We start from the raw sequence: 60,948 nt of genomic DNA, 5'->3' as shown, positions 1-60,948 counted from the left end.
CCGACCACTGACTTTACCGACAACTGTCATTACTGACCACTTACTTTTACGACCACTGACTTTACCGACCACTGACTTTTTCGACCACGGACTTTACCAACCACTGTCATTACTGACCACTGACTTAACCGACCACTGACTTTTCCGACCACTGACTTTACCGACCACTGACATTACCGACCACTGACTTTACCGACCACTGACATTTCTGACCACTGACTTTTCCGACCACTGACTTTACCGACCACTGTCATTACCGACCACTGACTTTACCGACCACTGACTTTTTCGACCACTGTCATTACCGACCACTGACTTTACCGACCACTGACTTTACCGACCACTGACATTACCGACCACTGACTTTACTGACCACTAACTATACCGACACACTGACTTAACCGACACACTGACTTTACCGACCACTGGCTTTACTGACCACTGGCTTTACTGACCACTGACTGTACAGACCACTGACTTTACCGACCACTGACATTACTGACCACTGACTTTTCCGACCACTGACTTTTTCGACCACTGACTTTACCGACCACCGACTTTACCGACCACTGACTTTTCTAACCACTGTCATTACCGACCACTGACTTTACCGACTACTGACTTTAATGACCACTGACTTTACCGACCACTGACATTACCGACCACTGTCTTTACCGACCACTGACTTTACTGACCACTAACTATTCCGACACATTGACTTAACCGACACACTGACTTTACCGACACACTGACTTTACCGACACACTTACTTTACTGACCACTGACTTTACTGACCACTAACTATACCGACACACTGACTTAACCAACACACTGACTTTACCGATCACTGACTTTACCGACCACTGGCTTTTCTGACCACTGACTGTACAGACCACTGACTTTACCGACCACTGACTTTACCGACCACTGACTTTACCGACCACTGACATTACCGACCACTGACTTTACTGACCACTAACTATACCGACACACTGACTTAACCGACACACTGACTTTACCGACCACTGGCTTTACTGACCACTGACTGTACAGACCACTGACTTTACCGACCACTGACATTACTGACCACTGACTTTTCCGACCACTGACTTTTTCGACCACTGACTTTACCGACCACCGACTTTACCGACCACTGACTTTTCTAACCACTGTCATTACCGACCACTGACTTTACCGACTACTGACTTTAATGACCACTGACTTTACCGACCACTGACATTACCGACCACTGTCTTTACCGACCACTGACTTTACTGACCACTAACTATTCCGACACACTGACTTTACTGACCACTAACTATACCGACCACTTACTTGACCCTTACTACCACTAACTATACCGACACACTGACTTAACCGACACACTGACTTTACCGACCACTGACTTTACCGACCACTGGCTTTTCTGACCACTGACTGTACAGACCACTGACTTTACCGACCACTGACTTTACCGACCACTGACTTTACCGATCACTGACTTTACCGACCACTAACTTTACCGACACACTGACATTACCGACCACTGACTTTACTGACCACTAACTTAACCGACACACTGACATTACCGACCACTGACTTTACTGACCACTAACTTAACCGACACACTGACATTACCGACCACTGACTTTACTGACACCACAGACTTTACCGACACACTGACATTACTGACCACTGACTTAACAGACACACAGTCATATCCAACATGTTGTCTTGGTCCCATACAGTGTCAGTAAAGTAAGGTTTCACTGTAAATACATAGTTACTTAAAAATTAATTACTGTATATTTGAAAAGTCTGATAAATAATCTGATTATCACATTTAAAATGCATATATATTTCATTGTACATGTAATACTATATACCTACTATAAAAATATGTTTCTCTTGCATCTAGTGGAAATTTTGTATATATTTTATACATTTTAAATGGCACAGAAAAGTACCGAATGAAAACATTATGTACATCAAAATGGCACAAATGTGTACAAATCTGTGCAAAAGTGTAAAATACAATATAAAATTTAAAAAGATGATCAATCTTCTTAAAATTGGACTTGTATTAGACTGAAGAAATAAATACACTGTATATGAAAATTTTCATTTTAATCCCAGGGGCATTCCTTCGTTTGAACAGAGATGTGTATAGGTATAGATATACAAGTCTCTGGTTTGAATGAAGTTTAGGCCGTCAAAATTAAACTTACTGGAAAATATTTATTTTTTCCAAATAGTAAAAGTTATAATCTTTACATTAATAAGGCAGTTTTACTCTCAAGATAAACCAAAGTTCTTCGAGTATTAATTCCTGAAAATTATTAATTCAACTCGAAGTATCACTAATTACCACAAAGATATAAATATTTGTTTCTCATGTCTGAACGAAGGAATGCCCCTTTAACAATAAAAAAATAAGTACCAGGTACTTGTGTTGATAGAAAACATCATTGACATTAAAATTGTACATAATCAATTTTAATCACAGGAATCTCTACAACAAAAATTGCAGTAGACATTTTTCTTTTGTATAACTACAGATCACTCGGATCTCAGTATAAAAACTCTGCAAACTTGTTAGTTGAGGACACGTAGCCTACAGTAAAATTATTCAAAATGGATTCCAACAACTTTACCTATATAAAGATATATCTATGGATTTCACATGTTTACCAAAGAGACAGGTACATCCTTCATAATATTATGACAATTTTTATCAGAAAATAAAATACAAATTCAATTTTCATCTAAAGATGGTTTTTACACATAGCAAGGGCTATCACAGTTAAATTGTAATGAGGAAATGATGAAAAGATTGTATCCAACAAATATCTAAAGATATGTTTCCTTCATAGCTGACAACAAGTGTGATAAAAACACAGAGGCATGGCACAGCGTACCAAATTAATGATTCACATATAAAACATACATATATGAACCATGGTTGGAAATTTGTGCCCTGTCCCTGTGAGTAGTCTAATAATGAAGTCAGTTTATCACTTCGAACATGTTCTTATAAAACATCGTTGTACAATTAAACTGTATAAAAATAGATTGTGAATAGCACTATAAAACTTCGGGTGGTCGGGTGGTACAGTGGTAACACACTTGTCTTTCACCTAGGTGGCCTGGGTTTGATTCTCCAGATCGGACGTGAAAAGGTATGGGGTCACCTGCCTGACCACATGTGGTTTTCCGCAGGTAACTCCTGTTTCCTTTCACAGTAAGACTACTCGCGAGCTTCAATCCGGGCCAACAAGTGTGATTAATATAAGATATAACTTATGAAACCATTGTTGTAAATTAATTAAAGCTTACATTTTACATTTAATAAAACAGAAATGCAATAACATTTAACTTATCAATTTGAGGGATTATCCATCAGACTTACTTCAGTTGCTTTTTTGGATCCATTATGTATCACTATTAATCCAACGTTTCCACTAAAGCTACAAAATTATTTTCAATTGTTAGTCCTGCACTTACTATGTGTATGGAAGTTATAGAGTACATACTTAGCAATAATCTAAAGAATATCGTTATAACATGTTTAAAAATTTATATGATTCATTACCATATTGGGGGAAAACAATTTAAAAAAACAAGAGGCCCAGGGGCCTTAACGGTCATCTGACTCTAAATTAAAACCCTTATATTATAGTAGTATGCATTCTCTGTAGCAAGAATATAGTGACACTGTTGGCCATGGTGGCCATCTTGGATTTCTGACCGACCCAATAAATAACAACACTTGGTAAGGACCATCTCAGGATCATTTCTGGTAAGTTAGAGCTGAATCCCGCCAGTGGAATTTGAGAAGAAGTTTGAAATAGATGTTGTTTAGGAAAACCATGATTGCGCAATCATGTAACAAAATGGCTGCCATTGCTGCCATGTCAAAGTTTTTATGAGGCTGAAAAAATAACAACACTATGTCGGCTCGCCTTCCTTGAGATCCTCACCCATTTCCAGCTCAATGGCACCAATGGAACTTTAGAAGAAGTTTAAAATGTGTTTTTCAAGATGGCGGCCACGGCGGCCATCTTGGATTTCGGATCAGCCCGAAAAATAACAATACTTGGTGGGGATCATCTCAGGATCATTTCAGGCAAGTTTCAGCCCAACAGCACTGGTGGAACTTGAGAAGAAGTTTAAAATGTGTTTTTTAAGATGGCGGCCACGGTGGCCATCTTTGATTTCGGATCAGCCCGAAAAATAACAACACTTGGTGGGGATCATCTCAGGCAAGTTTCAGCCCAACAGCACTGGTTAAACTTGAGAAGAAGTTTAAAATGTGTTTTCAAAATGGCTGCTATGGCGGCCATCTTGGATTTCGGATCAGCCCGAAAAATAACAACACTTGGTGGGGATCATCTCAGGATCATTTCAGGCAAGTTTCAGCCCAACAGCACTGGTGGAACTTGAGAAGAAGTTCAAAATGTGTTTTTTAAGTTGGCGGCTATGGCGGGCATCTTGGATTTCGTACCGACTCGAAAAATAACAACACTTGGTCGGAATCATATCAGGATCATTTCAGGCAAGTTTCAGCTCAAAAGCACTGGTGAAACTTGAGAAGAAGTTTAAAATGTGTTTTCAAAATGGCGGCTGTGACGGCCATCTTGGATTTCAGACTGACCCGAAAAATAACAACACTTGGTCAGGATCATCTCAGGAACATTTCAGGCAAGTTTCAGCCCCACAGCACTGGTGGAACTTGAGAAGAAGTTTAAAATGGGTTTTCAAAATGGCGGCTGTGGCGGCCATCTTGGATTTCAGACTGACCCGAAAAATAACAACACTTGGTCAGGACCATCCCAGCATCATTTCAGGCAAGTTTCAGCTCAAAAGCACTGGTGAAACTTGAGAAGAAGTTTAAAATGTGTTTTCAAAATGGCGGCTGTGACGGCCATCTTGGATTTCAGACTGACCCGAAAAATAACAACACTTGGTCAGGATCATCTCAGGAACATTTCAGGCAAGTTTCAGCCCCACAGCACTGGTGGAACTTGAGAAGAAGTTTAAAATGGGTTTTCAAAATGGCGGCTGTGGCGGCCATCTTGGATTTCAGACTGACCCGAAAAATAACAACACTTGGTCAGGACCATCCCAGCATCATTTCAGGCAAGTTTCAGCCCAACAGCACTGGTTAAACTTGAGAAGAAGTTTAAAATGTGTTTTCAAAATGGCCGCTATGGCGGCCATCTTGGATTTCGGATCAGCCCGAAAAATAACAACACTTGGTGGGGATCATCTCAGGATCATTTCAGGCAAGTTTCAGCCCAACAGCACTGGTGGAACTTGAGAAGAAGTTCAAAATGTGTTTTTCAAGATGGCGGCTATGGCGGCCATCTTGGATTTCGGACCGACTCGAAAAATAACAACACTTGGTCGGAATCATATCAGGATCATTTCAGGCAAGTTTCAGCTCAAAAGCACTGGTGAAACTTGAGAAGAAGTTTAAAATGTGTTTTCAAAATGGCGGCTGTGACGGCCATCTTGGATTTCAGACTGACCCGAAAAATAACAACACTTGGTCAGGATCATCTCAGGAACATTTCAGGCAAGTTTCAGCCCCACAGCACTGGTGGAACTTGAGAAGAAGTTTAAAATGGGTTTTCAAAATGGCGGCTGTGGCGGCCATCTTGGATTTCAGACTGACCCGAAAAATAACAACATTTGGTCAGGACCATCCCAGCATCATTTCAGGCAAGTTTCAGCTCAATCCCACTGGTGGAACTTGAGAAGAAGTTTGAAATGTGAAAAGTTTACGCACGGCGCACGGCGCACGACGACGGACGAAGCATGATGACTATAGGTCATCCTGACCCTTTGGGTCAGATGACCTAAAAATCCTTGGATGTTACTTGGTGCCCACCATTATATGATCATTGGTTGATTCCTTCCTCTAATTAATCTGCTGTAGAAGTGTCTCGAAACAGAGAAATTTCTCATTTCTGTATGTCCGATATTTACTTTCTGACTTTCTGGTCAAAAATTAGCCTGGTGATTGTTTTGTTTTTAAAATCAATTTATAGTACATTTGAGAATTATGCCTGTCATGGGCAGCATGCATCTGAAATGTGGATTTCAAAGATCCCTCCAACACTTTCTGTAAAATAGCAGTAACAACTGTAGCCCCTAAGGGGACCTAATATGAAATTGAGAAAGACCTAACCAGTATTTTTTTTAAAGAAATAGTGAAGAATTATTTACAGAGAGACAGACCTGCAATGAAAGAGAATTTAAAAAGACCACCATTTCATGATGGTGACAGGCTAAACTTATTACCAGTGAAGTTATAAATACTGGTACTTTTCAGAAACAATTGATAACTTGTGCATATACTGAATATAATGTTTCATTAAAATTGATTTATAGGCATTGTAATACTAAATCTAAAATAAGAATGTTTCATAAAATTACTAGTAAAAGCTGCTCATTTAAAAGTGGACTATTATGCTATTACATAGTATAATTTTAATTAAAATGGAATATTTTTTGTGGAAACATCAACATGTACCAAATGTGAGCTTACCATTGGAATGTATGTAATATATCATAAGACATACACCTAAGAAAAACCAAGGGAAAATTTCTTAATTCTTGGAAATTTTCTTAATATATAAAACTTCTTAATACATATAAAACTTCTTAATACAAATAAACTTCTTAATACAAATCAAACTTCTTAATACACGTAAAATTATTTCTTAATACATGTAATACTTCTTAATACATAGAAAACTTCATAATACATAAAGGTTCTTAATACATGTAAAGTACATTAAGTTCAGGTTCCTTTCATTGTGCAGATTGGAGCTTAATTGAAAAAAGAAGTATTTTGCAAGGAATCATTAAAACACAGTTAAATCTTTTAACTTGAGTCATTGTAGATCTAGTACAGTTTAATATATTTGGTGGAGCATGGTAAGAATAACTGGAAAATATGTTAAAAAAAAAAAAAAAAAAAATTACATACATGTTATCTGGAATGTAAGAAAGTAGAAAATTTATATAAAAATAACAAATAACTTCATGTCCTTTAATTCATCAAGTTTAAACAATATTGTGACATAGTCTAGCTGATCGGAAAAAAAGTCTGAATGAGGTCAGGATTTTAATGCTGCAGAATGAAAGGGGAAGAACTCTGCATATTGTAATGAAAATTGCATTGTTTCTTGTTTTTGGTCTAAGTACTACAATCTTTATAAACCTCATTATCAACGAATGTCAACATCAATCTGATTAAAATACAGATCATCATTATATTCTATGCTACGAAGATCTGACAGAAGTACAGAACGGAATTGTGCGTGGGCTATAGTAAAGTCATAATAAGTGAGATAAAGTGTTATATAGTGTAATAGATGTGTACAATCTTAAACTTGCATAGTAAAACAATAACAATGGAAAATACAATACCATAAAAATCCGTGTAATTTGTGCACATACTTTTTGGGGCTGAAAATGCTTGAAAAAACCTTCTATTTGTATATTTTGCGCATGACAAAATTTGACACTGTAAAAAGACTTGAAAACGTCTATACCTGAATAATTTGCGCACCCCCAACTTTCAACTTTATTTCAGTACAAAAAAAAACTGCGCAAATTACACTGGTTTTTACAGTAATTAATATGTAAATAACAACAATATGTATAAATACATAGTATGAAATTTGAGATTTCTTATAGCAAGTGTTGCTAACACCATGTTCTCATTACAACTGTAATACATGTAAGTAGGTATTCATCATATATTAAGTATATCACAAGGCACATTAAATTTCAAATACCAAAACATTACATATGTAATTTTAAATCTATTTCATATACCAAAATAGTTTTCCTTTTATCATGCAACCTCAAAATTAGCATCATTGAATGATGTAATGAAGTTGTGACATCACAGTAACAATTTACGACATTCTGTATAAAAATATGTTCTTTTCTAAACTTCAAAATAAACCTAAATGACATAATAACATTGTTTTATCTCAATACAAAAAAAAGAAAAAATTGTGAGATTCCAACACAAAAAACTAATTTGTGAGATCCCAACACAAAAAATAATTTCTGGGATCACAGCACAAAAACAAATTTGTGAGGTCACAGCACAAAAAACTAATCTGTGAAATCACAGCACAAAAACAAATTTGTGAGGTCACAGCACAAAAAACAATGTACTACATATTGAAAAAATATTTGTTTTTCAAAATTTAAGCATCATACATTGCCTTCATAAAGCTGTAACATCATAGTAAAAAAACAAAAAATATCAAAATATATTTGCTATTTCAACTTTAAAATTATTGTCAAAGACATAATAAACTTGTGACGTCATGATACAAGGTGACTGTCTATGTATCGGACTGTTTAACAAGAAAATGGTGGGCTAAAAATAGAACAATAAGATATTAATGTATCATGCTGCCGAAACAAATCAAACTTTACCTTTGATTATCTATAAATGTTCTATAACTTAGCACCTTTGTAACTATCAGATCTCAGTTACACATCAAGGCTTAACAAATGTACACTTGCTTTTCACCTAGAGGGCCGTGGTTTGATTCTGCGAAGGTATGTGAAAAGGTATTAGGTCACCTGGTTTTCTCCAGATATTCTGGTTTTCTCTCACATTAAGACCCCTCGCATGCTCCCATCAGGCCAACAAGCGTTATTAATATAAGTTGATATAACTTGTTTCACAATTATCATAAAATAAATAATATCTTTTTTTTACATTTAATAAATTTTGATTCTTAGATATACTAATTCAATATTCAAAGTGAGATTCAATATTATAGACTTTGTATAAAGTAAATGAGATTTAAAAGATTCAACCACCAACCTTTTTTTAACATGTTTTGACCTTTGACTCATAATTTTGGTTATAGGTCAAGTCACGGGAGGAATAGAATCTGTTACCTGTATGTGTAAGAGGCCATTTGATCTCAGCAAGGAACTGACATTCCTCATTGTGGCTAGACTGAGATGTTACATAGGTTATGTTATCCTGGAGACAGATTAACCAATCTCAAATACATACAAGTAAGAGATTCTATTTCTCACACATACCTTTATCAAAATTACATAAAACAGTATAAACTATGAATAATTACATGTATTTCCAAATTTTTCCATATGAATGAATTACCTCCCTTGTGGATATTATGCGTCCGAAAAACAATTGGATATGACATCATCTATATCATGATGCCACTTTGACACACAAGCTACCAGAGAAATCGGACAAGACAGAAAACTCTAGAAATGTCATGGGTAGTGCATTAGATTTTCCCAGTCTAGTCCTGTGTCTTTGAATTCATTTCATCATTACATGAGGCTCCTGGGTATTGGTAATCCCTGATGAAGATCAGCTGTGCCCTCTGTAGACACTGCTGCCCCTGGTGCCCAGATAACTAGCCCAGTTCTGTTTCCCCATGGGTAGCAGGCGTCCTGTCCACTCCTGTTGCTGGTTAGAGCTGGATTCTGGGTTGAAGCTGACCCGTTGAGATGTATCGCCGAGGAGAGGGGCTACACTGACCTTACTGACCATTGTAAGCCCCTTCATCTTTGTATAGCTGTATCCTTCATCTACTAGTTGTCCAACAAGACCAGTTATGGACACGATGTCCAGTTGTCCATCACCGTCAACATCTCCCATGGCAGCTGTAATACATGGACACCGTTGATCAAAAAGGTAAACACTACAGATATATATGGTGTAAAAAAATTGATCAAAACCTGTAGCTAAAATTCTCTCCACACACAATTTAATCCCAGTTTATAAACTCTGCCCCCACACAACTTTTACAAGGGCCGTATTACAGTTAGTTTATGTAAATAAGCTAGCTGTGTGTCACAATGTGAGAAATCAAAAGAGCCTTGTTTTACAGTAATGAAGGCATATCTTACCTGTTGAGCGATCTTCCACAATCAGCACCACACACATGGTTTGGTTTTCTGATGATGAGGAATCTGTATTTCCTTTCACTACAAAATAAAATGACACTATAAGCAATGTTAATAATGTTAATAAGAAAATGGTTGCTGTATAATGCATATAAACATGACAATTAAATTATGTAAGCTGATTATTGTACCAATGTATTTGTCAAATTTAAGCAATTTTTTAATTTCATTGATTTTCATCCTGAAAGGAATTTCCTCTAAATCATGATTGCACTAATTGCCTTTTTTATTTATCATTTTCTACGGCATGAGCTGTGGGTGTGTCAATTCATCAATGTACTTATCATATAATCTGTTTGAATTATGTTAGGCACCAAATTTTGAGTATACAAATATAACAATATATATATATATATATATATATGCTTATAGTAAATAATTGTACATATAATACTTTATCTGTGTATATGACAAATTGTGTATATCCAACTACTGTAGACTAGTGAAGTGTGTATGTTGTTGGATAATAATAATAGGTTAAATGGATGGTTGGTTGAATGGCTGGTTGGTTGAATGGCTGGTTGGTTGAATGGTTGATTGGTTGAATGGTTAGTTGGTTGAATGGCTGGTTGGTTGAATGGTTGATTGGTTGAATGGTTAGTTGGTTGAATGGTTGGTTGGTTGAATGGTTGATTAGTTGAATGGTTGGTTGGTTGAATGGTTGGTTGAATGGTTGATTGGTTGAATGGTTAGTTGGTTGAATGGTTGGTTGAATGGTTGGTTGGTTGAATAGTTGGTTGGTTACTCAGGTTTAATGTCTCCTTTCACTGTCGTTGACTGTATTCAGGTGAAGTGAGGATGCCAGTGGTCGAGTCTTCCGGTTCCTGTATTCCCCTAAGGCATCCAGTTCTGTCCTATCTGTCCGTTATGTCCACAGAGACGTAAAAGTCTCTGGGACGGACAAGAGCGACTAAATGGTATATTGACTAGCCCTCCACCTCTGGGTTGCGAGTTTGAAACCTACGTGGGGCAGTTGCCAGGTACTGACCGTAGGCCGGTGGTTTTTCTCCGGGTACTCCGGCTTTCCTCCACCTCCAAAATCTGGCACGTCCTTAAATGACCCTGGCTGTTAATAGGACGTTAAACAAAAACAAACAAAAACAAACCTGTGTATGTGTATGGCAGGGCTGGTACTTCCAGGACTCTGATTGGCTGATCAATAATCGTTCTGTCCATAAGGAACAGCTCTGTCTTGAGGTTGGAGTTTTCCTCACATGTGATATGGTGATTTCTGTAGTCATCTTCGGGACTTAAACCTGTTAAAGGATAAAAGTATGATTATAAACTGGCCAACTAGGGGACAGAAATCTAATATAGGGACACCTTTCTTTTGGCTGAATTAATTACATAATTATTGTATATACATGTACAAGAGACCCATGGGCCTTAACAGTCACCTGAGGTTTTATACATTTCAGCATATTTGACCCCTGAGACCTTGAATGGACGTTAAGGTCATTCATTTGAACAATTATTATAGCCCTTTACCCATGAATGCTACAAACCCAATATCAGGTCTCTGGGCCTCTTGATTATTAAGAAGAAATTGTTAAAAGATTTTATCATAATTGACCCCTGTAACCTTGAATGAATGTCGTTCAGCACTAGTAGTGATTTAAAAGATTTATTACAATTTCGCCTGTTTGGCCTCAGGCTTCAAGGGAGCAAATGCACCATCAGCTGATATTTATACAACATTAGATTTTTTTGCCCAATAATATAATGCTCCAACCAAAAATCCATCCTAGTCCTTGTAGTCATTCAGGACTAGAAGCGATTTATAGGAAATGTTGAGCGATGGCAGATGGACGACGGACAGACAGACCACAGACAGATGGACAGACAACATACCCTGCTACATAACATAAGCTCACTTGCCCCTTTGGCCAGGTGTGCTAATAATTTTGAAATTTGACGAGGATACTAAACGACATGTATGAGTATTTTTCACAGACAACAGTTGGTTCCCTATCTTTCAATTCAAAATCTTCAATCTATAGCATCTTTTTACTTCCCGTAGTAAACCGGACAATTTCTAATTGCATTTCCTTTTTTCTTTCAGTTTATATATGTTAATATTTCCTTATGAACTACACCACCATTTACATGAACACACAGGGGCTTGACATGTTCATTTCACCTAGAATAAAACATTCACCTCAGAGTTTGTCCCCCAGATCACTCATAGGAACATGTCAAGCCCCTGTGTTCACATCTGAACCTCATTAAGTACAATGTATTTGAGTTTCCTGTTGAAGACAAATCATGTGCCAATAGAGGACCAGCACACCTCTTAAGTAGTGTAGGTCTGGGACATATGATGTTTGTTAAATCACACCTCAAAAACTTCACATGTATTTGAGTTTCCTGTTTTGGATGAACTATGTAAATATTTAGCCTACCACAATTTAATTCAAGGAATACATCTTCCCTATCTCATACAGATATATAATAAGATAGCCATAATATCATTAACAACATCACAGGTGCCAGTCACAATTGATTTACCTTTAGATTCGGTTCACTGCAGTATATATAACTATCAATAAACATAATTCACCCAAATAAACAATGACTGAGGAGCACCTGTGTTACAAGATGATTCATCAAATAAATAGATAAATAAATAAATTGTGACTGGCCCCTGTGTACAGAATGATTCATCAAATAAATCAATCAATAAATAAATATAAATAAATAAATTGTGCCTGGCCCCTGTGTACAGAATGATTCATCAAATAAATCAATCAATAAATAAAAAGAAATAAATTGTGACTGGCCCCTGTGTACAGAATGATTCATCAAATAAATCAATCAATAAATAAATATAAATAAATAAATTGTGACTGGCCCCTGTGTACAGAATGATTCATCAAATAAATCAATCAATAAATAAATATAGATAAATAAATTGTGCCTGGCCCCTGTGTACAGAATGATTCATCAAATAAATCAATCAATCAATAAAAAGAAATAAATTGTGACTGGCCCCTGTGTACAGAATGATTCATCAAATAAATCAATCAATAAATAAATATAAATAAATAAATTGTGACTGGCCTCTGTGTACAGAATGATTCATCAAATAAATCAATCAATAAATAAATATAAATAAATAAATTGTGACTGGCCCCTGTGTACAGAATGATTCATCAAATAAATCAATCAATATATAAAAATAAATAAATAAATAAATTGTGACTGGCCCCTGTGTACAGAATGATTCATCAAAAAAATCAATAAATAAATAAAAATAAATAAATAAACTGTGACTAACCCCTGTGTACAGAATGATTCATAATACACCAGGACTCAGGTCACAATTACATATAGCAACCATGGGAGAAATAAATTGCGACCAGTCCCTGTGATTCATCACATGACAGTCACATGTACATTAAGTTTTTTCCAGATGAGGGGAATCCCCTAGAGTTGCTCAATCTCACACCGGCAGTAAAAAATGAAGCCTGTGTATTTCCTAAGCGTGGTTTTGTGGTGTATGCTGACTGTCTGTGTAGCTAAACACAGTGAGCAATGGCCCGCACAAAAACATCTGAATAAAGGCGACATGTTCCAGTACAAAGGTGAGTTTATAGTAGTTATAGTAGTCTCTGTAATCAGAAACTGGGGCATGACCTAGCTGTATACACATACATGTATTTAGAATTGTGTACATCACACTAGTGGCATCTCTAGCTAGTCTTGTGTTAAAAACCATCCAGAAATACCTATCTATAGAGAGTCTGTATATATATAGGTATTTCTGGCTATTTTTTTATATAGATATATATATATGTCCCTGTGTGTATACATAGTGTTAAATAATTACATTATAATTACAATTCCTTATATTGATAAGGTGCTTGGCAGGAATGTGTTTATTTTATAATATTCTTTCACAAGGAAACAAATACTACTTTACTTACACATCTACACTGTGTTTTATTTATTTTGTAGTAATCTATATTAAGTGATACTGTGTCCTCCCATCCACTTTCAAAGTAGGAAAGTTCTATTAAATCAGATCAATTCCACTCTTCTCAGATCACTTATAGGAATGTGTCATGCCCCTGTGGACACACCTGAATCTCATTAAGTACAAAGTATTCGAGTTTCCTGTTGTAGATAAAATCAAGAGTTTATGGAGGATCAGCTCACCACTTTAGTATTTTAGGTCTGGGACACATAATGACTGTTAAATTACCTCACAACTTCACAAGTATTTTAGTTTCCTGTTTAAGATAAACTAAATTGTATATGTAAACTAGAACACTGACAGGTCAGCATAGGTCCCCCGTATTGAGGCAATATATCCCCCATTATCATCAAAAAGACATCGGCCCATATGATATAGCTGAAGTTGATGCTTGACATTTGGACTACAAAAATAATTGCAAGAAAGCAAAATATCCATTTCACATTTACTATGATGTTTACTCTTGTTTAACTACATATATATTTGCTGGGAAAACAGAAATTTAAATACTGATGCAATCTTCATTTGTTTTTCCACTTGCTACTATCTAATATATTTTTATATAATTCCAAAACATGTACTTGTCTCTGCTAGGCATTTAAAGTTTGATGTTTTTGATTATAATGAATTGAAAATTGAATGAATCATGATATATCTCATATAAATCAATGTTTTTTTCTGAAATTTGTTTTTATTCATTTATTTTCTTTAGATTGTAAGAGTGTTGGAAAGGCAGGGTACAATGAAAGTGGTGTTTACATGGTATGGTACAACTCTACCACTCCATATAAGGTAATTACAACTCTACCACACCATATAAGGTAAGTAGAACTCTACCACACCATATAAGGTAATTGCAACTCTACCAAATCATAAAAGGTAACTACAATTCTACCACACCATTTAAGGCAATTGCAACTATACAACCCCATATAAGGTAATTATAGCCCTACCACACCATATAAGGCAAGAACAACTCTACCACATCATATAAGGCAAGTACAAATCTACCACACCATATAAGGCAAGTACAACCCTAGCTACCACACCATATAAGGCAAGTACAACTCTACCACACCATATAAGGCAAGTACAACCCTAGCTACCACACCATATAAGGCAAGTACAACTATACAACACCATATAAGGCAAGTACAACTCTACCACACCATATAAGGCAAGTACAACTCTAGCTACCACACCATATAAGGCAAGTACAACTCTACCACACCATATAAGGCAAGTACAACTCTACCACACCATATAAGGCAAGTACAACCCTAGCTACCACACCATATAAGGCAAGTACAACTCTACCACACCATATAAGGTAGTTGCAACTATACCACACCATATAAGGCAAGTACAACCCTACCACACCATATAAGGTAATTACAACTCTACAACACCATATAAGGCAAGTACAACCCTACCACACCATATAAGGTAATTGCAACTATACAACACCATATAAGGCAAGTACAACTCTACCACACCATATAAGGTAGTTGCAACTATACAACACCATATAAGGCAAGTACAACTCTTCCACACCATATAAGGTAATTACAACTCTACAACACCATAGTATATATATTTACAACAAGACCCATATCATACAGTCAGTGTGTAAGGTAATTATAACTAGAGTCATTCCATATAAGGTAAATAGAGACTACCACACCATCGTAAAGTGATACTATAATACTGAATACAGGACTTTATATAATCAATTTTAGAAGGAAAAAAAATCTACTTTGCAGGTAGTGTGTCAGCACACATCAGATGGCTTCTACACTGTCATACAACAACGAGTGAATGGATTGGAGAACTTCAACAGACCATGGGACGATTATGTAAGGGGATTTGGGCATACCCAAGGTGACTTCTGGGCAGGACTCAATCAGATCTACTACCTTACCAACACAGGTAATAATGATAAGTTACTGTATACAGTCGAACCTGTAATAGCGGACACCCTTATATAGCGGACACCTGTCCATAACGGACATATATTCATAATGTAACTGCAGAGGACAAAGCAACAATCACACCAGGACACAAAGCCAGGGCCCTCCAAACTCTTCACGAACACTTTAACCATTTGAGTTATATGCCAAGCTTACAGCATTCAGCCCAGTAATGCTGTATGCCTGTACCAACATCAGGATGCATATGCCAAACAACACTATTTGTTTTGCCATTAAGTAGCTATAGGGGTAAGCTTATTACATTACAATGAAATATCTTTTGTCAGCATTTCTATTCTTCAACTTCATTAAACTTCATCATTTTACATGAATAACTCTTGTTGGCTCAGATTAGCATGCAAGGGGCCTTGCTGTGGGGTTCCCAGAGAAAACCCATATGTTACCAGGCAGGTGATCCCCATACCTTTCCACATTTGATCAGGAAAGTGAATCCTGGTCGCCAAGGTGAAGGCAGGGCTCAAAGTAGATATTTTTACCAGGTGGCCTATTTGGCTACAAAGTCAAAAAATCTAGACGCCAATTGGAAAAGTTAGTCGCCTGGTCTAGTTGTTGTAAGATTAAAAAATTTTTTTTTTAATTCTTTAGATCAGTATAACATTTTCAATGGTGAACATCATTTAAGCAATGACTGCAACTTTTGAAAGATTAACCAAATCACAATTGTTTTTAGTGGGCATGCAGGCGCCTTATAGGTCAAAATAGGTGCCACTTTGAGCCCTGGAAGGCAAGAATTTTACAACTTTACCACTTGACGACTTAGGGCCATCAGCATTTATATTTAACTGCAATATACATGGATGGGCTTAATGTCAGATAAATATGCTGTAAAATAGCAGTCTATATAGACCTCTGCTGGATACTACAATGGTAGAAAGGTTATATAATTAGCTGATTCAATAACCAGAAATACAAGCTAAGTATATGAAAATAGGGTATAGATTATCATTGTGCTATTGTTGCTTACATATGACATATGACAAAGCCATCAGAATTTTTTTTTAAATCTTTAACACCTATGACCTTGAAAATAAGGTTAATTAGGTATAGAGGAAATTGGTTGAAGTTTCTAAAAGTGGGTAAAATGTTATGTTTTTAACAAACCTGATATCACTTAAGTATGATTGTCATTTTTGAGTCAGTTTCATGCTAATTCAAAAGTACTAATTACAGTTTCATGCTAATTCAGATGTACTAGTTACAGTTTTATGCTAATTCAAAAGTGCTAATTTCTGATTCTCATTCATTATCAATTTATAGTCATTCTGCATATTACAGATAGTTTTAGCACTAAATAATGCAGTTTGTAATGTGATAAATCTAGACAAAGCACAAAAACATGAGATCTGTAATATCAGTTTGATTTATATCATATTATCTTCATTCCAAAGGGCAAACCCATCTGACGGTTCACATGCAAGACTTCCCTGGGAATATAAGACAGATAAATTACCTGAACTTCAAGGTGGAAGGGCCACAACAATGGTACCGCCTTTCTATCAGTAATGCATATGGAGATGTACCTGACGACCTTGGATATAACAATGGCTGTTTTTTCTATACGTATGATAGACCAGACCCCTATGGCTGTGCCCACCAAATGACAGCAGGTTGGTGGTACAATTATTGTACATACGCCCTGCCCAATGGACAATACTATCATTACGGGCCTTACACTCCCACCACCGGGATGTACAACGGCATTTTCTGGAAGGACTGGCTTGGGTTTGGATACTCTTTGAAATACATTAGTTTGGTCTTGTCTCATCCATAGAGATCAAACAACATTGTTATCTCCCTTTAGTGACATAATGTCACAACAATTTACATTTAGTGATATAGTGTGACATCAATAGTTATCTCCCTTTTATGATATGGTGTAACACCAATAGTTATCCCCAATAGTTATCCCCCTTTAGTGATATTGTGTCACTTCAATAGTAATCTCCCTTTAGAGATATTGTGTCACTTCAATAGTTATCTCCCTTTAATGATATGGTGTCACACCAATAGTTATCCCCCTTTAGTGATATTGTGTGACATCAATAGTTATCTCCCTTCAGTGACATTGTTTCAAACCAATAGTTATCTCCCTTTAGTGAGATTGTGTCACATCATTAGTTATCTCCCGTTTTTTGTATTACAGCATAAAAAATATATATAAAGGACTAGTAAGCTTGCTTATATGAACTCTAATGTCATATCAACAGTCATCTTAGTTGGGTTTTTTTTAAACAGTCTCACATCAGTAGTAATGTCCCATTTTTGTAACACATTCCCACCTCAATTATTATCAGCAATCTCCGTTTAATTTTGCTTTTTGTTTCTAATTGGTTTTTTGTTTATTTTTCTGTTTTTCTTATACAGCGTCTTTTCAATAGTTATGACAATTTATTTATATGTATCACATGGACAATAATCTCACTTTTTATCATGTACAAATATCTTTATTGTTTCCCAATAAGTTGGTAACCTTCCTTCAAATAGCATATACTGTGCGTTCCTACCAGTTGTACCGGTACAAATCTGTTGTACTTGTAATGGAATCTGGAATACCAGCAGAACTGAACCGGTTCAAGTTGTTCGCTTCATGAAACGTATCACTTGGATCCAACATGGTGAACATGTGATGCTTATGAACTCACATGAGATTCTGTTGTGTTTCATTATATGGTATTATACCTATTTGGTACAACTGGTACAAACACTATAAAATAGCACACTGTCTATCGTTTCCATTGATCAATCACAACCAATCCACTTTTGTTTACCGTATTAAAAGCTGATGTTTATACATTAATGAACATGACTGCGTTTGTGTTTTGATTTTTATTCTCAAGTAAATATCCTGTGTCAAAAAAAAGACATTGTCATCTATATCCCCCAAAAGGCAAACAAGTGTTGAATTCTAAGATACTTTGATAACAATGCTGTTAACATACGAATAGCTCACCAACAGTTATCTCCCTTTAGAAACAGTGTCATACCAAGAGAAATCTCCCTTTAAAAAGAGCCACATCAATAGTAATCTCCCTTTAGAAATAGTGTCTCACAAAGAGTAATCTCCCTTTAAAAAGAGCCACATCAATAGTAATCTCCCTTTAGAAATAGTGTCACACCAAGAATTATCTCCCTTTAGAAATACATTACCACCCAAAATTTATATTCATTTTTTATTATATATTCAATTAAATATCCCTGTGTCCAAAATTGACAATAAAACATCGTCATTTAAATCCCCTACATGGCAAACAAGTGTTCATCTATAAGATGATTTAATTACAATATTGTTGACGAAAGGTGATTAGATTAAACCCGTGAGTATATCATCTTTATATTATGCCAGTTTGAAGAGAATCAAGAGTTACAGAATTTCATAAAGTTTTGTCATGTTAGTTCTACCATAAATTATTACATCAGGATTTGAAAAATGTTGTTAAAATGTGATTAGCCTAATTACCTTTTGAACAACTGGGCCCAGAATGTGATGTGTGGTGTAAATATAAACAATAATGGAGGTTTTCACAAGATATGTAATTAATCCAGATGTGATGGGAGGCAAAGACAAAACATGATGTAAAGAAATGGGGCAAACGGATATGTGGGTAACACTTTGTTTATTTACTGAAATATGGACTACAAACAACAAAATATCTGCCTACCTGATAGTGTACTGTTTCTGGATTCATGCCCAAGATGTCGACGCTGCACGTGGCTTTTTTCATCATGCTGCAAATAGATGTACATTGTACGTTGTCAATAAGATATTTATTCACCAAACATGGGAAGTTTTGAAAAAAAAGGACCAGGGTACTGTTTCACAATGCGCCTTAACTTTCAAACGAAAATTTTACGCAAAACTTAAGAAGTTCGTAAAGGTAAAAAAGACCACACCATTGGAGTGAAAAGGGTACACCGGTCCTATACCTTTGTCCCGTACTCAGACAATGAACTTTATTTCATTCTCTCCAAACAACTGTATTATATTATTGAGAGAAGATCAAATTTTCTGTAAAATTTCAATTGGACATTGTTTATTGTGCAGTAAAACAAACAGTAACAATGCAGTTTCTACAAGGTTTGCTCACTGCACAGATATACATAATGCTCTTAAAATAGAATTGATCGTGAGTCATTTTCTGTTCAAAAGTGCATGCTTCCGTACAATGTTAAATTGGCATCGTAAGTTACAACAGGGTGGATTTGGCATAAAGTTAAAAAAGTTTTTTTGATGTTATTTCAAGTTACGAATTTTCATAAGTTACGAAGTTTTGTGAAATCCTTAGTATGTAAATCTGACTTACGCAAAAGTTACAGGAATTTGTAAGTTACAAAGCTTTGTGAAACAAAACCAGTCCTGTAACCATTCATTTCAATATGGAATTGTTTTGATTTTAATCATTGTATGAACTTCTGTTCATCCTTTAATATCCTTTAAAAATTTAAACTACTTGAGATATCTCCATGTTTTTTCAAGACCCCAATGACTTCCTATATAACAAAATTTTGACTGATTTTTAAAACAATTTTACCTGGTGTGGATTCTTTAACTTCTCGTTACGTATCAGAATCTCATCTTTGCCTGTGTGGACATTTGCTCCACGTCCCTTTATTTTGAACAAGAACATGTCCCTGTGCGGGTCCTCGGTGTGAACGGTCAGATCGGAGGACATCTCGTACCAGTTGGTACTAATCTTCCAGATTATCTCTCCTGTTTTTCCACTCAGAATCACAGCCTGTTGGTTAGAACAAACTTCTGTGAATTTTTCGGCCTGATTCTTTTTATTCATAATGTTTATTTATTTTTTCTTTCTTTCTGTCTTTGCCTCTGTTACAAAACTCTTGATTCTGTTATACTTTAAATACATACTGGTCTCAACCAGAGTGATATTCCTTGCCAAAAGGCAAAATATTTTAAAGACTGCCAAGATCAAGGAATTTAACATCAGCTTCATACTGTTGGTTTTATTAAATATTAAATTTATAAAAATAAAAATTTTAAATTATTACTTTGGTCTCTAGGATATATGTCCGATTTCTAAGTTTCAAACTAAGGCGAGATATGTGCTGGTGTAAAATTTTTGCTGGGTAATTCCTTATGAAACTTCAGGGCTGGTAACCAGCCTATTTCAAATTTAAACATTCACTTCTATCTTGCTGACACATACTGACCTGGGAATGGTTATAAACTGGCCACTCTCCAATACTCCAGTGTGTCATGAAGTCCAGAGTTCCATCATCATCAAAATGGCCAGGAGATGGTGTACTGTTAAAATGAAAATTGACAAAAACTAGATTTTAAAACTAGGAATATCACTTTTGAAGGAGGCAGATTTACATACTAAGTACTTGTTTCTGAATGCTTTCATGTTTTGTATAATGTAAGAACTTTTTAAAATTTTCAATAATGAAATACAGTTTAAACTAATGTTTCACTAAAATAAAATATAAATGGGACCTTTCAATCAAAACCTAATCAAAAGCGAGTAGGTTTATTGATAAGCGCAGACAAAATTTTCCTATGCGAAGCTGCTTTCTGGCAAACCCCGGCAAAACTGAGTTCATGATTTCAAGAGTCTTTCATGAACTTCATGAATTGTTCATGAACAGTCATGAACTATTCATGAAATTTTCGCAGGGAAATGGTAGAAAACAACATCTCAGTAGTTTGTTACACAGCCTATATAAGTGGACACCCTACCCAGTCAGAATGAACTGGATTGTACCCTCTCAAAATGCTGCATGAGGGGTAAAAAATACACAATGTACCATTTTTAAAGACTAGTATGTCTCGGTCAGGGGACAGAGCCAAACAAAAGCTTTCCTCACAGGTGCAAATGTTCAATTAAAGGTTAAAAAATGAGGCATTATAAAAGGAAACATTAGATACGATCTCAAATTTAGTTGCCTCTTTTGAATCATGCAAGAGATGAAGAGGGCTTACATACATGTAGACATCAGCCAGCCTGATGCCCAATACTCATTGAATTGGTGTATTCAATAAAATCCTTGTGAAATAAAATGCAATGGAGACAGCATGTATAAATCTTATGCACTTCTTGTAGGGATAATACATGTACAATATATGACTCCCCGGAGGCCCAACAGTTAAATCTTAAATAGCTACATGAAGTTTGAGAAATATCCCTCCATTAATTGTCAAGAAATAGTGATAACAAACTTCAATTCTCAAAATTCAAGATGGCCACCTGTTGGCCATTTTGTTTTTTTCTTTTCAAAAATTTAAATTGAATTGGTACATCTAGGGATGATGGGGAACCTACACATGAAGCTGGGCTATGACTGTAAAGTTATAAAGAGATCAAGTAGCCCGAGTTTCCTCTGGCCCTGACACCATGGCCGGCCTATGCCATACATAGTGTCAGGGCCAGAGGAAACTCGGGCTAGAGATCAGGAAGACCCAACCTAACATTAGACCAACTGTTTCCTGATTCTATGACAGTTTAACCTTCATCATATAACAACAAACTATTTGAATTAATAGTTGTCATTCTAATCCTTTAATATCCAAATATTTCAATTCCTGTCAATTTTGAGTAAAATATCCTCCAAATAACTTACCTGTAAGATTCCTGGCCAGAAAAGTCAGCGGACCACATGATCCTCAGGTCCTTTCCATTGTAGAGTATATTTTTACCATCATACACGGAGGCCATGATGTCAAACACTCCATCTCCGTCTACATCTACGATGACGGGGGGAACCATTACTCCCTTTAATGTTCCTCTGTAAGGTAGGTACAATTTAAAATAGCATTATTGTCACACGAAACAAAACACAAAAAATGAAAAGGCTCACAACCCTCAATGGTCAGCTGAGAGAAAGTCCACAATTGTCAGTAATATAGATTGTGATAACTATTTTTTATGCAAATTGATTTGAATTTTTTTTCAATAATTGATAATAATAATAACAAATATTTTTTTCAATTAAAAAAAAAAATTTAAGGAAACTTTTTTTTAAATGTAACATTTCTGACAAAGTCTTGATAGACCTGTCCATGTTAATACAGGCCTTGAAAGTCGTTGTAACAAATGCGAAAAAAGGATAATTCTATACATCTTTACTACATAAACTCATAAACCCTTTCAGGACAACAACATGTAAAACTGTTACATGTAAAACTTAGTGGTGATGCCTTATATCATGTTTGATACGACTTACTTGTAGATTGTGATGATGCCAGTGGTCGGATCCCTTAACTTATCTGGCCACTGGTCGTATTGGCCCTGCACACCTGGGACATTGCCATCTTTCTCGGTAACATAGCGGTAGAAATCTGGTAGGGAAATCATCATAAAATCTCCTGAAATAAACCAAAAGTATTATATTTTCAAATAAGTTGTTACTTTTAGACATACTAAACAAAGCATTAAAAACTGTGACAATATCAATATCCAGAGAAATATAATTTCTTCACCGGTAATAGAGATTACTACTCTACTATTGATAATACTCCAAACTGATTAAAATCATCTGTTCAAAGCTTTGTTTATATGTGCTACATTATGGCATAGAATGAATTATCAAAGAAATAAACAGATGATTTAATTGGATTGATACCGGTAATACTCGGATGTCTGTAGATCTATATAATAGACACATGATACATCTTACCTGGAACAGTCTCCCCACCACTTCCGAACAGGATGTACTGAGAGCCATCCTCACAGGTATACATCACAGGACTAAAATAGGTTTCTTTACTGTCCGGCATCTCTAGGTAACGATGACCAATTGTCTGTCCCGTCGCTCCCGACAATATCAACAGGCGACCTGCCGCACGGTCATGGTCCTGTAAAACAGTGTATGTGTACATTTGTATGTAGTTAAGGGGAAGCAACTCTACGTAAAAACAGGATAGTAAAAATTTCACATTCTACAAATATTTTATGTCAGTTTTCTGTTGGTGCAATAGAAAGAGGCACAGTTTAAATATTTCGAAATAAAACTTATGCATCATAATTAATTATTTTGAGACAATAATAACCTCTATTTCACAAAAAATTAAATAAATTAAATCCAGTAAATAAGAAATCTATGATAACCTTATATTCCTGTCATTCCAAGAAAATCATACGACAAAAGAGAACCTTTACTTTGAACAATGAAAAGTTTTATTCTTCAGGAACTAATTATATACACCTTCTTCGTAGAATGCTGGTGCATTTTGCTTAAATTACTTTTCTCTTTGAAACTTCAATGCCACATACAAGTACAGATAATCATTTAATACATATGAGAAACACTAGTTATGTTTTCCACAAACCTCTGGATCCTTCTCGGGGTCTCCTCCGTTAGGTACCAGGACTTCTGGAACGCCATCACCATCAAAATCAGGCAATGCCAGGACTTGGAATGTGTTCCACATTGGAAACATCAGAGATTTATCACCAAACCATACTGTCTTACCTGTAAGGGAAAAACTAACACATGTACATCATCATGATCAGCTGATTTTGTATACTCCGTTAAAACTATGAGAAATTAATCTTTTATGAAACTGTGAACGAATACAGTAAAAAAATTGTCATAAACATTCGGCAATGAAGTGAGCAATGACTCTCAAACCAGAGACAGCTAGTAAAACATAACCCCGAATTACACAACAGATAAAAATAAAATCTTGCTGAGACTTTGTTCTGTAGGTTTTACACACAAAAATGTCACATTTTATGTGCAATGAGTCCCAATGCTATGAGATACTAAAGTAGGTACTGTATAGTACTAAATATGGTGCGAGTCCCCAAAGGTCCAAATCCCATTCTTTTTTTTATGTTTACCTTTAAATCTTCATACATACAGTTAAACTTGTTTATAAAGAATTTTATACGACCACAAAAAATAGCATATTTTATCCTAAATTTGTTATAGGATTTTGAAATCAATTTGGTTAGGCTTCATTTTAGATATTGTTTAACTCATTTCTTAATACATGTTTACAGAAATGTGTCCCATGCTAGCTTGTCTTACGAAAGTTTGATTGTACAAAAATGCAGCATCTTAAAACAGTTATTTATTGTTGTGAGGTATTATTTTATCGACTGGTGGATATTATAATTAGTTGGGTTTTTTTTGCTTAGTAGTAAAGGCAAGTCTGAGTGTTCTTCAAGACAGTTTTAGTTTCACACTAAAACTATTACTATATTTATCCTGTAATAAGCCCAGGACGCAAAAACATTCTCACTGACTCATCTTTGGGGTACCAGTGGACTTATTGCGGAATGATGAAATAGCTTTTGTTAGAATAGTCAATCAACTGCTACAGACATGAGAAGGCTAATTACTATAAATGGGCTTATTACTATGTAGGGGCTTATTACCAGAAATGGCTTATTACTAGGCATGGGCTTATTGCTTGACAAATACATACTTATCTGTGTATATTGGTATACTGACCTGTCCGCGTACTAACAGCCTGAACACCAGCAGGACGACCACACAAAATACAGTCTTTGTAGCCATCCTTGTCCACATCAAAGTCTGCACAATTGATGAGCGTCACAGAGGAATACACTCTCTCTCTCCACAGGACTTCTCCATCATAGCCTCGTAAGGCATACAGGTAGCCTACACAAGGATACTCTTCCCCTGTAAAGAATTCACACTGTAAGCTACAGGTTTTATGTAATTGTGACATCAAATATCCTCTTTAAAAGATCTATCTAGAGTTCTGGCTTGCATTAAATCTATGATGCACACCATATTTCACAGTTCTGAATACTAAAAATGTTTTTGTTTGATACTGTACTTAAATATTACCTCTCATCCATCACCTGCTTTTCATTCATTTTTGTGAAGAGCACTAATTGCCATGATCAACTTCCTGCCAATCAATGGTGTTGTTACAGTTTAAGTCGTGTAAATGATCAAAGTGCTGTATTTCTTACAGTAAGCTGTATAATTTCTACACCTTCATCATCGTTTGCACCAAATGAATTTAATATGACATAAATGCTCAAGAAAAAAACATTAATAATACCTTTTCCTAAGCAAAATTCTTTAAGTTTTGTTTCACTTCCATCCAACTTCATGAAGGCTAAAGCATTGTCTGATGAGGCTGATGCAAAAATCACATCGTCTAATCCATCTCCATCAACATCTAACAGTCTTACGTTAGACTCGGACATTGAATCCACTGTAACAAACATCTCACATATTAAAATTTGTAAAATAAACTCATTACAGAATAATTTATATACATGTATATGTCAATCTTTGAGATGTCCCTTGAATCGTTCAATTTCAATAGTCAAATTATTGATATGTACCCGTAAGTCAATTGGAGAAGAAAGAGAGATGTCATGTTTATTTCTGAAAATCTAGTAAATATTTTAACACTAAAATTATATCGTTTTTTTTGGAATATATAGCGTGAATTGAGATGTCTATATATACCACAAGGAAAATTTAGTCCAAGTTTGGTCGCAATAACACTGATATTTTTTGAGACACTGTGATAAACTTGAAATGTTGACAATGACAATTCCATATGTGCCCGAAAAGTAACACCTTAATTTCCCTTTCGTGACATTCTTTGCAGGGAAGAAATGTTTCATATATTACGTAAAAATAGAAAATAAATATAGAGATATTGATCCTCTAATATGATTTTCAAAAATTCTGCCATCCTCATTTGCTTACCAATAATAATTTTTTTATCCATATTAATACATCATTAAAACTAAAAGTCTGTGATGTCATTATTTCATAATTATCATTTCATAACAATTGATATAAATAGATAATACTTACATAATCCGTCAAATCTTCTATTCCAATTTTTTGACAGATTTCCAGTCTTGGAATGATTTCCGACATTTTCTATTGTGACCTCCTGGCTGATATGAGATGCATGGGAATGAACAGCTAAAAAAATCCCAAGGGACACAACCAAAATAAGAACACCTACAACAAGGGAGACAATCTGACAGGTGGAGAGAGATTTTCTCTTCTTGCGCTTGCGATGCTGTGGTGATGTTGACGTCAGGCCATTTTGTGGAGGTAGTAGATTCAGTTCTAAATCACCATAGCGGGCATATTCTTTCACGAAAATATCTTCATCTGAATCATCACTTAATGTCAAAGGCACGCGGGTATACTCCATCAATTGATCAATGTCTCCTGGGTCCTAAAGTAATACAAAACAGGTCAGTGCTTAGGAAGATCTATGTGATATATCATATTTTTCCAAATATAAGCCCTCTCCATCATTTCTGCAGAATCACCAATTTTAAAATAGTACATATACAGAGCAACTTGCTTATTTGCATAGCCCTTTTTCCATGACAAAATATGCAAATAACCGGAGTATTCGTATAGACGGAGTTGGGTTTTGGCCCCTCTGATACACATGTAGATCGTCAGGTAGTAGCCCGAATTTTCTCTGGCCCTGTCACTATGTCTGGTGTAGGGCCAGAGCGCACTACAATTTTTTTTTGTATATTATTTATGTACTCTAAAAATGGTTCACAAACAGCCCTCCCCAAACTTTCAAATTAAACTTTTATACTATGGGAGAGGGCTAATTTAAGGATAAATAGAAATTAAATATGGTATGTTTACTTTGTTCAGCAATATCACACATGTATACACTGCAATAATTTTTATTTATTTCTTTAGTTTGTTGTGAATGTATTTAAAGTAGTAATACTAATATCAAAATAACATTAATGCTTATCCAACTTATAATCTTACTTGGCAGAATATACTTCCAGAACTGCATTTAACAACAATTATATACTGTCTATAGATATATCCATTATTGAACTGCTTTCAGTTGGCATTCATAGGCAATATGAATGCCAATTGGCAATATTAAATTCATATACAATTGTGTTAAAGTACTTGTCAGCTCTGCTTATTAGGAGGATGTGTTAAGATTAAACTCCTTAAATATTATTTGTCTTCTTTAAACAAAATATCCATCTAAAACGACAGCTTAAGATATGTAGCTTCAAATACTATTTTGTCAAAATGGGCAGCTTAGGTCTATGGAAATGTACTTTTTGATGCTTAAAATCTAATCTTGTGTGAAGGGCCGTATCCAATAGGCGCCATTTCGACTGAGTGATCACGTGAACAAATACATTTTAGATCATGTGATCGCTAAATATAGCCAAATATCAAAAAACTAACGAATTGTAAATAAAAATGGCATCGGCCAAAATACTAGAGGGAATTACAAAATATGGGAATTCAGGCTCTCCTCCCAGGGGAAAATAAATGACTTGAAAATAAGGGAGATTTTGTATCACAACAGGAGGTATGGCATGTATGCATGCAAACTAGCACTTTACTCTGTGCATTCTGACAGATAGATGTGTGGTTTAGAATGTCTACCTGCTAGAATATGTCTACGCCAGTTGTCATGCATGCATGGCCACAGGAAACTAGGGTTATATATCTTCTCCTTACATTTATAATGCACACTAATTTGCACATGCACTTTAAATGAAGAAATATGGATAAGTTTGCAACAATGCAAATTGAATTGTAGCCAGAGACCTCAGTAACACACTATGAAATTCTAATTGGTTCTCTGAAATAGCCAAAACATGATTTTTAATGTCTGTGATGTATGAAGACGAGGTAATTGTATGACAGCTGTAATATAGAACTTCTACCTGGATATAATAACTAACAGATTAATGCCGGTATGTGTTACAACAAGAGGCGAATGACGTCTTAGTATGTTGACATCGTAAGATCAAAAACAATCTGTTCTGATAAAAGCATACAGTGCGGCGAGTGCCACGCTAAAACAAACATTGTAAATTGATCTTAGCAAAATTATTCTCGATAAATCGATCGACAACTGTAGATCTCAGATAAAGACATGAAAGAAATAACTTTTCTTCTTTATGTAGCTAAAAGGTTTCTTAAGCAAAGTGTTCCGGTGTCAGTTATTGTCTAATATCACCTGTCAGCTACCTGTTGGAACTCGGACCTGTTCAGATGGGTCTTGTTTATTGCGGAAGTGGTGAATAATAACTTCCGGTACGAACACTATAGGGGCGCGTTTGGTTCGGATCATTTTAATCGCAATATTGAATGCAGGGAAATAAAAATATAATCGGATTTAATTTATCGATGATACAATAATATAATGTTTAAAATGGATTGAAGCAAAACTTAAGCTGTTTTTAAACTTGACAAAACTCCCGAATAAAAAATATTAATCTTATCAGTTTTAAATGCACTCGTTTCCCATATCCACCATGGTACAAACACATGTACCGGTCACAATTAATTTCTAACGAGTACATAAGGGGTAGACTACTACAAAAGTGGAAATACGTCTACTTTGTAAGTTAAAAGACATGTAGATCCAACAGGAATATTAGCGCCCACCATCAAATGATCTTATATTGGATCTAAGACTGATCTTTCCTCGTTTTCTCACCTCTTCCCCTTATCACTTAGAAACAGAGGACCTTAAAGAAATACGAGAAATACATTTAAGGAACTAATTTAAAATATCAATTACAAACTTCAACTGATATCTAAAATGGAAGCTGATCTGAATTTTTGTTCCGATTAGTTTCAAAATGAATCGCGTACGGCTACGTTTCAAAACATGGTCGCATGTTGGCCATTTTGTTTTCCGATTCGACTTAAAATCGATCGGGAACAATAAGAGACAATGCGGAACCTTCAAATCAAGTTTCACAAATATCCTTACAGTATTTCTCAAGAATCATCCAAAATGTCTGCGTTTCGGCCATTCTATTTTCCTGGTCAGACTTCATATTGTATCGGGTCAACCCACAAACGAAGGAAACCTATCTGTGATTTTTGAGAATGAGAACAAGGATTGTTTATTGACGAAGTGAGGGCCATGGACACAGGCGCTTGCATAGAAAATGTGATTTTCAATTTTATTTTTATATGACAGTGGTATGTGTAATCTGTTAAGTACAAGTACTTAACAGATTACACATACCACTGTCATATATATTAAAAAAAATGAAAATCAGATTTTCTATGCAAGCGCCTGTGTCCATGGATCACGGATGAAGGGCGATTTGAATAACCCCACACAATCTACAGATATATGCACGCAGTATCGGAGAAGCTTGTCATTTATGGGGAAATAAACTCTGCGGTCTCAGTGAATTATGAGGGGAGATAATCCCTGCGTGTCTCTGAGAAAATCAGGATATATTGAAGCAGTGTTCAACACAGCTGACTTCCGTGGTCAGCCACACATTTCGCCTCATCTTGCTTGCTGGTGGAAAAATTATAGAATGGAAACAGGCAAGAATCACCAAATCATAGAGACTTGGCAAAATTCCCAACCAACGGTCTATATTATATATGTATTTTAGTATTATATATGTAATTTGGACCATGGGTTGGGAAATCGTGCCAAGTCCCTTTGCATCAAATTATCGTCCCATGTCGCAACCTATCGTTCCGTGTGACTCAGTGGTGAGCGCTGTAAGGTGCTACCACACAACATTGTGTGTATGAGTCAGTTGGCACGTGGCTACATCATATCACCTCTACACAATGACTTAAATCCGTTTAGCTGCGAAAACCAACCCTTTTCAGCAAACATGACATCATGAAACAACTTGATCAAAAACTGCAAACATATAATACCATCTTGGAATATAGCAAAGCTTTCGGCACCACACTGAAAACTACATAAATCACAGCATGATGGGCTTACCGCACCGACACATTACAAGCTCCATTTCCCCCACAATCTTAAAACAAAAGGTTTTATTGGAGGGAGACAATTCCTCCGAGGCCACATTAGTACCCGGCGTCCTTCAGGGAACAGTCCTTGGTCCCCTATTCTTCACCAACTGACGGACAGTCCCCATATTTAGGTGTTACACAAAGCAAAACTATGAAATTTGATATATATACCGTCAACAAAATCACCAACAAGGCCAATTCCATTTCAGGATTTCTCTGTCATAACCTCAAACGAAGTTTGGAGAGTTTATAGAAAACTGCACGCATGCATATGGTACTAAGATCACTACTGTAATATAAGGACACTCTCCGGGACCTGAAGATCAGAGATGCATGTTTCGACGTTCCCTCCCCGTGTCGGTTTGTGTTTCACGAGCAGCTTGGAAACGGATCGGACTGTGCTGTCATGGTTGTGTCCTTGGATAAGACACTTTACTCTGGACGGCATGATACGGGCTTTTTGTGTGTTGTTCTGTGATTTTTTGTTTGTTTTTGTTTAACGTCCTATTAACAGCCAGGGTCATTTAAGGACGTGCCAGGTTTTGGAGGCGGAGGAAAGCCGGACTACCCGGAGAAGAACCACCGGCCTACGGTCAGTACCTGGCAACTGTCCCACGTAGGTTTCGAACTCGCAACCCAGAGGTGGAGGGCTAGTGTTAAAGTGTCGGGACACCTTAACCACTCGGCCACCGGGGCCCCTTGTTCTGTGAGGTAGTGATCAACAATTGGTACAATGAGACCCCGCCTAAAAAATAATCCTAGCTGTTCACGGAGCAATAAAACAAGTAAACAAGCAAACAAACAAACAAACAATCAAGAGATCCTGTGCATCAAAAGGACACTAACAAATTAGAAAATATACAGTGGGTTGGTGGCTATCCACAAAATTAATACTATAACTCCTAACTATAGATATCGCCAAAACATCAAACATATGAAATCATCCAAAGTTCTGATACTTTCAAAAAACAGTTTCTTTACCAAGAACTGTGAAAGACTGGAATGGTTTGAACGAAATTTGTATTTCGGCAGAGGAAGTAAAGGATTATGAAAAAAACGAACTTTTGGCCTAAATTGCCTCTCACCTTGGACATTTATCTTCAGGATTGAAGGCAGTCTACGTAACATGTAGATAGAGCTACAATTAATGTACTTAGAAGCTTGTGAATAGGTGTTCGGTTTACCTTTTGGCATGATAAGGTGATAGAGGCCGGGGAAATAACCCTTGAAGAGCTTAGAAATGGGACGGACATCAGATACATCCGATGAATGACTGCTGGCGCAATCTAAGAACATGTGACCTATTCGGCTTTCCTCGTAATAAACCGAGCGTGCTCGTGTTTACAAACAACACTCAAGATAAACAATGTTCCGACCCCGAAAATATGTATAAAAACAACAAAGATGACGGTGTAGGCGCGTGTACCGCTTAATTATTTATATATCTTATTATTCATAGGCCGAATTCTACAATTCCTGAGGTTGAACTATACGGTAATAGTTCCTTTAATCGAACAAGTCGGGGTTCTTCGAAGACCTGTCCTGGTGTATGCTGATGGTCAAATAACAGCGATTGATAACAGAATGATGAATGATGAGGAAGCGAAAAGGAAAGGAGCTCTATAGATGAATGAGCCACAGGCGTCTGTATTTGGTTAGTATTTATAGAACAAATACCAGGTACTAGACTATACTCCTATTTGATATTGTAGGAACAGTGGCTAATAGTTTCTTCTGTAAATACAAACCAGATGCAGGCGCCCGTGAATGAACCAAGCTGTAGGCAATACTTAGTACTCTATAATAAGGAATTGTTACTGAATTCATGTTGTTTACAGTCAACGGGTCATAGTATAATGCTGACAGAAGGAGAACAGGGGAAAATTAAATTCAAAGTAGTGAGATGTTATTAGGGTAAAGTATTTTAGCCAAGGACACAATCACGACAGCACAGACCGGTACATTTCTCAGCTTCCCGAGAAACACAAACCGACACGGGTAGGGAGCGTTGAACAATATGCCTCTCGGATCTTCAGATCACCTATATATAGGGACTGTGCGTCAATTGGTTAATATTTGGGGACCAAGGACTGTTCCCTGAAGGACGCCGGGCACTACTGTGGCCTCGGAGGAGTTGTCTCCCTCTAATAAAACCTTTTATTTCTGTTTGTGGGGGAAAGGGAGCTAGGTATGTGTCGATGCGGTAAGATGGAAGAGAGTCGTGAAGTTCGAAGGTCTGGTGGGCGTTTTGTGGAAGGACTTTGTGAGTTCGTATCTTGTGTAAAAAGGGGCTTCGTGAAGAAACCGTATGAATTATTTGACGGCCGACATGGCATGCGAACACAATCGAGATGAACTGAAAATGGCAAATTAACGAGCCGAAATTTGTCGACGATGTCCAAACAGACGAAGAGATCGAGCTATCTTGATGACGGGGATGGAAATTCCAGAAACAGCACGTGACAGGCGTTTCACGGAGGGATCTTCACGACAACTGAAACTCCCGAGAGAAGATTATCCACCAATCCCACAACCTACATAGTTTTGTTTATTTGTCCTACTTTTTCGAAGGTTTCCATGGAAATTTTCTTTTGTTTGTATTTTGCACTCGTTAATTTGATCTTGAGTTATAATGACGGTTTCGTTTGCATGGCCGTATTTAGCCGAAGTCACACAGAAAACACTTATAGGACAACCCTATGATAGAAACCCACTGTACACCAGATATTTGACCACGACTCTCGGCACAAGAGATGGCGAGTTTGGCGTTTACAAAATGGATCAAAGATTATTACAAAGTGTTCGAAGGGTGACATTATTAAGGGTAATAAACTAGTCATAGACGTTCCGTGGAATGGTGGGAGGTGATGGATGGGGTGTATATTTGGACAAATGCAGGATCACCGCGACGACTGTCGAGGGAAGGGGGAAAGAGGTCGCCTTCATTTATCGTGGTCCAAACGGCTTGTCTGTTTATAGACTATATTTGTTCGTTTTTTAAATAAGGACGTAACTAAGTACGTAGGTGAGGCGAGCATTGATAAAGCCTTTCAAGTCTTGTGTTTACATCTGTAGGTCCGTCAATAAATCGACTGAAATACATATACACAAACGGAAACACACTGTATGTATGACAGCAACATTTTAACATCACTGTGGTACATGGAGAGCTTAGCTATATAAACCCAGGAATGGACCACTCAAATCACATCCGGAAAATGTATTAAAAACCGCCCGAAAAACTGAGTAATGATTCGGAACCAAGTCGATATAGGGGGAATATATATAAAGCTGTGTTTAAAATTGTAAACAGCATTCACATGTTAATTCCTCTTTCACCAGTATCCACGATTATGATATTATCGTGTTACTCATAATTCAGTTAAAATCAATCCAATCATTTAAAATAATGGTAAAATGGGCCAAATCTGCTTTAATGGAGTGTCTCAAAGATTTCCCCAATATTACAAAGGTGTAACAAATGTCCAATATTGCTCGATATACTAAAACTACACCTAAACACAGGGGCTCGGCACGATATCCCAACCAACCGAGTCCCTGTGTTTCCAATTAGTATTTCAATTCCTATTCGTCAGGCTACTTGCAGGTCCTTAGCACAAAGATCCGATATCCATAAGGTATGCGTATGACCGTAACTGTTACGTACGCGGACGCAATCAATCAATCAATCAATCAATCAATCAATATTGGTCAATCAATCAATCTAATTAAAATTAGACTTGTTATTTTCGCTCCTCTATGATACACTGCAATACAAGTATTGCAGTGTATCGTAGAGTATCGTAGAGGAGTGGAAATTCCAAGTCTAATTTTAATTAAACAGGTCAATCAATCAGTCAATCAATCAATAAATGAACCAATCAATCAATCTCTACCAAATACAACACATGAATCAAAACACCTTGGTGCGATCGACTTCATGAATTAGAAATTAAGCATTTCCAAAATCATCACCAGACTTAATTATTTTCCGTACGGGAATAGCTATAACAATAATTGATCCATTTCCAATACTGTCCTGTTTGCCTGTTGTAGAGTTTGATGGATTCGGCGATATGTGAAACTTGACAGCGCCGGAGATTTACTATCAACATCCGTACTACCCAAGGACACATCTAAATGAGCACAGTTGATTCTGCCTTAAAGCGATACCGGAGAACGATCTCAGATTTTAATACTGTCTCCACGACCGTGCTTCACCGCTTAATGAGAAGGATGATCCGTCGATGACGTCATCGAACAGTCAATTAGTCGGTAGCCACACCCTGATCAGATAGCTTATCTCGCAAAATTGTTGACTTTTCCACGCCGGATTTTATATATACACTAGTGGCGATAAAGCATACCATAAGATCGTATATTTTTATCTCTCCAAACAGATGATCACTAATTGTATTGTTAAAAGTACATACCATGAGAACTGTCGGTTTGGCAGGTTTTCCCCCCGACGACATGGATTTTCCGCGTTTAACTAGCGCTCAGGAAAATAATGAGTACTCGGTCGGACAATGCAGCTGTTCGATGGCGTACATACGGAAATAAAACCTTCCAATGTTTCAACACGGCTAAACTGTGATCTTGCAACAGAAAGACATGTTATGTGTTAAAACGTATGTCTTATCAAGGACGCATGAACAAAGTGATTGCTATTAAGTTAAATGACTGTGTTAAATATATTTTTAGCCTAAGGTTAACGTTTCTTTGAAAAGTTAGTTAGAAATAAAAAAAATTATCTTGCAATATATCGAAGATATTTATAACGAATACATATTTGAGTGAGAAATAAATTTCAATACATTAGACACACGTTTATATATGTCTTCCTTCGTCATTTGTGTTGCTAAGTTATATATTTATTTATATATATATATATATATATATCAATATATACATATGTGTGTGTATATTATATAACATAGTAACACAAATGACGAAGGAAGACAACTTTTTGACTCGTGCCCTGACCGGGCCTCGAACTCACGATCTACGTACGGCGCCCAATCGCCTAGCCAGAAATACCTGCAGCTTATACCGCTGCGCCACATCATATATGTGTGTATTTATATATATAAGAAAAAGGAATCTGTCCTTGGGAAGGTTAACGTATCAAAAAAATGACAAAAAACAAGACTTTGCGGCCACAGGGGATTTTCCAAATGATGGTCCATATATATATATATATATACAACAGTTGTCGTGTTGAATTTATATTTTTAAACTATTTAATCGATACACAAAGTATCTACAAGTTTTATTCTATATATATATATATGTGTGTGTGTGTGTGTGTGTGTGTGTGTGTGTGTGTGTGTGTGTGTGTGTGTGTGTGTGTGAGTGTGAGTGTGTGTGTGTGTGTGTGTGTGTGTGTGTGTGTGTATTATAGCTTGGCCTTTCTGCACTCTCGGGCTAAGTCTGAAAGGGCATGAAGGCCAAGCGGCAAAGTCTTGTCTGCGCATGATTTGTTTATAAATTCAATTTGTTGTGTTTACAATGTTCCTTTGATAGAGTAATGATCGATAATCTGTTATGAGTGTTATAGTGTCCGAGTCGGCTCCTCCGATCCTCAATACATGGTTATTGTGTAGATTCGCACGCAGTGCTTAGATATGAAGGTTGATAACTTATCCGCACCCAGAAATATACAGCTTCATTAGCTTTTCACGAGCTAAAAATAAAACTTTCAAATAAAAAAAAAAGATAAGATTAACTCTAAATTATATCATTTGCCACTTTGACAGACGCTTTTTAATCTAATGGCCTATGAATAGTTTTCATAGTAACGGAAACATTTATTCTAATTTTAACTACACCTGATTTATTGTTTTATATGACCGGGACATGGAAGATTTCAAACAAACGAGGTGTGTCTTTTGTGAACAATACCTGGCACACGCCTTGCCGCAATGTGCTGCAGTGAGTAAATTGGCAGGGTGTGTTGTGAAACGAACACGCCAGATAGTCTAGTGGTGGTCTCGGACGTTTTGCTAACCATCCGGATGTTCGGAAATCTTCCAGAACGTTACCATGATTTCCAACATCGCCCATAGAGTGCATTGCGTTCCCTGACGACCGCAATGCACTATGGGATATATTGCATGATTTCATCACTAATATTGATATTGTGAAATTTCCCATAAAAATAAAGGGTTTGTAACTTTCGATCAAGATTACCAACTTGAAAGTTTCTTCCCAATTATCAGGACAGACACCTAAAATCCATAGCACCCGGAAATAATTCACTTTAGTTCATTGTTTGGTGCTCATGGATGTCAATTATCTATGCTTCGCTACATTATTCCCTTAAGTAAGACAATTATAGTTCGCTCCATCATACCCGGAAGTCAGTCAATTAATGTTCATTATACAAGAGCATACCCGGAAGTCGGACATTAATGATTCACTTATTGTTTGAAGAAGTTAACCACCATTGGGTCTTCCCAGGATTCGCGGAATTAGAACAACAATGGTTTTATTCCATTATATTCATACGCAAACCATTAATATTTTATTCCATTAAACAGTGAAACTCATCCATTCATGGGTTTTTACAGTAGAGTCAAAATTAATCATTAATGACATTTTCCATTATACACAGTAGCCAACAATTGATGATCTTTGCGTCATAATTGAATATTGCGTGCTGTTTTTTTTGTTGTTCCTGTAATGGTTCACGTGGGTCATCCATGAATTGTTCGTCCAGTCGTATTCCATGGACTCAGTGATTAATTATTTCTTTCTCTATAACCTGAATTAATTATTGTGTGATTAATTTTATTCGGAAACTGACAATTATTTCGTTGTATCGGAAGACAAACATCAATGGTTCGTTTCATTGCACCGAAAGTTAGCCATTATAATAGTTTGCTTCTTTGTGTTTGGAAATCAAATATCTTTTTTTTTTTTAACTTTAACCGGAAGTCGGCCATTGATCAGAGTCAGTCATCCATGATTTATTACATTGTGCCAAGAAAATAATATCAATAGTATGGGGTTTTTTTGTTTTTATTTTTGTTTGTTTGTTTGTTTGTTTGTTTGTTTGTTGTTTTTTGCTGTTTTGTTTTGTTTTATTGTGCCTGAAAGTAAGTGGTTAATGATTCACTGTACCGGAAGTCAGATTTCAACCATACCTGGAAGTCAACTTTGAATAGTTTGTCCCATTGTACTCGGAAGTAAGGCATTTATTTTGATTTTTTTTTTTTTTACTTTACCCAGAAGACAATAACTAATTGGCTATTCCATTGTACCCGGTAAACAATCACTACTGAGTTGTTCCATTGCACCAAATAATCACTTTCGAGACTTTTGCGTAGGTCATTGTACAATAACGCCAAACAACAATTTCTTACAACACCATCAGTCTATATTCTACAGGAAATCTTAAAAAAGCTAAGATATAATAAATTACACAAAACATAATTAGCAACAATCAAATGTTTAGAAAAAATGTATGACATTGAAGTAATTATGCTATTTTCGAAACAAATAGTTACCATAATAGCCGAGTCTCAACGCCAAGCAATCTTGCTCCGTGCTTGCGATCGCGAACTGAAATATCTGGGGTTTTTTTACTTGAGGAAAATAATGACCTAACTTGCTATTTTACAGAGAATCAGGAAATCCTCCCCATAAAATCATAAGCTGGATCTTGGAATAAGCGGATTATATCGAGGCTCCACTGTTCAGCGGAAAACAATGTACTCAATTGGTATTAAGGCGGCAAATCCCTTCTCAGAATACCATTAAACTTCCTTTTCAGTTTTTACTCGAGTGAGCGGTTTGATTAAAAAGCTTTACATAAAACGGTAATAACTGTTTGAAAAGACACCATGGTGTGAATTCACGATGCTATCCAGTAATTCAAGTGTACAATTGAAATATTTGGCTTAAATTCAATTTTCAATATTAAGAACGCCGTAAAACGTGCACTAAAAGACCTGCTCCTTGATTGAAAAAAAGAGACGTATTACTATTATGAAATCCCAGTGGGCTAATTCTAATACTAATTATGTGCTGAGACTGATAATGATATATAGGCCATAAATATCTCCCTTAAGATAATAAATGAGAAATAATAAAATCATCATTAACTAGAGAGAGAGAGAGTAGGCACGTGCAAAGACGCATGCTCGCTTGGACTCCGACTTGAGTGAGATGCGTTATCAGTTGTTATCTGTGTGTGCCGATCTGATGTCGGGGATGTCGTCAATCGAATATTCTGTTGTGGAGCGGGGCCACTCCGTACTCCGGAGACGTGGAGACCTCACAGTGGAGACGCGGAGACTGGAGTTCGTATAGAGAGCCGAGTACGCCCATCACTCTCCCATCGCTCACGGTACACATAGTGTAAGAGATATCACATACAAGCGTTATTGGAGATTACTATCTCATAGACGGAGGAGGGGAATTGGTAAGTACTTTTAATCTTCGTCGTCATTTTCGTCATTCTTATCATCAATTAAGTCCTCCTCCTCCTCCTCCTCCTCCTCCTCCTCCTCAAATCATCATCATCATCATCATCATCATCATGGTCGTCGTCGTCGTCGTCGTCATCATCATCATCATCATCATCATCATCATCAGCATCATCATCATCATCATCATCATCATCATTTTCAAACCACTTAATATCTTTTCATTACAAAGATAAGAATATCGACACCGGAACGCTTGGATTCCGCTATACAGCTGACACGAATTGAAATAATTATTTAGTGTGACATGATTTAGGAGTAGGTTGTCAAAACTCTGCCATCCTCTATTAGTTTGATAAAGGATATCTCATTTACGACCTGAATTAAGTAAATCTTATCTCTAGAATGACGACCTTTCACCTACATGCTATTACATTGAAGGGTGTATTCGGGGTTTTGTTTACGATTCTGCCTATGACGTATACGTTCGGTAGATAATTTATTGTGTCTATTTCATATACAAGTGCGATGTGTTGACAATTCTTTAGATATTGCTAGTGTTTCAGATTTTTGTCTCGGCGTGACACTGTTTATATGGACGTGCGATTTATTCGAGGAGGAAATCATTAATGCACTCGTTAATGTTCATAATGTTCAACATGTTTTTTTTTTTAACTGTGGATGTTGATGTAGGGGACATGATTTATTCTGAATCATGTTAACGAACGCAACATTGATCAATTCAGTAAAACCTGTCTAATCCGACCTCGAGTATATGGAAGCCTCTATATTTTGACACACTCTATTCCATACCACACAGGTTGTCAACTGAGAGACTCTCACTTTAATGAATATTACGTTCATTTTCATAAATACACGTTTTGATTGATGGAAACCAATTGAAAGTGAGAAAATAACAAAACAACAAACAAACAAACAAACAAACAAAAAACGATATTATAGTCATGACTGAATAATTCTGATTGTTAAATGTACATTCATTTTTTTTTTTATACTTTTTTTGTGAAACCCGTCCAATTTCATCCAAGTAGCTATTGTACCTACTACCTCCACTCAATGATAGTAAGAGGCGATTTAACTTTTCTCTTCCTTCCATTCTACTTTCGTCTTCCTGATGTCTTCCTTCACACTGTTTCACTTTTTGTTTGCCTTTCATTGAGCGGTCGTCCCTGTGAGGAAGGTATTAGGTTTTAGTCCCCTGACCGAGACATACAAGAGCTTATAACAATGTTAGTTGCTTGGTTCACGGTCAACGCTCGTCCGTTACCAGTACAATTAGCCCTGACATGGTGTTAGGGCCAGAGGAAACTCGGGCTACAGTACAATATGACTGGGTGTGTGGTGTCCTGCTGGGTGTCTTCGGCAAAAACCCAAGTATCAAAAGATACTGTCTAATCCGACCACAGTATCCATGCACCCTGCCTAATCCGACTCTGGAATCCACATAACCTGTTTATTTCGACCCGAGTATCCATACTTCCCGTTAAGTCCGACCCCATTATCCATACTTCCCGTTTAATTCGACCCAAATATCCATACTTCCCGTTTAGTCCGACCCCAGTATCCATACTTTTCGCTTAATTCGACCTTAGTAGTCATAAATTCTGTCTAATCCGACCTTAGTCATACATTCTGTCTAATCCGACCTTAGTAGTCATAAATTCTGTCCAATCAGACCTTAGTAGTCATAAATTCTGTCCAATCAGACCTTAGTAGTCATAAATTCTGTCTTATCCTACCTTAGTAGTCATAAATACTGTCTAATCCGACCTTAGTAGTCATAAATTCTGTCTAATCCGACCCTAGTAGTCATATTTTCTGTCTAACCCGACCCTTGTATAGTAATAAATTTTGTCTAATCCGACCCTTGTAGTAATAAATTCTGTCTAATCCGACCCTTGTAGTCATACATTCTGTCCAATCCGACTTTAGTAGTCTTAAATTCTGTCTAATCCGACCTTAGTAGTAATAGATTCTGTCTAATCCGACATTAGTAGTCATACATTCTATCTAATCCGACCTCAGTAGTCATAAATTCTGTCTAATCCGACCTCAGTAGTCATAAATTCTGTCCAATCCGACCTTAGTAGTCATAAATTCTGTCCAATCCGACCTCAGTAGTCATAAATTCTGTCTAATCCTACCCTAGTAGTCATAAATTCTGTCTAATCCGACCCTAGTAGTCATAGATTCTGTCCAATCCGACCCTAGTAGTCATAAATTCTGTCTAATCCGACCCTATTAGTCATAGATTCTGTCTAATCTGACCATTGTATCGATACACCCTGTCTTATCCGACCATTATTAGTCCAAACATTTCGTACAACACAAAATGCGCCACAAACGTTTTAAAATACTGATCTTCTGTTTTCTTCCAATAGTTTTCTACCTTATCTTACGTTCAACTGTTTTTCAATAAACATGTGTATTCTGATACCAGTTTTCATTAGATCCGCTAAATGGCATACGCCGTATGGTGTCAGATTAGATGAAAGGTTTCTCTGTGTAACGAGTATCTGTGTTTATCGATATTTCGATATTCGCATTAACATGCAGTTTTCTATTGAGAGTCTTCAGTAGGAAATATTTTCTTTCTTTCTTTCTTTCTTTCTTTCTTTCTTTCTTTCTTTCTTTCTTTCTTTCGTTTTTGAAAACCCAACTCTGATTAGTAAACATAAACCCTAAAATTTCGTACAACACAAAATGCTTTCTTTCTTTCTTTCTTTCTTTCTTTCTTTCTTTCTTTCTTTCGTTTTCGAAAACCCAACCTGATTAGTAAACATAAACCTTAACATATGATGCCTTTAATAATCCTGAAGAAGTCTGTACCCGAAAATGGTGGGTGTTATTATTGAAATAAGATGAAGACGTGAGCTAAAGAAAGTTGGATCCTAATATTAGACCATCATATATATAGCTCACCCTAATTCAAACTCGTTACGAAGTGTCGTAAACATTCAAGAACATGTTTTATTGCTTAGGTCGGGAGAGGAATCAATCTGGGCTAGTTGATCAATCCGTCACGTGTTTCCAGCATCGTTAACGCCAGACGAGAAAGATACACGGCTCCCAATGATTACGTTCAAGTCACATTTCGGTGAAGATTTTTTCTTTAATTTTCAATTTTGCTGTCTTTATGTCTTCGTCTTGAACTCCTTCGACTTATACACCCATTTTTTGATCTGATTTATAGCATCAATTAACACGGATTCTACAAAGTATCGCACTATCTCGCGCGATGCGGGAGTAAAGTTAATCGCGAGCAGTATCAATGCTGTTTTACGGCCGTGAATCTGAATTATTTTTTTTTTCCTTTTTTCTTTCTCTCCAATAACGTCTTTGACAAACCAGCCGAAGACGGGTACTGGCATTAAAACCGTTTTTCGCGATAACCAGTTACAAGTGTTTTAGTGCAGGATGAGAACCACATTCGCATTACGAAACTCGCGGAAAGAAATGCACCTTTTGGGATAGCGGTTTGTATCTGGAAAAGATAACATAAAAAAGAATGCTATCTGCGGCTATTCAACTGTATCTTAAAAGCACTGAGAACGTAGCTAAGGGGATATTCATGTTATACCTCCCAACCTGTACCACGTCACCAAGGTACACTTCAAAGCATTGTGTTATAACTAAATCTAAATAACACGCGCATGTGAGTTTATATAGCATTGCCCTTTATATAACAAGGTCATCTTTAATACGAAATAGTTACGCATATAAGACAACAATTTGTAACAGAACAATGGCACAGGGTCTCGGCACGAACTCTGAACTCTGAACCCATTTTCCATATAAAATATCCGTGTGAGCAATGGTTAGCAGAAACTCGAGCGAAAATGCACATGATTTTGTAAACGGCCGAACTTCCGTCCCGAGGTCTTTTTCATTTTTTTGTAACTTACACATCCGATGTCATGGTAATTTTTTTTATTGTAGTGTAAAACATAAGAAAACACTGCAAAATTGTTATCCTGTCAATGACTAATGTTATTTTGTTGATTGCGTTTTCTTTGTCATTGAATTTTATGCTTCATACTGGGGTTATCCTCAAAAATCGTCATTGTTCTTTGTTTCATCGTAACCCAGTCATCGCTGTTCTTAATTTCATCGTAATCAAATAATCGTTGTTCTTAGTTTCATCGTAATCAAATCATCGTTGTTCTTAGTTACATCATAATCCAGTCATCGCTGTTCTTTATTTCATCGTAATCAACTCATCGTTGTTCTTAGTTTCATCGTAATCAACTCATCGTTGTTCTTAGTTTCATAGTAATCAATGTACCGCTTTTCCTAGTTTAATCGAAGCATCATTGTTCTGAATTTCATGCAAATCAATAAGCGCAGTTCTTATAGTTTATCTTTATCAAAGCTCTGTCGTGTTTTGGCATCTATCAAAACAGTAATATTGTCTTCCATTCAATTCAAAAATATTGACCATGCAATATGCCAGCATTTGTTAGTTGTGTATCGTTTAGGCGATTACGTCCTTCCAGGAGCCTGTCCTGAGATACAGATCTAAGAAATGTCCATGTATCGGCTAGCCTCTTGCAGGATTCGTAAGAGGCGACTTATTTCGGGGCCAATTCATTTTCTCTTCTCTCTAAACAAGTATTATTCCTAAATTAAATTTCCCTTGACGCTGCTTCACAGTTGGTCTTTAACAGAGCGTTCGCCAATGTGGGGAAGGTTTTAAGGCTATGTATCTGTATCCACGAAGGCTGTGATATACACAATTTCTTGAAAAAGGCGCTTGCTTGATGGCCTTCACTGAAGGGCGGTGGGACACGCAAACATAACTGACCCATTCCGGTCCCCGTTAAATGGAATGTGGAAAATGTCATTCCAATATGTTTACAACATTAGAGGAACGGCGCTATAAAACGACCCTATGTTGGCATAATTCTTGTTTAAAATGCATCCTCATAAATTGACCTTACTTTGTTGACGTTAAACCATACTAATTGATATACCCTGGCATGGAATGCCGTTCTCGCCAACATATTCTAGGATTCTAAAGCATGTAAGAAGAATTGCTAGATTTTTTGCCTTTTCATTTCTATGATTTTTTTTTGCGATTTTCTTCCTTGAAACTATTAATTTTCTAAACCAAAATAACTATATGAAGGAAGGTAAGAAATAGAAAATAAGAGATATACTTTTTATACGTTTGTTTAATTAACGCTTAGAATGCCGAAACAAGACTGGCAATACTAAAAACGTGTGCGGGGCTGTCTCTGTGAGTCAATCGGCCATGTTTAACGGTGTGTAAATCTCATTGTGCAGCAGTGGTTTTTAAACTCTTGGAATGCCGTCGATCCTCTCTCTCTCCTCAACACTCGGATGATTTACGCTCTACTAAAAACGTCAAAAGCAATGTTCCTTCTGCGTGTAATTAGATTCGCCGTGGCATTTTATCGTAAAAATAGATTTTTTCATAAAAAGCGTAACAATTAGTATATTTTCTTTTTATCGCCGGTACTGCGCATCGCACTGTCCTTGGTTCGTGGAGAATTCCTTGCGGATTGACTGTCGTCAATAACTTCATAAGAAGATTAATGGGTAGAGCGCATTGCCCCGCTGAGAATGTTACAAGCGCACTAACGCCCCCACCAGCTAACTTGGGAACTAGAATTATGTACATACCACCGAGTTGATAGTTTATCGTATTTATCTGTAGTACAGACTTGTTGACATGGAATTACAAGTGTATGACGACACATGTCTACCGACCACTTCGCACCACAGGCAGTGCGTAGGAATGTCCATTTCCGGTACCGCCCCCTCCCCCTCTGCAGTCTGCATTGTTCACAGAGCTATACAAAAGGACATGTCTACCCGTACAATGTACAAATGTTTTTTTTTTTTGTCTTTTCAATTGATTTTTTATCCCAAATTTCAATATAATTTTGAGTCATCGATATAACTATCTGATCCGAATAAATTGGAATACGCCCCCTTTGTCGGGTCATGACCGGGTCATAATCGGGTATCGGGTATTAATATAATCGTTTTATTTAAAACAAATAATAAGACTAGAAAGTCTATAAAAATTGAATATGAAATATGAATATTGATATTGGCTATAATTATTACTGATTCCACTAACATACACGTAAACCTTGGTTTGGGATATTTTCCAGTTCGTGATATAGCAACTAAAATACAAAAATTGTTGCGTTTTGCCGACGGACGCTTGCGTAAGTGAGGAATAAGAGTTGACACCTTTCTCAGCAGATGCATAACTTCCCTAACATTCCATACAAATCACAACCACGACGACTGCACGTGAAAAAAAATCCTAAATTTGGAACAATTTAGGTTATTATAAAGAAGCAAACGTGACAAAAACCACGGAGAGCTTTTACTTCATTCTGCTGATGAAATTCTGACAGTTTACGCAAGCGGGAGTGGTTTCCTTGGCTCCGCCTCGGTGTCATTGCCTCTGTAACAGCGTCACTTGTACGTTTGATATTAAGCGAGGATCAATAGCATCTTGTAAGCTTTAAGTGGCAAGCCGTGTTAGACAGATGTTCATTGAGAGAGTGTATGTACGGGTAGGTGTTACGCAGTTTGACCAGAGACTGGCGCCGAAACGAGCTAATCTGTGTTTACACTGATGTGATTAACTTGCCGTGCAACACCAGCCGCCAATATTGCAAGGGGTTTAACACTGAAGGTATGAGGTGTGTAGTGTCGACTTATTGAGCTGTACGAACGCCACTTAGAACATAAACAACCAAACTGTCATCTTAAGACATTTTTGCGATTCTTGGTCTATTAAATGTGTTTCGGTTTGGGATCAGTTATACTTGTGGCTCGTGTAATGTTAATTTGTTGTTAGGTTTGACATACCTGTGTGGTAATAATGGAGATGTGTGGTCAGAAAACACGTGCGACACATAGACACAAATAGACGTCATAATTTGTGAATACTTACAGGAAATACAAAACGGCGTGTTGATATGCATTATTGGTAAGTATATTTTCTTTACGATTTCAAATAAGACATTTTTGTTTGCTTTTTTTTTTTTTTTTTAATTTTCATAACAAAACAGATGAGTTTTCCCTATATGCAATTTTAAAACCAGATGGTATTGCCGTACGCGCTTGGAACGGCGAGATATAGAGAACGGGAATTGAAGGGATGGTCGAGTCCGATCAGACGGAAGTTCCAGCACCTGTTAGACACGCCTATTCTCTCCTTCCTTATGTATGTCTATCAATCTTTGGAATCTGACACTAAGACATGGCAGACTTACCTGGTCTAATTTTCCGTGAATTTGAAATCAGCACCAACACGGAAATGGAAAACATCTGTAGTAGGCGAATGGCATCTTATATCTAGCGTTATATTGGCGTTTTTGTGGCTTTGATTAAACATGAGGATTAGTTGAGTGAGGGAGCGTGTGGTGTTTATATAGCGAAGTGACACTGGCAGGGCGGTTTTAAGGCTGTCGGATTGGAAACCCGAGCTATCATGTACATGAAACGCGCCCATTTACTGTCTTGAATAATTATTATTATAGTAGTCTGAGTACTCTTAATGGGGCAGCGATCGTACGTCATACAGACCGGAGTATACATCAAACAGATACACGGACAGATAAACGCAAAAATACACGCACAGAAATACATGGACAGATACACGGACAGATACACGCACAGAAATACATGGACAGACAGACAGATACACAGACAGAACTACACGGGACAGACAGACAGATACATGGGCATAGATGCACGGACAGACAGACATATACACGCACAGAAATACACGGACAGACAGATGGATGCACGCACATATACACGCACATATACATGGGACAGACAGACAGATACACGGACATAGATGCATGGACAGACAGACAGATACACGGACATAGAAGCACGGACAGACAGACAGATACACGCACAGAAATACACGGACAGACAGATGGATGCACGCACAGATACACGCACATATACATGGGACAGACAGACAGATACATGGGCAAAGATACACGGACAAAAATACATGGACAGACAGACAGATACAGACAGATACACGCACAGAAATACACGGACAGACAGATAGATGCACGCACAGATACACGCACAGAAATACATGGACAGACAGATACACGCACAGAAATACATGGACAGACAGACAGATACACGCATAGACATACTGATAAACGCACAGACATACACGGAAAGATAGACAGACATACACACAGACAGAAACACGGACATAGATACACGAACAGATGGACACCCAGACAGATACACGGACAGATACACGGGCAGATGGACAGATTATGTACATACATTCAAGACACAGACTAATAGATAATTATGGTTTTTGTTTGTTTGCTGGGTTTATTACCCTGTGACCAGCCAGGGTATTTTTGAGGCGCAATCTCCTTGTAATAGTTGGTGACTACCTCACTTAACAACATACGAGAGGCCTGTCGCATGTCACCGTGAGCAACGCGACAGTACAGACCGTCCCGTTTCTCTTCTAAGGGAGCGTCCAACCACGCACTGCCTCGGATCCTCACCTGAGATAAAGTGGTCGGCGCTCAAACCGACTGAGTTGTGGCGGTCCTTTTAGATTTACAGACTTGTACATAAACACGGACGAACATATGTCCATACACACGGACGAATGGACACATGTGCGTTCAACATTGTGATAAATACATACACACGGACGGATGGACAGATATGTTTATTTGGACAACACTGAGATAAGTTATTGGCATTCACACAGGCGGACGGACGGACGTACTTGCAATTATATGGACATTATAGACACTGGCGGACGGACGTGTTATATATCCACCTAGATTGAAAAAAATATATATAGACACGAACAAATCTGATTTACCTATACATGTACATTCAGATAATTACATAGACGAACGGACGGACGTGCAATTATATAGATACTGGCGGACGGACGTATTATATAATCCACCTAGATTGAAAAAAATATATATAAAGACACGAAAAATACCCTTCGTACGGTCGGACGGACGTGCATGATTCATGTGAACATAAATACAAGAGACATCATGTAAGACAGACACTTTACCTATAGAAATAGACGCAACCATACACATCAGGCATGTACATAAATTTACACGCATACCATGTGTAACGAACATGCATTTGTAAATGCCAGTGTATAATGCTTACCTGTCAACAGGTTTTTACTTACCGAGAAATTACACAATGTACCTAGCGACAGGGTATATACCACTCTTATCAGTAAAGACGATATTTATGTGGATGACATCCGTCTAACCTTTTCATTGTTCATGGCTAGTCATCGACAGTCTGTCATTTTTATTTACAGGATTCAATTAATACAAGTATGCGTCTACGAGTAATTCAATTTTTCTGTTATTACGGAAGGCATGTTAATAATAGGGGGTTTCAAAATCGTCATTGCATTGTTATCATTCTCTCTCTGACGGATCCAGTACAAGGACATTGTACACAGACGTAGATTATAATTCTAAGACGTCCCATAATTATTGCCGTCATACAACTGTAGAGAGACATGTTTTACAGACGATCCCCTAGCTAGTGCCACCATGTCTAAAGTTTTAACTTTTGTTTTACAGACGATCCACCTTGTTTAAAGATGTACATTTTGTTTTCCAGACGCTCCCCTAACTTTTGCCGCCATGTCTAAAAGTTTTAAGTTTTGTTTTACAGACGATCCCCTAGCTAGTTCTATCATTTCTTAAGACGTACATTTTGTTTTACAGACGATCCCCTAGCTATTGCCCCCTTGTTTAAAGATGTACATTTTATCTCACAAACGCTCCCCTAACTAATGCCACCATGTCTAAAGACGTACATTCAGTTTTAGAGACCCCCCCCCCCTTTAATATTGCCGCCTTGTCTACAGACATACATTTTGTCTACAGACATACACTTTATTTTACAGAGTGACATGCGCCCCCAACTATTTCTATCATGTCTAAAGACGTCAATTTTGTTTTACAAACGCTCCCGTAACGATTGTCACCATGTCTAAAGACATTTTGTTTTACAGACGCTCCCCTAGCTATTGCCACCATGTCTGAAGAAGAACATATTATTTTATTTTAATGATGCTCCCCTTACTATGGCCGCCATGTCTAAAGACGTACATTTTGTTTAGAGTTGTACATTGTGTTTTACCGATGGCGTCCCTTACTATTGCCGCCGAGTTATTGCGACCATGTTTGCAGAAGAAACGTACTTTTGTTTTTCAGACGGTCCCCTTATTGCCGCCATGTCTAAAGCCTGCGTTTTCTTTTACAGATGGTCCCCTAACAACTGCCGAGATGGACATTTGCAGTCTACTAGTAACGATGTCCCTGATGGGAAAGTCTCTCTTTGTTTATTCATATATTGATGATGAGAAACCATTGACAAACAACATATTTCCGGAGAGACACCGGATCCCGTCCCCAGACATGTTTCCAGGGCAACATATGAGTCCCCTACCCTCTGACGATCCGAAAACATCCATTCAATTCCCATTTAACAACCAATATAGACCGAGAAAAAAGGATCTTAAGACTAAGAAATTGCTGAAAAAACTTGGTAAAGATTTTATGCCATTTTGGATGTCGATCGAGTCACCGTTAAGTTCGTCGTCTGATTTTGACTATGTGACGTTATCAAACGCAGAGGAGAGTTCCATAGAAGGGAGACTAGCGGAAGACTTTGATCACGTTAATTTCACATTTACAAACCGTAACGGGCTAGTGGTGGACGTTAGCGAGGAAAATATAGAACTCTTCAAGCGCTGGCTCCTCGTGCATGGCACGTGCGAGGTCAAATATGAATGGGAGGACCAAGGCCTACTCTTTTGGCCAAGATGGATAAAAAAGGGGACATGTTCCAATGAGGTCTCGTGTTCTTGGCCAATTGGAATGCATTGTGTCCCAAAAGAAAGTAAAATGGTTCAATTACTTCGGTGGAATTGCCGGATGAGGCGACCGAAAAACAAAATCCGGCGGAAGCACATGAACCAAATTATGGGTAGAGTTGCGAGAAAACGAAAACATCGTAAAAAGAAAATGAGATGTCGATGGACGAAAGTACAGTTTCCGGTCACAGACGAATGTTTTTGTTCTTGTTAAATAACGTTTCTATGTGTGATTAGAACGTATTGATACCGTCGTGGTTACATATGTGGTTCTTGGGCACATATCCTTACACACAGTGAAGGGCGAAGCTTCCGGAAGTACAAAATTACTGATTGATATGTTCCGTGACGTCGACTGTACGAGGATATGATTGGTTGAAAATAAACATCAGAGGAGGTGAATTTCTGTACCGGCATGCACTGACACAATGTCGATTTTGAAAGTGTATATTGTAAAGTGTTGTTGTCGGACCAACATTTTCTTTTGACTTTCCGTTGTTCTAACATGAAGAACATCAACAAAAAACAGCAGCAACAACAACAACAAAAATACTCGGATATTGAAATCACGACAGCTGTTTAATATACGTCCTCAACAATTTACATACAAGTCGGAACTTAAAAAATAAATCAATATCCGGTCGTCTCGCGTTCAATAACTTTATTTTTTAAAGAACATATCGGAAGGTGGGTTGTACATATATATACATAGCCATTAATTAACAATTAACGTTTTAATATTTTTGGTTGTACGTGTTGCACAAAAAGTTGACTCACACCTTCATTCAATAAAAAAACAATCGTGATGGATGCCAAAGAGATATCGACCCTGGCAAAATTTCGGTAGTCGCGTTTTGATTGGTTAATTGAGAGGTCATATGAACATGACCCCTTTCCTGCCATCGTTTTATATCGATTTGTAAGCTGACCAGGCTGATACCACGTCATATAAATTGTCGTTATAGCTGAATAAGACAGATTAGTTTGAAATTTCTAAGAAATTTCGTCCCTGATATCATTAATGTATATTAAATAAAAAGATGTTTTTATTGTAAATATATTCTCTTTATGATATGAACCCCAAAAGCGCATGTCGACGTCACACAATAGAAGAACGTCGAAATCATTGAGACGGATTTGGGGTCGACATGCGCAATTGAGATTTCCGGACACTGGATCTACTTCAGAAACGATTATTATTTAGATATTACGTTGTACAACAGTGGATACATTTAAACTTTGGGAGTCTACTATTTCTGCTTGATATGCTGAGTTGAAATAAGATTTATTGACGTATTTAATATTTTGGTCATTAATAAACATGTAAATAGATAAATGTTCATATTGGTTTAGAGAACTATATTTTGTGGAGTAAAGCGTCCCGTCAAAAATATTCATACGCCATTTTTCATATGTTAAAAAGAATCTAAATCGCGTGTGATGTATATATATGTAAATGGAACGAATCGGTGTGAATTGCAAGAAGTGTTGATATGCGGCCTCTGTCACTCGGCTAGATGATATTTGGCTCAGGAGGTAAAGCCAGGGATTATCACGCCGGAAACCCAGGTTCGATTCCTGTCGAGGCACCAGACAAAAAATTGTTTCACATGTTCTTAGCACAATCTTGACTGTCTGATTATACAAAATTTTGAAGATATTTTGCTGATTTGGCAGACGACCCGACTTGCCATGGTTACATCTCAAGATGGCTACAAGCCATAACTGAAAGGATTTCAAAACAAAACCACGCATGTAATAGCACATTTAAATGTTATGCATTGAAGACCAATATCAATCACTTTAAAAAAAAAAAAAGAGAGAAAAATCAGACGCCTAAAAACTGTCTTTGGATATTTAGGATTCCCACACAAATTTAAATTACCTGAACAAAGCCGTCAAAATATTCCTCAGTCCAGCCAAACCTCGCTGATCTGGAATTAAAATTGTATAAATTCCTTAATATTGAATTTGCCAGGTATTAGCAATATCACTACTTCGCTATAATCTAAGAAACAAAATTCCATAAAACCAGAGAAAATCGCTCTACTTGAAATCGCATTCTGTCTGCCTTTTAATGCTGATGTTGTCTGGACTATTTTTTTATTTTTCTAATTCATTGACAAAGATTTACAACATCTCGTCGATTGATTTGGCTACGTCTCTTGTTTTGTTGACGTGGAAGTCCTTTTTATGACGCCGACGAGAGAGTGCCTGTATCCACTGCCAAAAGGGAAAAAAATCGGTCGAATTGGAAACACACAAACTTGGCTCTTAACATTGATAGCATGGAAACAATAAATCCAAACACCAAAATATATGTATATTCATTAAAGAATGTCATAGAGCTACTCCAGTAGGCCAAATTCAAAATTAATATGTCTAACTGCAAGTACAGGTACGTCCGGCTACAAAAGAACATGACTGCTCTGTTACATTTTTAGTGTCTTTCTGTTTTCAATTTATCTGCTAGACAATCTAATCAAATCAATCATATCTCTGAACATTTTTTTTTCTGCAGCTATTAAATTTCGAGTTACGAGAATTGTGATTTTAATTTGAATTTGCTATTCATCTGTATTTATAATCACTGGTCTATATGGCTAACCTTAACTCGGCACTGAACGGGTAGACTTGTTTATTTATGTTGTGTATTGATTGGAGAACAAGATATCACAAATAAACCATTCAATCAAAATTACATACAAACTATACGGTGGAACGCGATTGGACGAGACTAGTGAAAGACAGTTTGATTACCGATAAATCTTCACATCTCTTAAATGTTTGAAACGCTGTCTGTATACTATCAACACTTGTACATTCGTGCCAACGCATGTCTGAAGATGACACAACTTGTGCCGATGTCCGTCTCAAGAGCCTCTCGGGAAGAGAACATGTCAAACACGCCAAACAAGTGCGCCCGTCAACAGTTTTTGTTTTATCGATGCGAATGCACCGAGGACGACTTTCACGCCTTCCCGTAATCGTTATCAGAAGTGGTTATATGCAATAAGCGAAATATTTCCTCTCGCACAAATCTTGACGGAATTGGTAATAATTACTTCCCCTTGCTAACTGTGTTGTAATCAAGCCTCATGCCGGGAACGCCGATGAGGATTTCATTAGAAAATTAATTTACGAGTTTCAGCGTTGGCAGATGTTTGAGATTTATATTAACAGAGTGTAGGGTACAATCGTAACTTATTTACACAAACCACGTGATCCTTATGTAGCTCTGATATATGTAGCATTAAAACCATGCATTATCTATATACATGTACATTAAAAGATAAATCGCAGGCACTGGTCACAACTTATTTTTCCTATAGGTAACCATATATATATAAGTATATGTGTATATATAGCCACAGAAGGGAAAAATAAATTGTTACTAAAACCTGTGATGCGATTTAAAAAAAAAAAATTTGAAAAAAAATGGGTACAGATAAGAGAGAAAAAAAAGTCATAAAATATTTACTCGACGACATCACTTTTTAAAAATTAAATGAAATTGAATGAACTGGAGTTTTAGATATTGACGTTTTACTGCTGTTTAATCTAATTAAATTTTTATATATTTTTAAACTTTATTTAGATTAGCCAAAAAAAGGGGGGGGGGGGGGGGGGAGGCGAATTTAATATATTTAATATATGGTGCAAGCTTTAACTACTTTTCGAAATGCTTAGAGATATTTTAAGAAACTTGTACATACTTGGCGAATACACGATCGTTAATTTTGTATCCGCGTGCTTGATCTTCAAAAGTCTTATCCTCGCACTTAAAATGATTTTCTGAACACTTTAGGTCATTTATAAAGCATCTTCAACTGTATGTTAAGAAATGTCGAACTGTCTGTTATGGATAGATAGATATTGGCTGCAGACAGACTGAGTCATACATTTTATAAATGATTTCTTCATTTATTAGATTTATGATAATGCAAGTACCGGTTATGCACCTATATATTGTCCATTTTGACAACTTTGGAACTTACTTAAGCATTATATATACATCGTGTATTCATAAATACAAAGAACTTTACATCATTGTATTGGTAAAATATCACAGTTGATGAAGAACGACTAGTGACTGTATTGTAGCAATGTCGATCTCTACTCGCCAAATTTTCTTCGAAAGCCTACTCCTCTCAAACGGTGGCACAGATTGTCACCAAATTGTGTGCGTGGTCACTAGACAGCGGAATCATATTCTGCCTTAAATAATTAGGTATCCACTCTGAATGATAGAGGAATAGTGCCAAATATTGGGAGACATTGATGTGGGAACTACAACATAATCTATAGTACATGTATATTCTACTCCTGATCCTTGTCGGTTTGTTTCTCGGAAAACTTAGAAGCAGACCGGTCTGCACTGTCGTGGTTGTGCCCTGGGGCAAGAAACTCGCCCTAATTGCTCTTGATGGCATGCGAAGGGCCTCTTTTATATTGTTCAGTGAGGTAGCCACCAGCTACTACAGGGAGATCCCGCCTCAAATGACCATAGATGTTCACGAAGTGGCAAAACAAACAAACAAACTACTCCTCTAGAATCCCTGTACGTATTATAATTACATTTATAAAGCCTGTTGTACAACAGATGGACACTGCTTTATAACCATACGTATATTTCCCAGAAGTTCTATATGATTAGATGCGGATCTTGTAAAGCTAATTTGAAAAATAAACACTCACAGACACCCGGGATTCTTTTTCTCAAATTAACTTGTCGCTCACAGATTCACATTGTAATATTTGTATATTCTAAACATCGCATAGATAAACCAAACGTATGTATTACAAGTTCGTAATATATAATTCTCTTCATAGCATTTGACAAGCTGTTTCGTTGGACTTGAATGGTGGTTGCATAACTAAAACTTACAAATGATTAACGAAAAGAAAAGTCAGAGGATTTTTTTTCTATTTCACGTGTAAAGCGTTTGACAGCTAAATATAATCAGGACAGAATCACAGATATATTCTGAGAAGTCAAGGGTGTGTGCTTTCTCAATGCCTATTCTAAATAGTCATCGTCTGGATTACCTGCGATAAGAGCAACGTAGTCTACACGTAGACTTGATTACATGGAAGTCCGTGTATTGCTTAAAAAACCTCAAAATTTCAAAAAGATTGTGAGTTTTGAAAGGACTAACACCAGTCTTTATATATCGCATGCTCGGTCGGAGTGGAGTTGTCTGCGCCGTGGACCAATGACCTTGTGACCGGATTGCGGCATGTCGTCCATACATACGATAGTGCACATTGCTATCAACTTATTTATGTAAAATTGCAGATATTTAGCGTGATAGTGCCTAAGCAGTGGTAATTATATAATAGGTTAAGAATCTGTGTCAAATCCCTGTGTAATGTTTTTTTAGAAGCTTAACGTCCTCGCAACAGTCAGGATAACAAGAGGACGGTTGTCAAGGAGACACGAAGTGTAAGAAAACATAACAGAACAATAGAAAAGTGTGTAACGTAAAAGTATGTCCATTGTTTTTATTCTGAATTCCAGTCAAGCTCCGTTCTGTCTTATCATCATTATCGACGTCACACTGTACGATATACAACCCCTCTGTGTGACTTTTGAGACGTCTTGATATACAGGTAGATCTGTAAATAAAGACAGATGGTTAGTAGTCGATGGATTCAAAACGATATTGGACATTAACGGTTGTCATGACAATGGTGTCATCTTATCTTCCAAATAATCTGACGAAATACCGTTACCACACGTGATATTAACACACAGAAATGCACTATTAATAAATGTTTATCACAATTTGTCTCGACAATACTACAAGACGTCATTTTGCGTTTTAAGCGTCCACGTGCTCCAGAATGATGACGTCAAAGGTCACAGATGGCGCTGATGGATCGACATGCAGCTGTCTCCTTGGTACACCAAAGACAATAAATGCTTTACAGTCCTATTGTTTTCTATTGTTTACATAAAATTGATGATTGTTTTCGTTTGTTTACTTATAACCACATGTCTTTGCATCCTTAACCGGTATCTCCATCATGTAAATTGAAAGCAATCACTCTGTGACATATTGGCTTAAACAACAACAACAACAACAACGACAACGACAACGACGACGACGACGACAACAACAACAACAACAACAACAACAACAACAACAACAGGGACTTAGCAGGAATCTTAACCAAAACTAATGTAAATAAATATGTACATTTATCAGTATTCGTGTCAAGTCCCTGTGATCACAAGCCCTGAAAAACCTCAAATACAAGCACAAGACGCACACTTACAGTTCGGGCCATCCTACATACGGAGCAGTATATGAAAATGTTTTATACCTTCTGCAGATATTTCAAAAACTTCACATGCCATAAAGTGATAATTAAAGACAAACTGGAAACTCCTTTCCAGCATTTTCTTTGTTTTCTTGGTGGCCAAATTACTGCCAAATGCCAAAAAGGGACAGTAATGAAAAACGAAAAAAAAAAATGTATAATTAAAACTAGAATTTTGTGCTTTTGTGTAAAAAATAGCCGATTCTGTTCAAAATTGCTAACTGTTTTAAGGTTTTTCTTCAAAGGTCAGTAGGATGTTTGTCAAACTTCATTAAAAAGTCAGTCTCAAAACCTAAATGTTTGACATTATCTTCACAGACAATCTCAGAACTGGCAATGTTAAAAACCTGTGGAGATGTTTCTTTCCAAAAGATATATTTTATCTGGGTTAGCTTTCATCCCATTTTTATTGAATCACTCAAATAGTAAAAATATTAGCCTCTCTCTCTAAAACATCTTCCAGAGTATGAATATGTGTGTTCAAATAATCAAGAGTTTTATCATCTGCATGATTATAACCCCCACTTCCAATACTCCAATCCCGAATAGAGTAAAACAAATTATTTATTAAAAAAAACATAAGAAAATAAGAGGCGGTACCTCTTTAATGAAAGACTTTCAGATTTGTTGCCTCCTGCTCTTATCCGCTGCTTCCTGTTCCCTAGATCACAGGCGCTTGCATAGAAAATAAGAATTAAAAAAAAATGATATTAGTGGTATGTGTACTGTGTAATACTTTACAGAGTACACATACCACTGTCATATATAAAAAAATGAAAATCCCTTTTTTCTATGCAAGCGCCTGTGCTCTAGATAGCTAACAGCCTCAGTCAATATCCCATAAGGTGACAGCTTCCCAAGGTCATAAGGTCATGTGGAAGACAGTCCAATTCCTTGGAGAGATCCCCATACGTATGACCCCATTTTGATTTTGACCATCGAAAGCCTGTCCTCCTGCTGTGAGCTGGCATCCGAAACAACAGGGACCTGAGAATTTAGTCCATTTTTTTTTTTTGAAAATGTGCTTTACACACCACTTTACAGACTAGGGAAGGTCCAAATACACGTAGACCATAATAAATTATCAAATCCCTGTGCCCGGAAAAGGTTAAATAGACAGCTACAAAGAATGAAAAATGCTTTTAAAAAAAAGAAAAACATCTGACCATGTAGGCTTCTTTCAAAACAGTTGGAGATACTAGGGATTATGCTGACTGGTATATAATCACTTTAATTCAGAGGGACGTTTTTCGTATAAACTGTTGATATCTGAACATACCTCAGACGACCGGGAAAAGTGCAACTATTAATAGAAAATGAATAAATAAAAGATCCGACAGAATTTGACTAATGGTGGACCTAAATAGATTTTAAAACCCTACATGACATGCAATCTAATCATTTCCATTTTTCTTCTGAAGTTTAGATAAAACCTTTGTACCATCACCGTGCATAGCAGGGGGGAAAGTAAAAGTGACAGGAGAGTAGATATGGGTTTTAAATTGTTAGCACTATTGATATTTATATTTAAAAAAAAAAAAAAATAAATAAATAAATAAATTGACGAATATTGTCAGCTACAGTATATTTCCTTTCGGTCAGCCAACACTATGCTATTTTCACACAATAATGATGGTTATCATGTGACCAGAATATATCTGCATTTCTGTGGAAACCATCTAGGCATGGCATTAATACGTAAAATATAGATATCCTGGTTTTGACTACCAATATACGCATGTCAAATATATGTACAAACAAAATGTATGACAGTATTGCACATACGAGAACCAAGAATTATATCATAAAAAGATGACCGACAAAGTTGACATAATGGTTATTTTGGAACCATGTCAATAGAATCCATAGAGATAAAATATTCGTGAAGAACACACACGCGCAGCTGTCTTTGTTTATAAGGACGGAGAGAGATATTGAAAAACGGGTCACTAAAAAAACCCGCCAAAAGGCACCCATTCTATCAATTACTGATAAAACGTGATGTTATCAATGATACATCTGAGTTAATTTAGTGTCTCTGAACTCAAACATGCACAGAGCCGGAATATCTATATCGTAATTGGTTTTTGAAACTATTATGACGTTCGGAACAAACGACCTTTACAGCAGGCGGAGGTGTGTTCCAAAAGACAGCACCAAGTCACCACGCAGACGACACTGTCCTCACCGCATAAACGATCACATGGTAAGTTGTTTTCTTGATTCGGAAACCCTACATATGAAGTAGAGAGTTTCGCTAAAACGCTTGAGAGGTTTCCTCAATAGCCTTTGTGGTGCAGAATGATGATGAAGGCAAGATGTCCGCTAAGAAAGAGAAGCCTTGCTCGGGCAGGACATTTTCATAACTCCTCCTTCTTAAAATAATACTTCTAAAATGTTATACAGGGGTAGTAACTGGCTCCAGAGAAATGGTAAGGACAGAAGACTGACCCCGGTCCGTAATATATAATCAGCCTCTGAACCCGACCCTTGCGAGGTAAAACATTGATCTATGATAGCTAGTTTAAGCAAAACCTGTCTTTTTAGCTATTAGTATGATGAGGGGAAGCCTGTTAGCTTTTTAGAGTGAGACATCGTGATAACTCTATCAGTTTCATACGTGAAAAGCACGTGCACGTACAATTATACATTGTATATTACTTTCACTTTGAATGATATACTAGTACATTGTACTGTAATATATATCCAATCAAGATACATAAGTAGCACGTCTTTGTTTGTGTTCTTATATTACGTGTAATATTTCTTTTGTTATGAACTTTATAGCCATCAAATTAATACTGTTATCAAGAATGTGCCAATAAAGTTGAATTAATTTAATGTACAATTATGTATGTAATGTTGTATGGCAATAGATGTGTAAAATCTTATAATTAAGAGTTGTCTGTTATTAATCTTTGACATGCACATGCAGCATATGTTTACATTGTATCAATATGAACGCCATAGAAATACATGTACAATGTATTGAAAATCAAATACGCGTCAAAATGATGTTCATACATTTGGGATATACACGTGCATATGTAGATGACAACATTTATAAAACATGTACAAACGTACATGCAAAAAACACACATGCTCTCACTTGCATGTCGACATAATTGGCACAATTTAATCGCTATAGATATGGTAATGCATGTACGTGTGTTAGCACAATTATTCGAAAGTATTGTGTGCTTTGACCTCGCGTGTCATGGCACACGCATGGCTACAATACTATGTTAAAACACAAAGTTTACAAACAATATGTTGGGTGACAAAAATCATTCAGTTTGTCAAATACATGTAAATCAAGAACGGATCAAGAACGTATTTCTAAATGTGACTGCATACACATAACATTTATACATTGTTAATCGGGGATCAAATTCAAATCCTTGTCAGCGTTATTAAGGAAAATGAGAAAAATATAAATGATTTTACATCTTGCTAGACAGGAGCTGATTACTCTCTCCAGCATTTTAAGTTAGAAAGTGTGAAAATGATTTTCGAGAATTTCTTTTCATTATTGTGTTAGAGTTTTGTTTCTTTAATTGGAAAGCTTGACGTGTTTTGATACCCATTTAAAAGCCTGATACTTCTGGTTTCTAATCATAACTTGCTATAACCTAAATATGACATAATGTAGCGAGTATCGACAAAACGCCGAAGACGCTTACGATTCCGGAACTTCGTCTAACGGTTGTTAGTTATTCTTATACATTTTAGAAGACATACTTTGTCGTCGTTTATCGATTCTGAGTTGGAATTACGTTGTCATTTCCTTATATATCGATATTGTAACAATATTCTGTTTTTGGCGTAAATAATGGTGGTTTTCGTGAAATCATTACGCCAAACCTAGTTTCCGGACTTTTCCAAGTGGTATGTTGTGTACGCAACGATAGACTAATTCATTTACATTCACAAGAAGTGGGTTGTTTATACACTGAGGCACAAAAAATATTGTGTATGTCTGTATGGAATCTTGTCTAAACTCCTAACATTTTATCCTCTTATTTTGTGAGTATTGGTTGAAGTATCTGTCTGAGCGTAAAAGAGTTAATCCCCTTTTTAATACTATATTTTTACTGTTGCAATTTTTATGAAACTTGAGTAGAGATTTTATTTCTACATGTAATTCAAGGGTTTGTGTGTGTCGCTATATCTACAGTAAACAGCGAAAGCATCTTCTTTACAAATAGTAGTTCTTCGCTGTACAGTGCATCTCTCCTTTTTTCCTTTCTCCATGGACATCCTCTTTTTTTCTCTATATCTTTTCTCTCTGTTTTCCTAAATGCAATACACGTGTACCATACATATAATTGTCTAACAAACATAAATGTTTCAAGAATAGAACATCAATTTGTCTATGTATATTAAGAACACATTTGGCAAAACCAAGTGTTATTTTTTGCCGCTCCAAAAAGGATATACATGCTCGTTGCTAGCTGCGTTAATATTACCGTATCTGCAATCATAATGGCCCATAATCCGTATACATTTGTATCACATTTATAATTACGGCTACAGTTCCTGTGAGTGACAGTCAAACGGTTAGGAAAA

General features: G+C 36.7%; 3 protein-coding genes across 6 annotated transcripts; 2 read left to right on the top strand and 1 right to left on the bottom strand.

Annotated features, from left to right (window-relative positions):
• Nucleotides 1-9,170: 9,170 nt before the first annotated feature.
• Nucleotides 9,171-36,759, bottom strand: LOC117316365. Its single transcript, XM_033870943.1, has 14 exons — nt 36,589-36,759; nt 26,731-27,106; nt 25,958-26,113; nt 25,375-25,566; nt 24,245-24,387; nt 23,593-23,770; nt 23,140-23,281; nt 22,537-22,701; nt 21,127-21,220; nt 20,487-20,690; nt 19,617-19,683; nt 11,097-11,246; nt 9,934-10,011; nt 9,171-9,687 (listed from the first exon to the last, which is right to left on the bottom strand). Exons 1-14 carry the CDS (start codon nt 36,757-36,759, stop codon nt 9,392-9,394), a joined length of 2,412 nt encoding a protein of 803 aa, XP_033726834.1. The 3' UTR covers nt 9,171-9,391.
• LOC117337118 (angiopoietin-related protein 1-like) lies at nt 13,390-18,758 on the top strand. The gene is made up of 4 exons (XM_033897914.1): nt 13,390-13,574; nt 14,679-14,758; nt 15,730-15,895; nt 17,346-18,758. Exons 1-4 carry the CDS (start codon nt 13,451-13,453, stop codon nt 17,726-17,728), a joined length of 753 nt encoding a protein of 250 aa, XP_033753805.1. The 5' UTR covers nt 13,390-13,450; the 3' UTR covers nt 17,729-18,758.
• Nucleotides 36,760-38,904: 2,145 nt separating the features above from the next.
• LOC117337091 (noggin-2-like) lies at nt 38,905-51,108 on the top strand. 4 transcript variants are annotated; one of them, XM_033897903.1, is made up of 2 exons: nt 38,905-39,112; nt 49,440-51,108. In XM_033897903.1, exon 2 carries the CDS (start codon nt 49,463-49,465, stop codon nt 50,264-50,266), a length of 804 nt encoding a protein of 267 aa, XP_033753794.1. In that variant the 5' UTR covers nt 38,905-39,112; nt 49,440-49,462; the 3' UTR covers nt 50,267-51,108. The 4 variants fall into 4 exon arrangements, with proteins under 4 accessions (XP_033753794.1, XP_033753777.1, XP_033753785.1 ...); XM_033897886.1 differs by lacking the exon at nt 38,905-39,112 and adding an exon at nt 45,541-45,816; XM_033897894.1 differs by lacking the exon at nt 38,905-39,112 and adding an exon at nt 45,541-45,823.
• The last annotated feature ends 9,840 nt before the right edge of the window (nt 51,109-60,948 follow it).

Source organism: Pecten maximus, chromosome 1, assembly GCF_902652985.1.
Source record: "Pecten maximus chromosome 1, xPecMax1.1, whole genome shotgun sequence".
NCBI lineage: Eukaryota > Metazoa > Mollusca > Bivalvia > Pectinida > Pectinidae > Pecten > Pecten maximus.
This window is presented reverse-complemented; position numbering and strand designations above follow the sequence as displayed.

Coding starts and splice junctions, on each gene's coding strand:
- LOC117337091 (XM_033897903.1), top strand. CDS start 49,463: ATGGACATTTGCAGTCTACTAGTAACGATGTCCCTGATGGGAAAGTCT.
- LOC117337118 (XM_033897914.1), top strand. CDS start 13,451: ATGAAGCCTGTGTATTTCCTAAGCGTGGTTTTGTGGTGTATGCTGACT. Junction 14,759..15,729: donor ACTCTACCACTCCATATAAG/GTAATTACAACT, acceptor TCTACTTTGCAG/GTAGTGTGTCAGCACACATC. Junction 15,896..17,345: donor CTACTACCTTACCAACACAG/GTAATAATGATA, acceptor TTCATTCCAAAG/GGCAAACCCATCTGACGGTT.
- LOC117316365 (XM_033870943.1), bottom strand. CDS start 36,759: ATGCACTCTATGGGCGATGTTGGAAATCATGGTAACGTTCTGGAAGAT. Junction 23,771..24,244: donor ACCCCGAGAAGGATCCAGAG/GTTTGTGGAAAA, acceptor ACTGTTTTACAG/GACCATGACCGTGCGGCAGG. Junction 9,688..9,933: donor TGTGGAAGATCGCTCAACAG/GTAAGATATGCC, acceptor CATGTATTACAG/CTGCCATGGGAGATGTTGAC.